Source organism: Ictidomys tridecemlineatus, chromosome 11 (genome assembly GCF_052094955.1).
Source record: "Ictidomys tridecemlineatus isolate mIctTri1 chromosome 11, mIctTri1.hap1, whole genome shotgun sequence".
NCBI classification, from domain to species: Eukaryota; Metazoa; Chordata; class Mammalia; order Rodentia; family Sciuridae; genus Ictidomys; species Ictidomys tridecemlineatus.
In genome coordinates, this window is record NC_135487.1 from 2071819 (window position 1) to 2141345 (window position 69527).

The 69527-nt window shown below is 58.3% G+C and overlaps 2 long non-coding RNA genes across 4 annotated transcripts; one reads left to right on the forward strand and one right to left on the reverse strand.

Annotated features, from left to right (window-relative positions):
- The first annotated feature begins 25906 nt into the window (after positions 1–25906).
- LOC144368773 (uncharacterized) lies at positions 25907–50078 on the forward strand. 2 transcript variants are annotated; one of them, XR_013428356.1, is made up of 6 exons: positions 25907–25929; positions 26549–26654; positions 47622–47732; positions 48603–48771; positions 49357–49648; positions 49991–50078. It is a non-coding gene; the product is annotated as an uncharacterized LOC144368773 (long non-coding RNA). The 2 variants fall into 2 exon arrangements; XR_013428355.1 differs by lacking the exons at positions 25907–25929; positions 26549–26654 and having other exon boundaries at positions 47541–47732.
- On the reverse strand, positions 39117–45444 carry LOC144367832 (uncharacterized). Of its 2 annotated transcripts, none has more exons than XR_013427335.1 (3): positions 45263–45444; positions 44110–44238; positions 39117–41735 (listed from the first exon to the last, which is right to left on the reverse strand). It is a non-coding gene; the product is annotated as an uncharacterized LOC144367832 (long non-coding RNA). The 2 variants fall into 2 exon arrangements; XR_013427334.1 differs by lacking the exon at positions 45263–45444 and adding an exon at positions 44379–44523.
- Positions 50079–69527: the final 19449 nt, after the last annotated feature.

The window sequence follows — 69527 nt, forward strand, 5'->3', positions numbered from 1 at the left end:
CGAGTGTGCTGAGGACCAGGTCAATCCTGTGCTGCTCACCAGCCATGCAGCAACAAGGCCTGGCCACCTGGAGGCCAGGCCAGGCGGGGCCCAGTGTCCCCAGCCAGCCTCCGCTGCCAATGTGGAGCTACCAGTGTGCAGCCACCAGCCCCAGTCAGGGCCAAGCTCCCTGACCCGGGAGTCAAAGGGAAAAGCCTTCAGGGTCTCAGAAGAGATCAGCAGCAATTGCTTCAGGGAGTGCAGAGAAAAACGTCTGCGACTAATAAAGAGAAAACCAGCCATGAGAGCCCCGGAGAGCATTCAAGCTGCCCCCGTCTGTCTCCTGGGACCCGGGACAGTGCTGAGTCCAGGCCCATCAGCCAGGATGGTACTCCGAGGAGCAGAGGGACTTGAGACACTGGCCTGGGGGAGGGAAGTGAGGCTGAGGGAAGTGAGCTCTGGGTTTCTTGCAGGACAGGGGCATAGGCTTCCTGGACACAGGCCCTCTGCTCACCAGCACCTTGTGACCCGAAGCCCTTCTCCAGGAAGGCCTGCAGCAGAGTGACCGGCATCCTAGTGTGCCCAGTCCTCAGGGGACTTCAGGCTGTGGGACTTTCAGTTTCAAAGCTGGGGCAGTCACAGGGAAGCCCCAGGCTGCAGGACTTGGGCTACAGCCTGGAGTCCTGGGGCTCAGACAGGCTGGTGGCTGGCAGCTGGCTTTCCCCCACTGTGGCCCAAACTCCTGACGGGAGCAGCTCACGGGAGACAGGCTGACTTGGGGCTCCTGGTTTCTGAGGTCTCCCACCATGCAGGGCCACTCCACGCCGCTGGCCTGAGGGCATGGCAGAGGAAGGCCACCAGCCCCTGGCGGCAGGGAGGGGAGAGCAGGTGCCAGGGACAGGTGCCAAAGGCCCCCAGTGACCCTCCTCCTGGGGGCACCTCTCACTCTAACTGAGGACAGAGACTGAGCTCTCCCTCTGTGGGAACCCCATGTCCCCAAGTGGCTCACCCAGCCCTGCTCATGTCACGTCCACCCGGAGTGTTTGGTTCTGCATGAGCCTGGTGAGCCCCTCGCCTGGGGCTCCGTGTTTGAATCAGCCTCCTACAGGGGGAAGGAAAAAGGCCAGGTGGACCCGCCAGCGGGTGTAAAGCAGCCCTTGCCAGGTCGCTGTGGTCCAGCGGGAGAGTGCCACGTTCCCTGGAGGAGGACCAGGGAAGGGTTCCTCTTCTGTCCCTGCCCCTCGGCCTCCCAGGAGGAAGCTTGTGCGGAGCCGTGCCCTTTGCAGGTCTTCCTGCCGGCGTCTGCCTGTGGACGTGTGGGAGGGAGGGCGGCCGCTGGGCTGGCCTTGGTCTGTTTACTCAGATGTGAGACTGACAAGGAGAAGACTGAGGAGAGAACCCGTCATGCACAGAGACGCAGGCAGGGCACCTCGCATAGGGACATGCCGGGAGGGACGAGGACAGAGCCACCTGTGCTGTGGTTAGGGATCCTGTGTGGACCTTGGCTGTAAGTCAGCAGAGCAGGTGGGGGTGGGCTCTTGGGAAAGGCCTCCAGGGGCTCCTGGTTTCTGAGGTCTCCCACCATGTGGGGCCACTCCACTCTGCTGGCCTCAGGGCATGGCAGAGGAAGGCCACCAGCCCCTGGCGGCAGGGAGGAGGGAGCAGGTGCCAGGGACAGGTGCCATCGCCAAAGGCCTTCGCTGTCTCTAGGTATTGGCCGCCTGTAGGGCACGTCACATCAGAGAAATAGAAACCTACGATGGAGAAGAGGAAACCTGACTTGCAGACTGATGCTCACTTCCCAGTCCTGGGGCCGCACATGGCTAAGATGGCGTTATCGTGGGTTATGACGAAAAATTGGACCACCTCCAGGATAGGCTCAGAACCCTTCCGCCCTCGTGGGCAGCTCCGTCTCCCTCACTGCCTGTAGGATGGGTGCACACGTGAGCTCTCCCCACCCTGCTGACCTTTATCCTGATTGGCTCCTGGGCCTTATATCAGCTGTGTGTGCTTCCTCAATAAACGAGCTCCAGCCTTGACGGGTCTCCCTGACGCGTCTGATTGTCCTCTGGTGAGGGAGGGCTGAGTGCGGGCGGTCAGTCGGCCCTCTCCTTTCTTGGCTCATCCTGGCCGGAGCGTGTTCTTCTCATCTCTCCCGCAGGTCGGGAGGGAACAAGGGCTAAAACCCCCAACATCTGGCGCCCGAACAGGGACATGAAGAAGTCGGTTCACCAAAGTGAAAGTATCGGGGAGCCAAGCCAAGCGAGTTCCGAGGTCAGGGTCTCCCTGAAGAGATGGGGAAATCTCACACTAAGCATGGTGCTCCGGCTCTTAAAGCGCTGAGATTCAGGCTCAAAAGGCGAGGTTTAGAGATCTCAGATGCCCAGGCCGAAAGGACTGGGAAACCTTGGCACACACTGCACCCTGGTTGGTGGACGGCAGTCTTTTGGATTGGCCACCCGGGACCGTGCAGAACAATTGGTGAGGAAGAGGGAGATTACCTTAAAGGACCAACTAATAAAACAAAAAGGCGGAAGCAACCCCCGTGAGCGATTAAGGTCAGCCATGCTTACATTATTTCAAATTTTTCCAAAGACCAACCTCTGACTGCTTTCCAGAGACGTTGGTCTACTCAGACACCTTATTTAAAGGTAGAGGTCCGATGGAGGGACCCCTTACTGGATCATAGCACGGTGCTGATCCCCTCATTAGTGTAGGGAGGGGATTTGGATGTGACTCCCGATTGGGGAGCCAAGTCCAATTTGGGTCCCCGCTAGAGATCTAAAATACTGTTTGCCAGAACAAAAGTGATTTCCCAAGAGCACCCCCTCTTGAGGTAGGATTCTTTATTTTCTCATTTGAAATGAAAAGACCATTCTGGACGCTTTGCCTGGTTGTGACCGGACTCCTCATTGTCTCCCTCGTGGCATTCATGTTTGTTGGGGGATACATGCTGTGGGGAGGCATGCTTTGATGCTGTAAGTGGTGGTAAGCCAATTTGTTGGTCCTTAAATGCCCCTGCCCCCAGGAAAGAATGGACCCTTAAAGGCTACCGCCATTCCTGTTGGGGGAATATAACCTCACCTCTCCCTAGTAGATGCCCTATACTCCCACCCCACTCAGAAGTCCTTTTGCCCTTGGTGACCATGCCTAATGTCACCTGTCTCACTAGAGACAGCACTCTAGATGTGGGGACGTTGAATCCCCTCTGGTGTGGAGGCAATAGGTTTTTTGACGGATCAGTAGGTGGTATGCTCTGTCCTCCTAAGGGTACTGCCTTCCTCTGTGGGGATATGGCATACAGTGTCCTACGGGTAATTGGAGGGGGTCTGCACTGTAGTCCTCCTCCTCCCTGACATTGGGGTCCTCCCTAATGACCAGTCCCTGCCCATACCTGTTGGTGATTATTCCCTTTCCAGGCCCCGAAGAGCCATTCATGCTGTTCCTTTGCTGTTGGGCCTGGGGGTGGCCACAGGGATGGGTACTGGACCTCTGGCCTCGGTACTTCTTCACAGATGTACAATAAGCTTTCTCAGCGGATGATAGGTGACATGCACCCTGTTGCAGCCCTATCTTGGACCTGCAATCTCAACTCGACTCCTTGGCTGCAGTAGTCCTCCAAAACAGTCATGGCCTGGACCTGCTTACGGCCAGAGAGGGAGGACTGTGTCTGTTCCTACAGGAGGAGTGCTGCTTCTATGCCAGTCGCTCTGGTATTGTTCAAGATAAGATTAAAAGGTTACAAGGACCTTGAAAACTGTCGGAATGAGCTGCAATCAAGCTTTCTGTGGACAGGGCTAAATGGGTGGCTCCCTTACCTTTTCCCCTTGGTAGGCCCCTCTGTCACTATAATGCTTGTGTTGACCTTTGGACCTTGTGTAATCAACAGGCTCCTCCAGTTGCTCAAGGATAGAGCCAAAGCTGTTCAATTGATGGTGGTCCGGCAGCGATATGCCGTCTTACGAGATACTGACTGGGAGCCCTGTGAGGTTGGCCGTGGGCCCTACCAGGATGTGCAGGTGTAAGTCAGAGGCAAGAGGGTCTTCTTCATAGGCCTAAGTCACCTCCCCTCCTTGAGTTTTCCCACTGGGTCTGCCGATCCTGCAGGTGAACTGCCTGAAGAGCCAGAGTGGTAGTCAGTGACAGGGAAGAGCCCCAGAGGGGGACAACCTAAGACAGGCACACTCTCCAGTGAAAGGTAGACACCGGCCAATAAAACAAAACGGGGGAGATGTAGGCACGTCACATCAGAGATGGAGAAGAGGAAACCTGACTTGCAGACTGATGCTCACTTCCCGGTTCTGGGGCCGCACATGGCTAAGATGGCGCCTGGCGATCAGCCAGAAGGCGTCATCGTGGGTTGTGACGAAAAATCGGACCACCTCCAGGATAGGCTCAGAACCCTTCTGCCCTCGTGGGCAGCTCCGTCTCCCTCACTGCCTGTAGGATGGGTGCACACGTGAGCTCCCCCCACCCTGCTGACCTTTATCCTGATTGGCTCCCGTGCCTTATATCAGCTGTGTGTGCTTCCCCAATAAATGAGCTCCAGCCTTGACGGGTCTCCCTGATGCGTCTGACTGTCCTCTGGCGAGGGAGGGCTGGGTGTGGGCTGTCAGTCGGCCCTCTCCTTTCTTGGTTCGTCCTGGACAGGACGTGCTCTTCCCATCTCTCCCGCAGGTCGGGAGGGAACTAGGACTAAAACCCTGGCAGCCACCCTGGCAGGGGCAGCTCCCCAGGCCCCCTCCCTTCCTGGGCACAAGCTGCACTGGGGTCTGCACACGGTGGCTCATGGGGTGTGGGTGTCATTGTGCCCTGTGCCGAGGAAGACGCTGTCAGTGGGCTGTCCACAGTCATATTGCTACAAGTGGCCCCTCAGGTCTATTGTTGGTCCCTGTTCCTTGACAGTGACCTTCACCAAGGCCCTGGACGGGGAGTCCACCTCCCCCCCTGCTCCACCCCTTCCCATCCCACCAGAGTCGGGGTTGTGCTAAGCTGATTGACAGCTTGGTCCCCTCTGCAGAAGGGCTCCGGGTGGCCCCCAGGTTCAGGCGCTGGGAAGCAGAGCCGCTGCTTGTCGAGCAGGATCTGGGGCTGCCGGTGCCAGCAGGGACCTGGGCTGGGAGAAGCATGAGACGCGTCCCACAGAAACAAGTACCTTGCTGTTAGATAGATGTGGCCTCTTAAGTGCAAGGGAGTGGGACTCGTTGCTCCCGGGGATCCTGGTGTGGATGAGATGCTAATTTTTCCCAGGCTCGCTCGGTTCCTGTGCCTGGAATTGCACAGATGGATGGGCTGCGTCCGGACAAAGGCACAGCAGGCCTCCAGGGCATGGAGCACCTGAGCCGCCACCCGAACTTCATTTCCAGGCTCCTCCATTCACCACCTCCGCCAAAGCGCAGCCTCCTGTGTGGCTGGTGCTCGCTGGTTTCTCCATAGGCGCCCCCCACCCTCGGGGAGCAGCAGGGCAGCAGCTGACACTTGTCCAGGAAGCCCAGGGACGTAGACATGGGGCCGCTTCCCCTCCTGGCCGCATGTAGAGCCCTAGCCCTGGCCCCCCACTCCCCGCACTGCAGCCCCACCCTGGAGGAAGGAGGGGTGACCCAGGGACCCGGGGGCCATGAGTCTGCCACCTCCCTGTCCAAGGAGGCAGCTGGAGACTGGCCCCTCTCCTCTGACCACGTCTTTGCTGCTTGGGCCTCCCTCGTCCTCAGGAGCAGCTGCAGAGCCCAGTGGCACCGATGGTTCTGGACGTCACAGGCCCTGTGTCTGGGAGTGGCCCCTGGTTGCCTCTCCAGTCCCCACAGAGTCCCCCAATGGTGACATCCTCACTGCCCTCCATTGCAACAGAAACTGAGGGTAGAGGGACAACAAGGTCAATGCCAGTGGGCTGGACCCACGGGGCCAGCTCTGGTCCCTTCAATGGCCCTGGCTTGGCCCTTGTCACTGGCTGGGTCACAGGAGAACAAACACAGGAGGTCAGGGCCACCCAGCTCCTTCTGAGGCCTCTGGTCCTGTCACCTGAAGAGCTGCACCCTGGGGGCCTATGAGCGGTCAGGGTCTTGTGTCTGCCAGGCGTGGTGAGGGGCCCTGGCTGCTCAGGTCACCTGGAGGGGCTTCCTGCAGCCCAAGGCCACCGCCTCCACTGACCTCCAGGCCTGTGGGCAGGCCACAGCTTCGGCCTGAGCTGGCTGCCCTGGTGGCTCTGCCTCCCAGCCCTGGAGCCCACACCCCAAAATAGCCCAGGGTGCAGGCCACTGACCAAAGGCTCGCTCTAGGGCCCCAGCCACACAGGACAGGCAGGGTGCCCTCGTGGGGTCCCTCTCCACACGAGGCATTTGGAATGACTCCCGTTTCTCTCTAAGCAAAGGCCAGAATCCCCACGTGGCCAGCAGGGCCCCATAGCATGTGCCACAGCTGCTGTCACAAGCTGCCACAGGCTGAGGGACTTGAAGTCACGGGGGCTTACTTTACAGTTCTGGAGGGCGGAAGTCCCAGGACCAAAGCGTTGGCAGGGCCAGTGCCTTCTGGAGGTCCAGAGGGGACGTGCCTCCCGCCTGATCTGCAGCCCCCAAGGACACCAGCGCGTCCTCAAGGCCAGCAGCGGCGTGCCCGCGTCTCCCAGGCTGGCTCGGCTCCCATCGCGAGACCAGGAAACAGTCTCTGTCCTCAGGTGTGGTTTCTCTCTTCCTCTGCTGTGCCGGGAGGCCATCACACACACTGTCCCCTCCACAGCTAAACCTCCCCGCCTGGGGCCAACCGTCAGCATCGATGTCCACCTGGGAGTGAGGGTCCCCCTGTGGCCGTGCTGGCTCACTCCTGAGTGATGGGCACTAGGTTCTCCTAGACCATCATGGTCCAGGGCAGGGCATGGCCTACAGGCACATGGGGGACAGGGATTTGCTCTATAGAGTCCACGAGCTGCCAGAGCCGGGGACATCCGAGGTCCCCCAGGTGGGAGCGCCCAGAGAGGGCTCCAGGGGGTGGGGTGCTATAGCAAGGACAGAGGCAGCCTGCTCGGGGAGGCCAGCTCCAGCAGGCGGGCCCAGGCTCAGGCCAACCCCCAGGGACGGGTCAGCTCCCCGGGTCTCATGGGCCGAGGGCCTGAGGGTGGTGGGCTACTTCCCCCAGGGTGCCCCCCGAGGTCTGTCTGGAGGTGAGAGCAAAGGCTCATCTCTCCCACCCTGCCTGGACGTTGTCACTGGGTTGGCAGATTACAGGGCGTAGTGGATTCTCTGCGCCCACCGAGGTGCCCCCTCTCAGGAGGGGGCCCTGGTCCCGGAGCCTGCTGTATGCTGGACCCTCATGGGCTGTTACTTCCTATGTTTAGCAAATCCCATGTTCCTGCAGGCATGAGTGTGTGTGTGTGTGTGTGTGTGTGTGTGTGTGTGTGCACATGTGCATGTAGCTCAGTCTGGAATCAGGACATGGGCAGGGCAGGGCACTCAGACTAGAACTGTGACTACTTGCATGTCACTTGGCTCTGGCTGCACAACATGAGGGTGACTTCCCTCACAAGATGGGGGTCTGCTGCTCCCTGAGCATGGCCCCACGGTGTCCCGGGCTCTGATCAAAGCCAGGCGTGGAGGACACAGTGGAGCTGGTGAGCTAGGTCTCTCCCTCCCTGACCCCGCAGAAGCGCAGTCTCTCCTGGTGGTCAGCCTGGCCAGCCCGGCCTGTGGCCTCCATCTCTGGCTCCGGCTTGGAGGGAAGAAGGGGGCTGGATGCACGTCCCTCATCATGGTGCCCTTGAGTGGTGGCCTGGGCTTCAGTCTGAGCAGGAAAGATAGGCAAGGAAGAGGAGGCATGGGGGCCTGCTGTGTGTGGACCCAGGGCCAGGTGGGGGCCACACTGGCCAAGTGAGTGCTGCCCTGGGGTGCCGCTGGGCTGACCGACAGTAACCCCAACTCTCATTTTGCCAAGGAGTAGAGGCCAGCTGCAGAGAAGGGTCCCCTGACCCCACCAGGGTCAAACAACTTCCAGGATCGCAGGAAGGCTGACTCCAGGGGGGCTTCCAGGCCCGTCTGCACAGTCGTACTGCAGAGGGACGGCCAAGCCCACTGCTGTCCAGCATGGTCAGAGTGGGTCCACACACAAAGTCTCAGCTCTCAGCACCTGGAACACCCGATGGCATGTGGCCCTTGGGCACACAGGAGGGCAGAGCAGGCAGCCCTGCTGTCCCTGGACTGGAGTGAGCAACTGAGGCCCAGAAGGCCCCGGGGGGTGGGGGACTCAGTGCACACAGGAGGGGGAGAGCCTTGAAGCCCTGGGGAAGGAGACGGCCTGTGGGGGCATTTGCCCTTTGGAGCAAGAGGCTGGCGGGCAGCTGGGAGGCCCTGGAGGGTCTGGCAGCCCCTGAGCCTGCAGAGCCGGGGGGTCTCAGCCGGCCTCCAAGCCACATGCAGAATGCAACCTTCAGGCTCCCTCCTAAGGTGGGGAGGGTGAGAGGGTCAGAGAATCAAGTGCCATCGGGCGCTCCTGGCCCCCGGGGTGAACTCCGGAACACAGCACCGACGGCCATCATTACTGTGGCAGAATCCGGCCGCTGGGAGTCTGGGGTAGAGAACGGAGACAGCGCTGGCCAGATCAGACTCAGAACGGGAGTGGACACGGGCGCTCTGCTTCTGCTGGCTCAGGAGCTGCTGGGGGGCTCCGTGCAGCCCGCACCCTCCCAGAGCCGCAGGCCTCCGCGCAGGGCTGCCGGGGGAAGGACCCGGTGCTGGGAGGACAGCGTGGGCCTCAGGTCCTCCAGTGGCGTGGCCGGCTTCTCCAGCTCCCTCCTCGTGCCCTTCCAGGGCTTCCGCCAGCCTTTCTCCAAGTGACGTGCTTCTCTTAAATCTGGTCCTGTTCCTCCGTGGCCCCTGGTGGCTGTGCCAAGGCCCTTGGGCATCGCTTGCCTGGGGGGCCTTTCTCTGTAGTCTCTTCAAGAGCTGCGAGACCTTGGTAGAACCTACCAGAACCCACTGGAACCTGCGTCTCTCTCACCTTCCCTCCAAGTCCTCTCAGCAACCATCTGGACCTTTCTGTAGAATGTGGACACTGGGCCCCTCTGATGTGGGAGCCAAGGAAGAGCCTCCCTGGCCCTTACAGATGTGGCCCAGGCTGCTTCCTGTCCCATGGAGGAGGTGACAGGCCTTTGGTGATGGCAGCACGTGGCCTGGGGGTTGAGGGGTGTTCATCTGGTAAAAGGGACCCCACATGCAAGTTGCCCGCTCGGAAGCCAAGTGCCAGCGTCAACCCGGGCTGTGACTGGAGGAGGCAGGGGCCGGTGGGAGCCAGCTGCTCTCCCAGCAGCGTGGGGACCCTTCAGTGGCCCACAGGAGAAAGGTTCCTCCTGCTGCAGCTGCTACAGCGTCTTTAGGGTGGAGGGACAGGGCGACGTGTCCCCAGCCCCTGCTGTCCCCTCTCCTTTGGTGGGGGTGCAGCTTTAGATGGGAGCATCCTGTGTCTCAGGGCAGGTGCGCCTGGGGGAGAGGCTGGGGGGCCTCCCTGGGGAACAACTCCACTTTCTGTGACTTTCCTGGACCTGAGAGACCGTCCTGTGCCTCCATTGACAGGGTCAGTGCTGGGGAGGGACACAGCGGAGACCACGCCTTTCCCTTCCTGAGTGGAGCCTGCTGCGAGGAGCCGGTGGCAGAGGGGACATGAGCCAGCTGGAGGCCTTTGAAACGTGGGCTGGAAAGGCCCCAGCAGACAGGGCCTAGCCAGGCTGTCACCGCCTGGGCAGGTGTCCACGGGGACAGAGACGCAGCCCTTCCCCAGAGCTCACACCACAAGGGGGCTCCACAGGGAGGGACGGGGAGAGTGTGTCTGACCTTGTCTCTTGCTGTTCAGTAAAGAACTCTGGGCCTTCTGGACAGGGCTCCAGGGCCCTGCCGTCCAATATGGTGGCCACTATCACGGGAATTTAGATGAATGAATTAAGTAAAAATTAAACTCCTCAGCCACGCTGGTGACCCTCGGGGCTCAGTGGCCGGGTCGTCTGGCAACCGCGCTGCGTCCTAACCTTCCTCTTCACCTGCTTTACAGTCCCTGACCCCCCGCACTGCCCAGCCAGTGTTCAGAAGATTCTCTGATTTCTTCTAAATTCAGGCCTCTGCTCACACACTGATCTGGTTCTAGTTCCGTCTCTCTTTGCACAGTTCTGTGGATTCCAGTGATGAGCCCTACACACCTTTTGCTACGTCTAGTGTTATTATTATATGGTTCATTTTAGTTCATTTCCAGTAATTGCTGTAAGTTATAGAAATGGCAGTTTTTGTATATTAGTCTTATATCTTGCAACTTTGCTGAATTTACACCTTGATTTTAGCAAATTCTCTGGGTTCTGTGTATTCCATCAATCATCTGGGCAGGAGGGCAGTTCAGCAAGACATCGCCAGTCCTCGTGCCTCGGCTTTGTGGGATGCTGTTGGCAAACCTTCACCCCTCCTCCAGGCACTGAGAGAGAAGAGGACCTCCCTGCCCAGCTGGACTTGGGCTTGGCCACGGGACCTATTCTGGCTGACAGAATAGAGTGGACCTGAGGCAAGCTGAGGCCAGAAATGCACTTGTGCAGTTAGGCCTTTGTGGTATAGGATCTCAGGAGAAGAGCTTTGAACTTGCACCTGACCCGCAGTCTCCAGCTGCATGAAGCAGAGAAGTGGAGCCATCTCCTGGTTCCTGGCTGGGTCAGCCAGACCAGTCACCCTGTGAGGTCATGAGCTCAGGGTATGTGCTGAGCTGAGAACCCAGGGGGGTTTGTTACACAGCATTTATATGGCTGTTGCTGACTGATACAGCCAAGCTAGACTTGAGTCTTTAACCTATTAGGTGTTTAAATGGGAGCACCTGGTGGGAGGGTGCTGTGTGAATGGAGGAGGATTTAGCCCCAGGAGACCTAGAAGGGGCAGCAGGTGAGTTATGGGGCCCACAGGCTGTGGAGCTTTCTCGTCTTAAAGAAGAAATTATTTCCTAAAGAAAAGGCACCAACTTAGGAAAGCAGATCAACCTCTGCCACAGGCCTGAGCTGTGGGATGAGGCCCCAGGCTGCCGCTTGGCTCTCTGCCTCCCCCTGCCCGCGACCCCGTGAGGCGACTGGTTCCTCTGAGCAGTGTCAAGCTCCGTGCCCTGCGCTGGAGCTAAGGACTGGGGCCTTCCGGAGCTGGTGTAGGCAAGCCGGGGTGCCGCTTGGCAGCTGGCAAGGGACACGAAATGTGGGGTTGCATCCTGTCCTGTGTCCAGCCCTCAGTGCTGCCCTGGGCAAGCCGGGGCCTGCTCTTTGGAGGCGCTCAGGCCCACCCCTGCCACCCAGAGACACCGACACTGATGTGCCCCACCTGTGCAGCCTCCTGCTTCCAGGGGCCAAGTGCACCCTCCCCTGGGCACACAGCAGAAAGAAGTCCTCAGCAGGACACCGAGGTCCCTCTGGGTGGGGCGGCTTGTGCCCACCCACCTCTGCTTGGCTCCCTCGGTGTTTGGAATGGCCCAGCTCTGCAGTCCCGGCTGACGAGACTGTCCATCTCTGTGCCCTGAGACCTGCCCCGTGTCTTTCATGGTCCACTCCCAGAGGGGACGTGGAGGGGTCACCCACATGTTGATGGGCATCACAACAGCGTAACGAAGTGCAGGCTGGCGTGTGAGATGCCACCTGGAGACGTGGCTCCCGGGGAGTGGGAGAGCATATGAAACCAACCTCGAGGACAGGCGTGACACCAAGCAGCCAAACTCGAGCCTGGGGCAGGCTGTGGGCAGCAGGGGCCAGCGCTGCGTCCACTTCTCAGGCGGTCAGGCCTGCTCCGGCCACACAAGGAGCCCAGTTAACTTGGACAAGCTCCCAAGAGCGCTAAAGGAGAGGCAGGCCTGGCCACTCCGCCCACTGCCGCCCTGCGCACAGCCAGGCCTGGAGGCTTCTGCCCAGGCACAGCGGCAGTCCTGTAGGGCCAAGGTCATTTTAGATTAGGAAACTGAGGCTCAAGGGTCCAGACTGTGCCTGAGATTCACTTCCATGGCTTCCCGCAGAAGATCCACGCCTTCAGGGAGGGGGTGCACTCAGCTGGGGACTTGTCACCGGCCTCCCTGGACTCCTGGTTTCCCTGCAGGAAGAGGGAAAGGGCTTTGAGGGGGCGGGGGAGGGCAGACGGGCTGCAGTGTGACCATCCCCGGGAATCTCTGACCACGGCATCGGACATCCCTCCAAGGCCAAAGGCCTCTCCTCCCCAAGAGCCCCACTTCCTGCTGGCTTCATATGGAGCTCACCCGATGTGCCTCCCAGGTCTGTCCCCCACGCAGCCTGGCAGTGAGGGGCCGTGGTCTTCTGCCTCGCCGGCACAGGGGGTCCACTGAGCTGTGGGTGAGTTTTGATCTTGGACAGACGACGTCTACTTCCTAGGAGCAGAATCATCTAACGGCTCTAATCTCCGGTCTGTTGGTTTCATTATTTAAACCAAAATGAAATGTGACCCAGAGTGAGAAACAAGACCAAGCATGCGGCCGAGAGCCGAGACGAGGCAATTACAGCCCAGCAGGGGAAGCAGGGCCCCCTCCCGGGACAGGATCAGGAGTCCCCCCAGGTGGGAAGGAGACATAAATGGCTATTGCCAAAGCGAGCCTGTGGGAAATCTCACCATAATGGCACATTTGGAGAGAACAAATCAACTCCCAGGCTGTTCTGACTGCGGCCGTCCAAAGCTGGCGGCCTGGCAGCTGCGCCCTGCCAGCTCATTATCACACGACTCTCATTTCCAGCCCTGGAGGGCTTTGTCGCCAGTCTCCAGAAGCCCAGGATGACTCTCTGCCAAGCCAGAGGGTGAGGCCGGAAGTCCTCGGGGGCATGTGCCTCTGAAAGGGAGGGTCGTTGGGGGGCCCTGTGCAGAGGTGGGACCTCTGCTGTGGTGTCCCACACGTCATTACCTGGAGGTAGAGGGTGGCATGGCGGGAGTGTGGGGTCTGAGGAAGAGCAGGGTGGAGGCAGGGAGCCTGGGCGGAGAGGAGGGTCGACCTCAGCTCACCTTGACCCCAGGGTCTTGATCCAGTTGGCCCCCAGAGTCCTCTGACTGCTGCTGTTCTCCACGTCTCTCTCCACCTGCCTCATGGGCCTCCCCATCCCTCTCTCCAATCCCAGTGTAGCCCGTCTCCCAGAGACTAGCTCAATTTCTATCTTCCAGGGTACAGCAATTATGATAATGCTGAAGATGATAGTGATGGTGGTGATGACGATGGGAGTGATGGTGATGAAGATGATGGTGGTAATAATGGTGGTGGTGGTGGTGATGCTGATGATGAAGATGATGGTGGTGATGATGGTGGTGGTGGTGATGAAGATGATGGTGGTGATAATGGTGGTGGTGGTGGTGGTGGTGATGAAGATGATGGTGGTGGTGGTGATGAAGATGATGGTGGTGATGATGGTGCTGGTAATGATGATGGTGGTGGTGGTGGTGGTGATGAAGGAGGTGGTGATGGTGGTGGTGATGATGAAGATGATGGTGGTGATGATGATGGTGGTGGTGGTGGTGGTGATGAAGATGATGGTGGTGATGATGGTGCTGGTAATGATGATGGTGGTGGTGGTGGTGGTGATGAAGGAGGTGGTGATGGTGGTGGTGGTGATGAAGATGATGGTGGTGGTGGTGATGGTGGTGATGGTGAAGAAGATGATAATAATTACACTACTAAATCCCTGACACTGTGCTTACCAGGCGTTCTGTGTAAGACCTCACTTAATCCTCATATTATTCCTGTTTTACAGGTGAGGACAGAGACCCGTAGAGGTGACTGCCCATATTCATCTGACTCCCTGCTCTGATGGCCTGTCACCCACGGGCACTTACTCAGGCGGACCCTGTCCACCTGCTGACACCGGGAAGCATGATGTGTATCTTGGTGGCCAGATCTTCTTTCTGCTCATCTGGGCTGCCAGTGTCCCGCCCACTCTTGCACCCCGCCAGGCGGTGGGGGTGCCTTCCTGCGTATGTGTCACAGGAACAGGGGCGATCTTGACCAGAGGGGTGGAGCAGAAGGGGGGCGTTGGGGAGCAGAAGATGGTGGCTTGTGCCTGTACAAGAGGGCAGACCGCGAGGCTGGGGCAGCGGGAAGGGCAAGTGCACACGCGGGAATCCAGGGAGGGGAGGGCTCCCTGGGTGGCACGGCGGCAGCAGTTCTGAACTTCACCACGGGCACCTTTACCCCAGTAGGCCCGGCACACCCTGCCAGCCTTCCTGGGGCTCCCAGACGCGGGCCTCTGGTTTGTATTTATCTTCCTGTGTCCTGGAGAGGTGACCGAGGGACGCTTCAGCCTCTCGGTCCCTGGGGACAGGAGGACTTCTGAGACGGACAGGAGGAACCATTTATTTTGCTTTGTTAAATGCCATGGGCACCTTCCTGTGCCCACGTTGACAAGCATGTGTCAAGGTAAGCATCACAACGGTGCTGGGCAGGGAGGGGGGAGGGGAGGGGCTGCCCCCGGACACTAGAAGCCTCACCGATTTCGGGAAAAACTCACTTGAGACTGTCACCAGCAGAAAAGCACTCGTTTTAATTATTCCTCACCTGAGTTCACTGGCTTGGAGAGCCCTGCTGCGTCAGACTGCTCCTGGTGCCTCTGGGGCAATCCTGAGAGGGACATGAGCGTCACGTCCACCCTCCAGAAGAGGACGCTGGGCCCAGAGAGCTTCAGCAGCTTCCCGGGGCCACAGAGCTGTCGGGGCGGGCTCCTCTGACGATCTGCCCCCCACCATTCCTCTCCGAGGTGCCTGAATCCAGGCACAGGGACTCCTACCTCTAACTGGAGGGACCACACCTTAAAACACAAGGGGAGTCCTGAAGGACAAGCTGCGGGGGAGGGTTGGTGCCAGCCGGCTGCCCAGGTCAGGAGAGCAGAGCCACCAGCTGGTCCTGCAGGAGCCGAAACCAGGCAGCCCTGCAGGGAGAAGGCTGGGCCTGGGGTCTCCTCCTGGGAATGGAGATAGGAAGCTCAGAGCGTGTGCTCAGGGAGGGCAGGGCAGAGACTGGCCACTCCTGACCTCCAGACACTCCTGCTGTTCCTCTGAGGCCACATGCCAGGGGCCGTCTCCTGGGTGTGGTCAGTAGGATGGGTCTCCAGAGACTCTGGGCTGGGGGCCACAGGGCCTTGGAGCTTGACATCTTTGTCTCCCCCCGACTGTGGTCAGGCACTGGCAGGCAGAACTGTGATTCTCCTGAGCCACGTTGCCCCCTCCTCTCTCCATCTCTTCTCTGCCCTCACCCTGAAGGTTCTCCCGAGGCTTCTACCTCTGCCCGCAGGGGGAGTGCTTGGTGGGGCTGGTGGCAGGGGTAAGGAGACTCTGGGCAGATGGGCAGTGGGACGGGTAGGTAGCTGTCCAGGGGGCTCCCTTAGTAGGGACCTGGGGCTGGCAGGGATGAGAGGGTGCCTATTGAGAGAGGTATGGGGGGACAGAATTTGGGAGAGCAGGTAAGAGAGGAGGAGCCCGTGCCAGTGACTGTGGAGGAAACTGTGCCACGGGAGCCGGAGGGGAGGGGAAGGGATTGAGTGCCCTAACCGTCTCCAGGGTCCAGAGGCTTTGCTCTTAGCACGTGCTGGGGTTTGAATGTTTCTCTCTCCAAGCTCATGCAGAGCCTAATGCCCACTGAGCTGGTGTTAAGAGGTGGGTCCTGCCTTTGTGAAGGGGATTTATGCCCTCACTGAAGCGGCTCAGAGAGGCACTTGGCCCTTGTAACTCTCCATGGGAGGAACAGCGTTTGCGCCTCCTGCCACATGAGCACGCAGCAGAGGGGCCACCGTGAAGGAGAGCAGCCCTCAGCAGACGTAGGAATCATGTCTTGATCTTGGGCTTTTAAATTCCAGAACTCTGAGAAATAACTACCTAGATTACAGGATTGTGTTAGGGCAGAAGAAACAGGGTTTGTATTAGACGGAAGGGTGTCCCCCTAGACACTGGAACCTCAGAATGCGGTTTTATTTGGAAAGAAGGTCTTTGCGGAGGCAATTACGGCAAGGCTTGAGATGACATCATGCCAGATTAAGTGGTCCTTAAATCCAATAACTAGTGTCCCCATAAAAGCTAGAGAAGAGACCACAGCGAAGGCATGAGAGATGAAAGCAGAGTGGAGGTGCTGTGCCTATAGCACAGGGCGCCGAGGATGGCCAGCATCCTACTTGGGATACACTGCGTACGAGCTGTGCTTCTCTCCAGAAGGATACCCAACCCTAACTCTGTGTCTCACTTCCTGCCTGTGAGATGCAGGATCCAGATCACTGAGGCATTTTGAGGGTTAAACAGATTTTTTTTTATCTATGTACACTGCTCAGTGGGCTACCTCAGACTTAGCAAGAGTCCCCCCCCCCATTGTTCCACCTTGTGCCTCAGGAATTATTCATCCTGTTTCACTTTTGACAAACCTGAGACTCGGGCAGGGTACCTGAAAACCCCCACAAGATCCCTTGTTCTTCTCGAGTCTTCTCCTTGGAGTAGAAAACACCTCGTGGGTTGGCTCTGACAGGAATCCTGTTGATAAATTTTGAATGCAAAGAACAACCAACACATTGTCTTCAGTAAGTAGCCAGGTTGAACGTAGAGAGGTGTGGAGCCAGAAAATGCTCAGGGGCCTTTATTGAAATAGCTGACTGTTGGGGGTTTGCATCTCACGTGTATCCCAAAGTGCATGTGTAGAAGGCTTGGTCCTCAACAGAAGGTGCTGTTCACATGTTGGAAACTTGAGGAAATTAGGCCACTGGGAGAGTGCACTTGAAGGGGGTACTGTGTGCCAGTCCCTCTTCCTCTCTGCTCTCTTTTCTTCCTGCCCGCCATGAGATGAGAAGCCTTTCCCCACCACATGCTCCCCACAATGATGTCCTGATTCTCCAGAGACCCAAGGCAATGGGGCCAAGTAACCCACAGGACTAAAACTTTGGAAATCATGAGCCAAAATAAACATTTCCTCTTTGTAAGTTAATTTTCTCTGATATTTTATCCGAGTGCTGGAAGCCAACTAACAGAAAATCAGTGCCAGGAGTGGGTCTGTGGCCTGATCATGCGTTTCAGAAAGCGTTGGAAGTGGTTCTCAGGAGGAATTAGGAAATATTGGAAAGTGTCCTAGAAAAGTCTTAGATGCTGGAAGCAGAGCTGAATGGTCATGTCGGTGGGAGCTCAGAAGACCAGGATGCTGACCGGAATGTGGACAGTAAAGACTGTGCTCATGAGGTCTCCTATGGAAAGGCAGAATCTACTGAGAATTAGACTAGAGGCCATCTTCATTACCTTCTGGCAAAGAACTTGTCTACATGTCGTCCAAACCCTGAGACTTTGGGTGAAGCTAAATTTAAAGGTGATGGACTAGTTTATTTGCTGGATGAAATTTCAAGGCAGCACGGCATTCAGGCAGTGACATGGGTGTTGATGATACCATTTGACCATATTTACAATGAGAATCAGGAACAAAAAGAAAAGCAGAAAGATTTGAAAAACTTTCATTTTTGCACACGTGCGCACACACACACACACACAAAGTGTAAATATAGTTGCAGATAAGGAGAATGTGGTACTAAGTATATTAGCACCATTAAAAGGAAAGTGATTAATTTACATGAGGACAATAGGAAAGAAGCTTGGAGGGTGTCTCAGGAATCAGCGAGACAAACAGCAGGCTCAAAGACTGGTTTGAACAGAGAGCTCTGGGGCACCCTGCGTGCATGGGGTTACTAGGAAGCCCTTGTGACTCTGGTGTGCTTTGCTTTGCTCAGCCACCTGGGCATTCAGAGTTTGCTGCACCTCTGATTCACAGAGACCTGGCTACTGCTCCCACTGGTGCTGGACATTCGTGTCATCCATTTGATACTTGTTTTGCATGAATGAGGAATGCAGGAGTTGTAGGGTCATGGAGATTTCCACCAAGATTTCAAAGGCAATTCTGGAAAACCAGGCAGTATGTGATGGGGTTGGAGTGCCTGTGGGCAGTTCCAGGCAGGGACATGCAGGCAGCCATGGGAGTGAGGCCGAAGCAGGGACCACGAGAAGTTAGAGATGCAGCAACATGTGACATCTGCAAGGGAGACAGTGGGCACGAGCAGAGCAACCTAAGAGCCAGCAGGTTGTGGTGGGGGTCTCTAAGCCCCCTGGCGCTCACATGACACCACTGTGTGCCATGGGTGACAGATGTGGAGCGACAGGATTCAACGTTCGCCCGCTGGGTTTCAGTCCCACCCTTTTTTCTATGCCCCATTCCTCTCTTTGGAATGGGAATGTTCACTTTGTCCCATTGGGCATGTAACTTGTTTTTTTTTAATATTTATTGAGGCTTGTAGCTCAGAGTTTTCCTTGAGTCTCAGAAGAGACACTGAGTTTGAACTTCAGAGAATGCTGGAACAGTTAATAACGTGGGAACTCTTGGAGGTGGACGGAATGCCTTTTGCATTTTGAAATAGACATGAGTCTTTGGGGGACCAGGGCTGGGAAGTTATGGATTGGATTTTAAATGTCACCCAAAGGCCCATGAATTAGACTTGGCCTCCAGCCAATGATGTTACTGGGACGTGCTGGTAATTTCAGGAGGGGGACTTAGTGGCAGAAGACGTCACTGGAGGTGTGCCCTTGAAGGGACCCTGGATCCTTCTTTTCATTCTCTTTGCTTCCTGGTCACCACGAGGTGACTTTGCTCTACCACTTGCTCCCTGCCACACTGTTCTGGTTCACCGGAGGCCGAGGGTGACAGACAAGCCACCGGGTGTGAACCTCAGGGACCAGGGGCCAGAATGACTCTTTCTTCCTTTAAGTGGATTATCTCAGACATCCTGTGATAGAGAGATGACTGACAGGGACCCTCAAGTCAAAGGTGGGCCCTGTATGCCCACCTCCTGCCCCTCCAGGCTTGGGGTAAGCTGAGGGGGTAGACCCAGGAAACCCACCCAGAGGAGACTCCAGCGAATGAGGATGAAATTCTGGCCTCAGTCCTGAACTCACTGGTGGTGAGTGTGGGTCTGCTCGTGTGGTCAGCTGGCCCATTGTTTCTCTCCCCCAAGCTTGGGACTTGTGTGACCACCTGCAGGAGTTTGGGGAAGCCAAAAAGACCCAGGAAGATGGAGGCTGAGAGCGGAGGCTCCCAGGGGGCAGCCATGGAGCACGTGGAGACGAGGGTCTTGTCTGGGGCGGGGGAAGGGTTAAGGGAGCCAGGAAACTGCTCTCTCCTGGGGCAAAGGGTGAGCCACGCAGCTGAGCACAGGAGCTGGGGTTTCTCTTCCTCTAGAAGCACCTCTGTGAGCAAGGGAGGGTGTGATGGGGGAGAGGCGTGTCTTTCTTTCCCTGACCCCCCCCTCCCCGTCCCATGGACCCAGTCTTGCAAATTTTGCCTTCCCACTTGCTGTCAGCCCTGAGCTGCTGCTGAGAGACCTGGCATATGCAGAACTGGGTTCTGGGACCAAAATTTGTGGTGCCAGTGTCATCGTGCCAAGCTGAGAGGGAGCTGTGGCTTGATCTATTTCTTTCTGGCTTCTTGTTAGGGCCAATGTGTCCACCAGAGTTCACGTGCTGAGTCCTAACCCTGGAGCTCAGAGTGGACTGCAGAAGCACCCAACCTCGGAAGGTGCGATTTACACGTTAAACTCCGTCATGCTGCAGAGTTGGAATCATTCGGTAGAAGCTGCACTTGGAATGTTGAATCTGATCCTTCCTGGGTTGGTGGCATGGGTGAGGTCCTGTTTTGCACAGCTGGGCAGTTCTCTCAGCCCTGCCACCACCAGGGGAGCAAGTGACCCTCTGCAGCGTGCTGTGCTGCTGAGCGGGCTCTTGGGTGGATCCGGGGCATTTGATGCATTTCGACTCAGTGTATTTTCAACTTACAATGGACTTATTGGGGGTGACCCCTTCATACGTCAAAGGGCTTCTGTATTTGGTGTCTTTCCAGAAATGATTAAGCGGTCACCAGGTGGCCTCACCCTACAAGACTGGTGTCCTAAGAGGGACAGCCATGTGAGGGCTCAGGAGGGGATGTCCACGGAGGGGCCTCAGAGGAAACCAGCCAAACCTTGATCTCAGACTCCCAGCCTCCAGGACTGGGTTGTTGAAGTCACCCAGACGAGGGCACTTGGTCATGTGGCCCAAGCAGATGGGCTTTCCAACCCTCCACCCCCACAGGTTGAGGCCATTAGCTCTCAATCTCTGGTCGACACCAGAATCACCTGGAGGCTTACTTAAAGGGCAGATGCAGGGGCCCGGGGCATGGCCGAAACCTGCATGCTCACTGGTGCACGCTACTGATGCTGACACTGGACCTCGGGTGGGATACCCTGCCATGGGACGACAGGGACTTGCCGGGCCACCCTCATGTCCCTGGTCCCCACAGTCCTGCCGGCTCCTGCCATCTCAACTTCAAAACGATGAGGCTGAGTGTCTTTAGACTGTTGGTTTTGCCTGCAGGGCCCCGGGCAGGGTCAGGGGGCCCTGTGATCCTTGCAGGGCATGCTGTGGCCAGGAGGCCACCGGCTGAGGATGTGGCGGAGGGAGCAGCTTTCTCTCTCCCTCAGGACACTTTGTAAAGTCAGAAAGCAGGAAGGGGGTGAGAGAGCCACACTAGGCGAAATCCAACACGGAGACCCTTGTTTGGTGACGGAGGGGTCAGACAGGGGACAGGGGGCTGTTATCTCTGGAGACCTTTGACAAAGCACACGTTTCCCTTTGAGGAAGCGCTCGGGGGCCGGGCCTGGGTTTAATAATGGAGCCCTCACACAGGAGAGGTGAGGTCTGGACGGCTCTGTCTGCTGAGAGCTGTCTAATCCTGATAAATGGAGCCCCGTCCTTCCCACTGTGAACAGTCCTGGCGTTAGATTAAACATATCAATCCTGTTTGTTACCTTCTCTGATCCGCCAGCTGGCACCTGGCCGGCCCCTGGGGATCTGTCTTCGATGGCCCTACACAGGAAGTGACAGGGTTCAGCAGCAGAGACCGGGATAATTGCTTGCGGTGCAGTCCCGGGGGGAAGGTGGCCACAGAGGGTCGATGCTGTCACAGAGACGAGGTCGGGGAGCTGCGGCTCTCTGGGGATCCTGTGATGCTTTGGCAGAAAAATGTTTCTGAAATAGATGCTGCTCCTGCCCCTTCAGGCTGGCAGCTGTCTCCAGGCTGAGCTGTGCCGGGCCTGAAGCACTGCTCCTGGGTGGGGAGCTGCCTGGCTGCAGCCCCCCTGCAGGGTACATCCCCGTTGACCAGTGGCTGACTCTGTGGCTGTGTCAAAGGGCCAGCACTGCACCTCGGGGTGGGGCCAGTGTGGGCAGCTCCCACTCCAGCCTCCAGTCACGGCCTCTTCCTGCTCAGGCCCCGTGCAGTGCCCCTTCCCCTGAGAGAGGGACTTGGTCACAGGCACCCAGATTTCTCTCCTCCCCATGGCAACGGCCCCTCCCACTGCAAAGTTGCCCCTTTCTCTCTTACAATCATCCTCCGAAGGGAGTTGCTCCTTCCAGGCAAAGATGGTTTCCCTGGGCAGGTGTGTCACGGCAGGTGTGTCCTAGGCTGCTGGCCCCGCCTGGTCGCTGTTTATGCCGTACTCCAGGTGTGCCCTCCCTCAGCCAGGCCCGGCCCCCTGGGAGGTCCACACTGGGACAGCAGCTGGCGGGATGGAGGGGTTGGGCCAGGGGCTCTCGCCATCCAACTGGAACCTGTCAAACCGGGAACAGCACCTGCTCTCCGAGTCTTGATCTCAAATGTGAACACAGAAGCTTGTCCCCAGGGCCTGGCCCCTGGAGGGACCTGGTCATCACAGGAACTTTTAGGTCCTGATCAAAGACACTGAGGGCAGCATGTCCTTGAATTAGCCACCCAATGTGTGCAGGGTCCTGGGCGGTTCGTCCTGCAGGCCTTGGCCTGGCCTCCTCAGCTGCCCTGTCCCCAGCCCCCTGTTTCCTCCTGACCCACCGACTCCAGCCCAAATCCAGTCTGTGGATTCCATCAGGGTCTCCGCTGTGACGGGGGCTGGCCTGGGACAGGGGCTGGCCTCTGAAGCCTCAGGGGCTGGCAGGAGGTGCTTCCTGCGATGAAGGACAGCTGAGGGACACTGCCCTGACCCCAACAGTGGAGCGCTGCAGAGGCCACCCACCTGCTGCTTCCCAGAAGGGCAGTCTGTGCAGGTCTCCTCTAAGACCCATATGGAGACTTGCGCATCCTGTGAGGGGTCCCCAGGGGGGTGGGGGGACAGGGCCTCTGTCACCCAACAGCAGTGGGTGAGGCTCCCTGTTGACACTGGTCATTTTGACTCTCCTCATAGCATGGAGGCCGTGAAGATGGCGGTGGACTGTCATCCAGGAGTGACGTGCACTTGTGATTTCCCTGTGCCCGCCTGGGGGGTTGCGGTCACCCTACCCCTTCCCTGGCTCCAGGACCCCATGTAGAAGTCGTGAGTATCTGTCCCCGAGTCCTGGTCTCACTTGAGGCAGACACAGGTCTGGGTTCAACTCCTTCCTCCTTCTGGGTCTGCCTGACCCATCTGGGCTTGTCACGGGCACTGACCGATGGCCAATGGATGGCCACCTTCTCCTGCCTCCCTGGAACGGCTAGAGATCAGCATCAGCCAACAACTTCCAGGGGCTCTTAGGGCTGAGAAGAGGAGCCTGGGGTCTTTAGTGACCTGCTGGTCCTGTCCCGGCACTGCCCGGGCGTTGGGGCCCTTCTTCCTTCCCGGACGTTTGGTTCCCTGCGGGCCGTGGCCATCAGAGGGGAGCAATTCCTATTTTTTATTATTATCATTTGCTGCAGACGGACCAGTCACTTCATAAACGTTAACAATGACAGATCACCAGTGCCAGCAACACCACAGTCACATGATGACGGTCATTACCCAAGGGCGGCTCCATGGGCCAAGGCAGGATGGGTGCCTGAGCAAGAGCCCGGGGACGAGGGGGCTTGGCCATGCCAGGAAGGGTCCCTGTCCTCCACCCTCGGGGACAGACGGGGAGTAGGCAGGGGAACGGCCACCAAGGTCCCTATGCAGGTTTCCTGAGCTGCCATGTCAAGTCCCCGTGCACTGGGCAGCTCACACCAGCAGAACCCATTCTCAGGACCTGAGGCCCCGGTGTGGGCTGGGGTGGTGCTGCCGAGGCCCGGAGGGAGGATCGAGCCCTTTCCCAGCCTCTCTCCGGGTTTCAGGAGGCTGCTGACATCTTGGAGACCTGGGCTTGAAGAGTGTCACTTCTCCTCTGCTTCCGTTCTCATGTGGCCTGCTTTCCTGGGTCTCTGTGTCCTTTCTTCTTATGAGGATGCCAGTCATTGGGCCAAGGGCCACCGAAATCCTTTATGGACTCAGCTTGATGACATCCACGAAGACCCTGTTTTCAAATAAAGCCACATCCTGGGATCTGGGTGGACATGATTTTGGGGGACACTGCACTGCCCACTACCATCACTGAGTTAAAAGACATTCACCTGTCCACGTGGGCACCATTGCCGGCCACATGAGCTGGTGGTTTGCTCTGTTTGTCACACAGGGGTGGACATAGTGGAGGGAGGCCCTCCCAGTGTCCATCCCTCTTGCCTGAGTCCAGGTCCTCTGGATTTCGAGGAGGCTGGGAACCTCTTCCCTTGAGGATTTCTGGGAAAACCAGGACACACAGGCTGGGGAGGGGGGAGGCTGGCCAGCCACCCCTGGGATCACAGGGTCTGCCCTGTGGGGGGACACACAGGCTGGTGGGGGGGATGCTGGCCAGCCACCCCTGGGACCACAGGGTCTGCCCCGTGGGGGGACACGCAGGCTGGTGGGGGGGAGGCTGGCCAGCCACCCCTGGGACCACAGGGTCTGCCCTGTGGGGGGACACGCAGGCTGGTGGGGGGGAGGCTGGCCAGCCACCCCTGGGACCACAGGGTTGCTGAGCAAGGATCCAAGTCAGAAGCCTGTCTAGTGGGTGGGGGACCCTCCAGAGACCCCAATGGCTACAGCAGCAGGGTCTATGGGAGGGAGAGGCCTCAGAGTTCTCCTGCTCTAATGCGTAAACAGTCACTCCATGACCACTTTGAACACAGGTCACAGAAGGACCCGTTGCCCCAACCTGACCAGTAGGAGTGACGGCACATTCTTCACCAATCAAAGCTCCACCCTCACCCACTGTCCCAACCTTCTACATTCAAACAATGAAGACACCAACACTGAATTACCCCACTCTCCGGCAGCACCCAATCCAGAGCAAAGCCCTGCGTCCCCCAAACCCTCAGATCTCCTAATGTGACCTTAAATCTAGAAGGCGCTCTCCTGACTCTCAGGGACGTGCCCCAGGGCTCCCCACGGTGTGTGATCCTTCTGTTGCCAGGAGCCATGAGCCCACGCTGACCACGGTGAGTTCCTGCTGGTCTGTGCTGGCAGGACCTAGACCCGGGGAGACGGCCATGTGGGCCCTGCGCCTCGACGCTGACCCGTGCCCTGCATCACCATCTTGCGGGGTCCTCCTCCTCCGGCTTCTGGTGGGTGCTGTAGGTGGGAACCCGAGGCACAGGGGCCACTCACACAGGGCCTGTGTGTGCTCAAGGCCACCTGGGCCACGCGTGCCCACATTTACATGGCTGTCTGTATCTGCTGGGTCACCTGTGTCTGCACCTGTGTTCGCACCTTCCTTGGGTTGTGTGTCTGTTCGAGTGTCCACATCTGTGTTTGTACCTGTGCAGGTGTATGCACACCTGTGCAGGTATCTCTACTTACATGTGTGTTTTAGAATTTATCAAATACCTTAGATGGGGACACTGAGGCACAGAGCTGTGCCTGGCTCTCCCCAGGGCAAACCGGTCAGCTGTGGGCCTGTGGTCCAGGAGGACAGCCTGGTGTCCACTCTGCCTGTCCTGTGCTGGGCTGCTCAGCACCTGCGGGTCATTTCCTGCTGGTAGGAGTTAAGTAAGCACTTGCTGGACGAGCAGAGGCAGGAAGGCGGGGCGGACTCTCCACTGTGGGGCGTGGAGTTGATGCAGCCCCCAGGAGAGTAACTGGATTATGGGCAGTAAAACTGAAACCGCTCACTTATTGCAGCCCTTGGCTTCTCTCCTGGGACGGTGACCAGAGGCACATCCACACGCCTGCTTAGAGACCCGCAAAGAGCAGCCTGGCAGCCCCGTCTAGGGAGAGCCGGGGTGCCAGGCCGGGCTGCACCTCTGCAGGCAGGGAGTGGAGACGGTGGGGGCTGGGGGCTGGGCGAGGAGAGGGAGGGGCACGAGAGACAGGAGAGACAGCGCCCGCCCGGGAAAACACACGGATCACATGGCCGTTTATCAACGTGGATGGGCCACAATCAGACCCTGACAACAAAGCAGCTTGCTGAGTAGTCGCAGGATAGGGTGCTGTTTGTGAAACTTGCTGAGTACTCCTGACACCCCACGGGGCAGAGGGAAGAGGCAGGCGGAGAGTGAGAGATGGAAACAGGGGCAGGAAGGAGGCAGAGGGGGCAGAGGCTGGCCGCAGGGCCTCGGGGCTCCCTGTGCTGCACTGGGGTCCCGGGTGGGGTCTAAGGCAGGGGGTTCTCTTTCATGCGTTTAAGTCTTTCCAAGCTGAAACCCTGTTAGAGAGAAAGGGGCGGAGTTGAAGGGGAGTTTGTGGGCAGAGGGGAGGGAAGAGCTGTCCAGCAGAGGGGCCGCGTCAGCACTGCCTCCATGGCTGGGGCCAGCGGGAGAGGGACCGGGCTGTGGACGGCGGCCACGCAGGGCCCTGGAGACTCAGCGCCTTGAGGATTTGATCTTTATTTTGTGTGTGATGGAAACGGGAGGAGCCTGAGCAGAAGGACCAGGGGGAGACTGGCATTTTAGGGTTTATTCTGCTCGTGTCCTGCAGCTGCTGGAACCAATGTCCACACCAGGGGACTCCGAACCACAGAAGGCTCTTCTTTCAGAGGCCCAGAAGTCCGGAGTCCAGGTGTGCAGGGCCAGCTCCCGCTGCGGGCACTGGAGGGTCCTCCTGCCCTGCCCAGCTTTGGTGGCCTGGTGGCTCTGTGGCCTGGTGGTGGCCAGTCCCTGCTGCTCTTGGTGAGGAGCTGTGCCGCTCTGCTCTCTGCCTTCTCCGTCCTGTGCAGGGCCTCTTCCTGGGCCTCTTCCCTGTGGGTCTGAGTCTTGTGGATCCTTCAGCTGCCCAGGGCCTCTTCCTGGGCCTCTTCCCTGTGGGTCTGAGTCTTGTGGATCCTTCAACTGCCCAGAAATGACCCAAGTGTGCAGAGCAGGGAGGGGCTCACGGAACCCAGAGGTGACTTAGCTGTCCTTCGGGTCCTCTTGGCCAGCTCTTGAGAAGGACAAGGGGTGTGGAGAGCAGAGAGCAGCGAGAGAGCAAGGAGATGAGGAGGGAGAGAATGGGAGGGAGGGAGGGAGGGAAGGAGAGGGAGGGAGGGAGGGAGGGAGGGAGGGAAGGGGAGGGGGGGAGGGAGGGAGGGAGGGAGGGAAGGGGAGGGGGGGAGGGAGGGAGGGACGGCTCCGCGCTGGCCGAGGGGCCAGGTTGGGAGCTCCACACAGGAGCCCCCTGCAGCAGGTGGGGTCAGGCTCGGGAGGAGCCGACGGGCCAGCCCCTGTCCTCTCCCACAGGAGGATCCTCTCAGTCTGTCGCACCCTCCGTCTCCGTGTCCATGACATTTTTGGGTCCTGTTCCTCTTTCCAGGGCCCCCTGAGCTGGGGTACAGTCTGGGCCAGCCACCAAGTGCTCCCTTGGACACGTTGATCAACTTCCTCCAGTCTCAGGAGAGTTTAAGCACCTGGGGTCAGAGGTGAGCAGGACCAAGGCCCTGGCTGGAACTGGGGTCCAGGTGTGTGTGGGCGCTGGACAGATTAGGGGAGGTGGGCCTCAGCAGGGCAGCCAGTGTGGGCCAGGGCCTTGGGGCCGATGCTGAGAGCGGTGGGTCTGGAAGGGTGGGTGGTTCCCAAGAATCCACAAGGACAGGGAGGAAGAGACGGTTTACTGGCTACTCTGTGTCCAGCACCTAGAACAGCACCTGGGACACGCGTGGTGAATCATCCTAAATGTCAGCTGACCAAGCCAGCGAATGGGTGGAGAAGGGGAGGGACAAGCCGCCCCCACAGGCCAAGCTGGGCTGCTGCAGGTGTGCTTGGACCTGGTGGGAGTGGACGGTGTCCAGAGAAGCAGGGAGAGCTAATGCTAGTGGCCGGTACAGGCAGTAGGGAGCTATGGGAGGTGATGGAGCAGGGGAAGAGCAGAGCTTTGCTCTTAGGTGACACAGGGGTCAGAAACCTGGCCATGAGCTGTTGAGATGGCCTGCATAGAGGCTCTCAAACCTGCGCCCAGGTGACACCGGGAGGCTGGCAAGTAACAGAAAGCCCCGTTCCACGCACCATGGCAGCCACCACCTCTGCCCGCCCAGCATCGCTGCCGGGACCTGGAGGAGGACTCTGGAGGCGTTTCTTGGACACCTGAGTTTGCTGGCCACTCTGTGTCTTTGCAAACGTCCTTAGGAAGGGGGGTCACACTGGATGAGAGGGGCCCTAATCCAGCGACTGGTGCCCCTTTAAGAGAGAGGAAGGGGCACAGAGGGAGAAGGCGGTATAGAGACGAGGGCAGGGGCTGCAGTGAGGCCCATGGACAGGGCGGGAAGGGTCCTGCCCAGAGCTGTCAGGGGAGCCGGCCCTGCTGGCCCTGGACGTCAGAGGCCCCCAGGATGCAGGGCGGAGCTTCGCTGTTTTCAGACCCCCTACCCGCCCAGTGCAGGCACTGACAGGGCCACCTGGCTGGTCACAGCCACCGGAGGACCCTGCCCTGTGCTTTGGGTACTGCTGTCGGGCTCTTCGTCTCCTTGGACCTCGCTGGGTCCTGTGTGCAGTCTGCAGGGTGTTTTCTCATCTGTGTGGAGGCTGAGGAGACGCAGGGAGGTGCAGGAGGCCCTGGCCATCTACCCTGGCCACCAGCTTGGCTTGGCACACAGGCTGCGGGGAGCTGTTGGATCGTCGGCTGCGAGTCCCCCACTGCCACGCGTCACAGGCAGGGCCGTGAGTCGACTGTCCGTGAGGATCGGGTGGGCCTACAGAGTCACAGTCTGTTTTGCAGGGATGCCCTGTGAGGTGCCCCAAGGTGGGGGGCCGCGTCCTCCCCTGCCAGCTGGCCCAGGCACCCCTGATAGTGGAGCTTGCGCAGGCTCGGGAGCCTGTGATTATCATTGAAATAGCACTGTGTACTGGGTGGTTGGACACGGCCCCACTGTAAAGAAAACACACGGGGCCGTCAGTCAGCACGCCGGGCGGGAGGCGCCTGCCCAGGACAACCGCGGGGCTTGGAGGAGGTTCCGGCATCCCTGCTCCGGTCTGAGGGTCTTCCTGGCAACCTGGAGGGACGACTCCACGTGGGTTGGAGGACCGACAGGGCCAGGTCCACCCAGGAGACTCAGGCCCGGGGCCTCTGGTGGGCGCTGGACAAGGGTGGGCGGTGGAGGGCCCTGGAACCCGGCTGCCCTCCGACCCTGCGGCCCAGGGCCAGGGCCAGAGGGCGAGCCCAGCACCTCCCAGCAGGCTCCGCCTGCTCACTGCCCTCCGCAGTCCTCTCCTGGTGTCGTTCTGGGGCCCAGCGGCTTGGTTCTCTCAGGGATGGGGGAGCAATGTAGGCTCCCAGGCCTGCCCTGTCCAAGCCCTGGGTCGGAGCGCTCCTGCAGGGATCGAGTGGCGGGACTCTCCTCACCTGTTCTAGACACACCTGGACCAGGTGTGCGGGCTCTTCCTGCCAACGCCACAAGGTCATGGGGACACATCAGAGTCAGGGCCCTGGACATGACCTGGGCTGGTAGCCACGGCTGAGAAGGGCTCTGGGCAGTGCCTGGATGGGCTGTGGCTCCTCCCGGGGCCCCTCAGAGACAAGCTGACCCCTCCTGCTTAATCCCAGTTTGGGCTCACCCAGAACTTTCTCGTAACTGTGTTCGTCAGGGGCTTAGCTGGCCCCCCCGGGTGTCCTTAAAGAGACAGAAGGGACGCAGACACAGAGGAGAGGCCAGGAAGATGGAGGCGGAGACAGAGTGAGGTGGCCACCGGCTACGCCAGGCCTGGACCCCCAGGAGTTGGAAGAGGCAGGGGACGCGTCCCTGGAGCGTCTGGAGGGAGCATGGCCCTGTGACACCTTGATTTCAGACTTCCGGCCTCCAGGCACCAGAGGAGGGCTCTGTGCCGTCCAAAGGCGACAGGTTGGTGTGATGTGGTGCAGCAGCCCCAGGACGCTGACGGGGCTCTGTGCTGCTTTGGCCAGGTCAAGCCCTGAGTGATGCTGGGAGGGGCAGGTTTCAGACGCGGCTCTGGAGAGGGCCTGGAGAGGCACTTCAGCTGCCCCTAACATCACAGGACGGGACAGGAGAGAGGTCTGAACGGAGGTGACTGCCTGTCCCACCTTGCTCGTCATGGGGCGGTGACACTGTGAGCTCTGGACTTGGACCCTGCCATGCTTTGGAACAAGCAGGGAAACCCTGGGTGGGGCTTGTGAGCCTGGGAGTCTCTCAGGCTGTGGAGAGCTGCCCTCTGGCCATGTGAGCTGGCCCTGCTCCCGTGGGGTCTTGCTTAGTTAGGGGGTGACTTGGGTGCCAGCTCCCCTTGCAGCTGGTGTGGCCCCAGGGCTGTGTTAGAGCCTGTGGAACATTAGTGCATGTGGGTGGAACCTCCCGGGACGTGACTCTAAGGGAGAGGCACACATTCTTCCTTTGTGCCCTCTTCATGCTGGCTTAGATGCACCTGAAATGGCTCGAGCTAGAGCAGCCATCTTGAACCACAGGGCTCTCTTGGCAGACAATACTGTGGCGAGCAGAGCAGAAGCAGGCAAGGAGGGTCACCCCTGGGACTTCATGCAGCAAGGCTGCCATACAACCTGGGCAGCAGAAATAAACCTGTCCCTGTCCAGCCTCTGCTGTTTGTGCTGGACATCGGGGGCTCCCAGCACCTAAAGTCATGAGCGTCCTCAGCCCTCAGAGCCAGGCTGCACGCAGTAGGGTCTCAGAATACTTCTTGGATCAGTGAAGGAGTGCACAGCGTCAGGTGCTGCTGTCTAACCACCGGGGATCTTTCCGCTGGGCTCATTTTGCATCTGTGTGTGACACACAAACCCCGGGTCACGGAAGCTGGATCCCCGTGAGCATCGTGAGGGTGGCTTATGGCCCTGAGAGGGGAACTGACCTCACAGGTCCGTCCAGGGCGGCTCTGGTCAGGACGCATTCTGGACTCTGGGATGCAGCTCCCTGGCCACTGGGGAATGGGGGTGTCTCCTGGCCCCTCCCGCCACCCCATCCGCTGGCCTGTCCCGATCTCCAGGTCCTGGGATAGCTCCCTCCTCTGAGCTGCTCTGGGGGCATCTGCTGGGCGTCCCTCAGGCTGTGCTGTGGCTGGACGGTGTTAGCCAAGGCTGGGGCCCCATGACCCCAGTGCACTTCCCACCAGGTCCCCCCTGAAGGTTCCGGCCTCCAGCAGCACCACACTGGGGACCGAGCGGTTCCAGATCAGACCCTAAGAGACAGTGTCCCCCGGGGATTCCGCATCTGGAAGTCCCTGTGACTCTGACCTACTGGGGACACCGTACAGAGGTCAGCCAGTCCCCTCTGTGGGAAACTCATCAGGCCCGTGAGGGTGGCCCTCCTCCCACATGAACAAGTGCCAATACAAAGGGACATTTGGACACAGACGACTGGGGAAGAAGGACTTCAGGCATGGCCACTGTCAGGGCCCAGGCCACTACGGCCCCAGATGGACCTCCCCCTGCATCTTGGCCTTGGACCTCTGCCCTCCAGGCTGGGACAGGAGAAGTTGCTGAGGTCAAGCCCCTGGTCGGTGGCACTGGAAACTCACAGGGACACCTGGGAGGGTTCCATCCTCAGCCAGCCGGGAGCCCGCAGGACGTCAGGAAATGCAGGACGGGCCGCTCTGGGCTTCCCCCGTCACAGCCTTTAGTTCAAGGTGAATGACGGGACACAGCGGAAGCTGCCCTTGGTGAGGGAGAGGGGCTCCATGGCCCACGTGTCCCTGTCCCCACTTCCAGTGGCTGCTGAGGCCATCTGCGGTCTCTGGGCTGCTGGCCAGCGTGGGCAGCTGTGTCTGGGACACTCTGGGAACCCTGCTCACCTTTTCCAAGCACAGGAGGCACCTGGAGCACCACTGGCAGAAGGAGCGTCCCCTCCCCCCGCCATATGGCACCGTCAGGTGACAGGTCTGGAAGACGACGCCAGCTCTCCACGGGACACGGCTTCCCCTCAGCTGGGGACGCCTCTTGCCACAGGCCCTGTTGACAGAGGCCCTGGGCAGGGCAGGCGTTGCTGTCCAGCTCTGGGTTCCGCTCCACGCTGATGCTGCGCTGGACGTAGCTGGGGGCCTTCAGGGTCTGGTTTCTGCAAATTGAGTTCTGGAACCATCTGCGCCTGCCCAGGCCAGGAGGGCCGCTTGGCCAGTGCGGCTCAGGCTGAGGACTTTGTAAAGTGAGGTTCTAGCAGCTTTCTCCTTGGGACGTGTGGCCAGGTGCTGGCCAGGGGCTGCCACACAGACAGATAAGAGGAGGGCCCAGCGGGTTCCGTCCCCTCCCAGGTACAAGTGGCCAGCAGTTCTCAAATCAGGGCCTGCTGGGGACGGCCCATAGGGTGACCTACAGTACGAGGCCCTGCCCAGCCAGTGCCAGGTTCAGGGTCAGTTTTGGCAAACGTGTCTGGCTTTGCCCTGTGGAAGAATTTAAGAATAAACCAGGGACCATTCCAGGAATCCAGGTGGGAGCGGCCATCACCCCACGCCGGGCGAGGAGGACCCAAAGCAGGAGAGAAAGAGGAGAGCTGGGCGGTGGGCAGGACCCACCCGTCTGTCCCTGAGATTCTGGGACATCACATTCCTCCTCCTGCTTAGTCCCCGAGGATGGCTGTGTCCCTGGGGCTTCTCCAAAGGGCCAGGGAGTGCTCTGGGCCTCCCCACCTCTGGGCTTGAAGGCACCGAGGACTCAGCTGTTCTCCTGGGGTTATTTGGGGTGTCCCAGGGACCCCAGATGCCCAGAGCTGTGTCCAGGACACAGGCATGGCATGCCCCAGGGAACCAGCAGGGTGATCCCCAGAGGATGTGAGTGGACACAAAGGCCCATATAGAGGTGGCCGCTTGGCTGCCCCGTCCAGGGAAGGGTTCCTGAGGGGGCGGCTCTGCCACAGCTGAGGGCCACAGGCGTGTGGGGGAGGAGGAAAGAGTGGTCCAGGGCCAGCGTGGTGAGACGGCCCATGCTGGGCTCTGGGGGGTGGGAGGGCCGCGGGAGGCGGGAGTCTGTCTCCCTGCAGCCGGTTCCCAGGGCTCTGTGCCCGAGGTTTCTGAGCACCTCCGAGGCCAGCCCCTGCCTCCAGGGTGGAGGACAGACTTCGGGCTCCCTCCCTCCTCAGGGCCGGGGACCCCCTCGATGGGGGATAATGGCTTTCTCTCTCTCCGTCTCCCTGGGCCGCCCAGGCCCTGGCTGCACTGCCTCTCCACTGTAATCAGAAATGAACTTTAAGCAACTACTTCAGAGCACTTCCCAGCCTGCAGACAGGCTGATTTACGGGGGAGCAGATGCCACCAGAGCCTCGGCGGCGGCCGCTCTTGGAAGGCTGGTCTCCTAGACTGCGTAGACCACGCTCGCTGGGCAAGCAGCAAGCTGGCCGGGGGAGGGGGGGGCGGTGATTAGGATGCTGGCTGGGAGGCGGGCTGGGAGGGGTGACCTCATTGCTGAGCGTCTTCACGGTGAGAAGTCTCACATTTCCTGGACACGGCCTCGGCAGGCTGGAGAGGAGGATGGGGTTCCCGAAAGGTCAAGCCGTGGGGATCACAGGAGCCTCGCGTAGGGCATCTGCAGCTTCTAGAGCATGGACAGAAACCAGAAGGACATCCTCCTCTCTGAGGTCGCCTGGAACAAGAGCCAGGAGCCAGGTCTTGGTCGTTCGGAAGACGAGCGTCTCCTGTCCTGACGGGCAGCCGCCCCGTGCAGTGGTGGGCGGGGGCCGAGCCCTTCCCAGAGGACCCGGAGGGAGGTGCTCGCCCCCGAAGGCCTCAGTGTCCTCGTTAAAACCAGCCCAGGGCCTGGCTGACCCGTGTCCAGGACTCACTCTGCCGGGTTCTACTCCAGTTGCTTCATGGGCCCACTCATGGGGTCCTTCCGAATCAGCGAAGCTGGTGCCATTATGTCCCCACGTACAGGGGGGGAAGCTGGGGGACAGGAGGCCAGTGACTCACCCTCAGGTCCCACAGGTCCTCTGATGGCCATTATGTCCCCACGTACAGGGGGGCAAGCTGGGGGACAGGAGGCCAGCGACTCACCCTCAGGTCCCACGGGTCCTCTGGCGGCCAGGAAGCCTATTGCAGAGTTTAGGCAGGTTCACTCGGAGCTGGTGGGACGTGGGTTGTGCAGTCAGGGCAGCAATGTCCTCCTCACAGAGGGGTGCGTGTGTGTGCGTGCGTGTGTGTGTGCGTGTGTGTGCGTGTGTGTATGTGCGTGTGCATGTGTGTGTGAGTGTGCGTGCGTGTGTGTGCGTGCGTGTGTGTGTATGTGCGTGTGTGTGTGCGCGTGTGCGCGTGTGTATGTGCGCGCCTGTGTGTGCGTGTGCACGTGTGTGTATGTGCGTGTGCGTGTGTGTGCGTGTGTGTATGTGCGTGTGTGTGTGCGCATGTGTGCGTGTGTGTGTGCGCGTGTGCGCGCGTGTGTATGTGTGGGTGTGTGTGCGTGTGTGTGCGTGTGCGTATGTGCGTGTGTGTGTGTGCATGTGCGTGAGTGTACGTGTGCATGCGTGTGCGTGTGCGTGCATGTGCGTGTGTGTATGTGCATGCACGTGCATGTGTGTGTGTGTGCGTGTGTGTGTGTGGCCGGGAGTGGGGGAGTTACATGCGATGGGGGGATGTGCGGAAAGCACCTGTTATGGTTTGGATCTGAGGTGTCTTCCCAAGCTCACGGGTGACACAACGTTCAGGAGACATCACTGGGCTGTGGGAGCCTTGCCCCAGTCTGTGACCTCATCCCCGACAGGGATGAGCTGAGTGGTCGCCGAAGGCTGGCGGGTGTGGCTGGAGGAGGCGGGCACTGGGCTGCGGCTGGGGGGTGTCTGACTTTTATCTGGTGAGTGGGTCCCCTCTCTGCTAGTGTCCTGGTCACCACGGGAGCCACTCCTCTCCACCACACTCTTCTGCCATGATGTGCAGCCTCACCTGGAGCCCCAAGGAATGGAGCCTGCTGTCCTGGATTGAGGTCGCGGAAACCATGAGCCCTCAAATGAACTGTTCCTCCTCTGCAGCTGGGTGGTCGGGTCTCCTAGTCCCAGCAGCAAAAAGCTGACTCAAGCAGTACCCAGCCCAGGGCCTTGGGCAGGGTCACCCCTTGAGACATGGTGGTGATGGTGGGATGTTTATGATGATGCTGGTGGTGACAGTGATGATGCTGGTGGTGACGGTGATGATGTTGGTGGTGATGATGGTGGTGATGGTGGTGATGGTGATGATGTTGGTGGTGATGGTGATGATGTTGGTGGTGATGGTGACAGTGATGATGGCGGTGATGTTTATGGTGATAAGGTGATGATGGTGATGCTGGTGGTGACAGTGATGATGCTGGTGGTGGTGGTGATGGTGATGATGACGATGGTGACAGTTATGATGGCGGTGATGTTTATGGTGATAAGGTGATGATGGTGATGCTGGTGGTGACAGTGATGATGATGGTGGTGATGGTGGTGATAATGATGATGGTGGTGATGATGATGATGGTGATAACAATGGTGATGATGACGGTGGTGACACTGATGATGGCGGTGATGTTTATGGTGATAATGGTGATGATGGTGATGCTGGTGGTGACAGTGATGATGGTGGTGACAGTGATGATAATGGTGGTGATGGTGGTGATGATGATGATGGTGATGGTAACGATGGTGACAGTGATGATGGTGGTGACACTGATGGCAATGATGGTGATGATAGTGATGGTGATGCTGGTGGTGACAGTGATGATGATGGTGGTGATGGTGGTGATGATGATGATAGTGATGGTTATGCTGGTGGTGACAGTGATGATGATGATGGTGATGGTGATAATGGTGATGATGGTGATGCTGGTGGTGACAGTGATGATGATGGTGGTGATGGTGGTGATGATGATGATGGTGATGGTGACGATGGTGACAGTGATGATGGTGGTGACACTGATGGCAATGATGGTGATGATAGTGATGGTTATGCTGGTGGTGACAGTGATGATGATGGTGGTGATGGTGGTGGTGATGATAAGGAGCATGAGGAGGTGCTAATCCCCCGGTTATGGACCAGGATGTGGAAATAATAAATACAATCCCTGATGGAAAGGATATAAGGCCTATTAAAAAGGAAAGAAAAGAAAACTCAATGTCCAAGAGTCTGCTGCCTTCAGCACAGGAGGGAGGTTGGCCGTCTGCTCTAGGTTGGTGGCCTGGTTTGGGGATGAGTTGTGGGGCTGGGGTACATGCTGGAGGTGACCTGTGGTTGTGTTGATGGTCTGGAGTAGGCAGGGCTCTCAGCCTCGGCACTGTCCACACTCGGGGCTGGATCTCTGTCGTGGGGGTCTGTCCTGTGCCCTGTGGGCTGTCTAGAAACCCTGGCATCTACCCATTCCCAACCAGTAGCATCCTTTCCTCCCCAGTTATGACAACAAAAATTGTCTGCAGGTCTTACCTAATGATCCCCAAGGGACCAGTCAGCCCTGGTGCCAGGACGAAGGGACAGCAGATGATCCTCAGGCCTTTGACTTGAGGAATGATGGGTGCTGCTGACCACTGCTGGAGGGATGCTGGTCTCTTATTCACTGCAGTGACCACAGCACCTAGAACAGGGCCCAGTCCAGAGGAGGTCCCCAGTGGGTGAGGTTCTCAGTGAGTGGGATCTGGTGGACCAAGGGCTGTGTGTGGCGGGGCCACTGGAGACATCTGTGGGCTATGCGTCTCATTTGTCCCTCAACCTGATGGGAAGCTGTGGGTTCACATGCTCAAGGACACCGTGAGGTCACACTGCAGCAAGTGGCAGGGCTGGAACATAAATCCAGGTCACACAAGGCCCAGGTCTGTCTCAGACACTGTGTTTTATCCTGGTCCAAAATCATGGGCATGAGAAGCCGTGTGGACATAGTGTTGTCCCTGGAGGCTGCCCCAGGAGACCACTGAGCTGGCCGTGCCCCTGGCTGTATGAATGACACCTGCCCATCTTTCCTTCTAATGGCCGGTGGCCTCCTGGAGGAAAACCTGTTCCTTTGAAAGCACCTGGAGCTCTGGCCAGGCTGACGGTCCCCTGTCCCCAGCCTCTTTTGAGTCTCACAACCAGGGCTGGTTTCTGGAAGCTCAGCAGAGCCCTGCTGTTGGACAAAGAGCAGAGAGACTCGATCCCCACCATGTGTGACCAAGGGAGAGACCAAGAGGAGACCAAGGACATTGAGCCAGGCAAGAGGCCGCAACGGCAGCGAATGGGGCCATTGTCGGGGTGCCTGCGTGCCTGGAAACACCTGGAATCTCCCGTCTTTACTCAGGAGCCAAATGCATTTGCCTGCAGAGAGCGAAGTCTGTCTCCTGGCAGAGAGGAGAGGAGCCGGTGGAGAGAGGAAACGCGTTTCTGTTTGCCCGGATCGCGCTTACAGACAGCTCTGGACCAAGGGGCCTCTTCCCAGGGCTGGGTCCAGGTGGGCACTGACCAGGCTGCAGCTGAAGGGCCAGCACAGGCCAGTGAATGGGCTGTCAAGTGCGCAGACCCTTCAGATGACCTCCAGAGGTGCAGAGGAGGACTGGAGGCGTCCTGAGCCGATCCCCAGCTCCGGCCCTTGGCAGCTGCCCAGGGGTGACTACTTTCAGAGGCGAGTGGGAAACTCTCCGGTCTACTGTTACCTTGCTCTAGCCTGGGTCAGTGGGGGGCCCTCCTGGGCACTGCTGCCCTCCGGGAGCAGGGCAGTCTTCCCGCTGAGCGACTGGCCTGAGATTGGTGACTCCCCTTCTGGGGATCTCTCCCGCTGATACGAACCTAGAGGCGAACCAAGCTTTGGATGGGAACAGGGTCAGAGCAGCGTCCCTTAAACCAAGGGCAGAAGTGAGAAGCTGATTCCGTCAACCGGCTCCTTCCTCCTCTTCCTGGCAGAGAGACCTCCCCATAGCATGTCTAACTCACCGTCCTGCACTAGTGCCCTAAACTCGTCTCCGTGAGGGTGGATGGACTTCCCAGCACCCGCCCGTCTCCTGTGAGCCTGGGCGCTGCTTCTGTAGTCAGAGACACTGTGGGGTGGCACCCATCAGGCCGGGCTGCCCGGTCTCCCTGCTGGCCTCTCCGGCCTCCCTGTTTGAGGGCTGGAAACACACCGTCAGTTGAAACAATGATCCTTGGAATGGACGCGATCGCCTCGGTGCCTGATTCTCCAAGTGACGGATGGTCAATTCCTCTCTTTTCCCACTTTTCAGAACCCTCTTCTCTGGGTGGTCCCTGGGCTGGGCATAGTGATTTCATCATGGCCTCCAGGACTTGGGGTGGGGTGGGCTACCCAGGTACACCCCGGAGTTGGCATTGGTCAAAATGCCAAGATGAGGCTGCGGGCAGAACTCGGGAGAGTGATGCCCCATCTCCTAAATCAACAGGTGGAGCAGAGAGGGTCGGGCCAGGGCCTCTGGGGGCTCACCCTGGATGGGGGCTCAGCGCCCTTTCTGCCGATCTCTCTGGGAGAAGCCAGGTTTGTGCCAACAGGGCGCGGTGTGTTTGTGGGATGTGTTTTCCCTCCACCCGAGGCCAGTGCCCCTGACCCCGCTGCCCTGGCACACTGGGGGGCGGCCTGGGCAGTACCGTTTGCTTCCTACCACCTGGAGGCCAAGTCCAGGATGTGGGGGTGCTTCATCCCTGGGCCTCTCTCCTCAGCCACAGACAGGGGCTCACCCTGAACCCCAGGGCCGTCCCTCCGTGAGCCTGGGTCCTGGTCTCCTCTTCTGATAAGGGCTCCAGGCGGACTGGTGGGGGCCACCCTAGTCTACATGACCTCGCCTAAACTAATCTCCTCGACACGACCCTACGCCCAGCAGGGAACTCAGCCTAAGAATTGGGGGGGGGGCACAATTCAACCTGTAACCCCGCTGAGCGTGTTTTGATTGTTCAGCAACGGCTCCTGGCGCTTCAGCCCATCTACTTAGGTAGATAACAGCGCCTTTTGAATATTTAAAAATGGATTTGCGAGTCTTCAGGTTCCTGCACAAGGCTGGGGAGGAGGAGCTCTCATCGGGAGCAATGTTTGATAACCGACCCTGGATTCTGAAGGGAAGGGGTCGTCACGAGGCCCGCCGCCCCCTGCAGCCTGCGGCTGCCACTCACCGGGACCGAGAGGCCCGACGCTGCGGGTAGCTCTCTGTCGAAGGAGATTGTTGGAGACAGAATGTCTCGGGCAGCCGTGTGTGGTCACCCATGTCCCCACCTCCATGATGTCCAATAACTCTGCCACAAATTCTCCCACGCGTCTCCTTAGGTGTCCAGAACACACGCACCCTTCACACGGGGATCGCAAGCTGAGGTCACAGTGTCGCGAAGACTGCGACCCACCTGAACACAGGTCTGCCCGTTGTCCTAGTCCTGGGAAGTGGCCTCGGCCCCTTGTCCTGTCCTGTGCTGACAGCCTGACCTGTGGCAGGCCCCTGGCTACTCCATGCTGATGACAAGACTCAGGAAGGCGGCTGGTCAGGCCAGAAAGACCAGGATAGAGGCTGGGGGTGGGGGACAGGGGCAATCGGCTGACTTCCTGGAGGGGAGCAGAAGGAGTCAGAGTGGCCACGTGGCTGGTGAGCAGCCCATTGAGTGCTCGGGAACTCTGTGATGCTCAGGCAGGCTTCCCCGGTGGGTGGCACGGGTGTGGAGGGTCACACCTTGGTACTGGGGCGAGAAGGCACGGGGACACAGGGCTTCGCACTGGGCACTCTCCCACCCTCCCTCTCCCCCAAGTGCTTCTAGATGGTATTTCTTGCTGTCACAAAGCCCTAAATGCAGGCGTTGCTGTGCTGTGCTTTGAGTGTTCTGGGGAGTTACGTGATAGTACTTTGGGGGACACTTTCACATCTTCAGCCAGGGGTCTGCAGTGAGGGTGCCCAGGGACCCCCGCTTTGTAGCTGGCCTGTGAAGCGAGGTGGCCGCGGGGACTCTTCCCTCAGACTGCGCAGCTGGCCTCAGTCCCTCGAGATGCCTCTTCACAGAATTCATTTTAAAAAATTTATTCACACACTTGTTACCATTCATACTCAGGTTCATAAAACCAAAAACGTTTTAATTATGAAACATAAGAAAAGAATGTTCAATTTCAAGGCCAGGCTGGCCTCTGATCCGCCTGTGTCGTCCGACAGTATTCAGCAGGTGCCTACTCAGGGACGCTGGTCGGTAGGTGGGGGTCGAGGCCAGTGGGCAGGAGGCAGGGCCCCGCGGGGGACTTGAGAGCACGTTTCTGTCACTCAGTCTCTGAACAGACATTATGGTGTCATTTATTTTGAGCTGCACGGTTTTACCCATCTGTCGTGGGCTCCCAATTTATGGTGCTGTGCTCAGATGTGTGGGGGGCGGGGGGACCAGGCTCCTCTCCGAGCTGAGGCGCCCCTCCCTGTCCCGGCCTTGCTGGGCGGCTGGGGGCTGGGGGGAGGAGCGAGTGGAGGAGGGGCAGGTGGGTCTTGAGGGCTGCCAGCAGGAGCCCCAGGGTCAGGGATTCTCCGAGGGCCGGGCGGCTGCTGTCCCTGCACCTGCCTGACCACCAGTGAGGCCATCAGGCTGTGGGTTACCCGGGGGCCTGGGGGCGTGTTCAACTCGGGCCCCACCTTGGCTGTGGCTCTAAGTCAGGATCCTGGTGGACCCCCCAGCGGCCAGGGCTCCCGTTCTGTTCTTTCTCTCTGACTCGTATTTTCCTGCCAAACCATCCACTTGTTCCTAAGTTGGGGGTGGGGTGGGAGGGTGTCCCCAGTAAGACAGGTTGTTCCTGACCCCCCATGACCTTCCCTGGAGAGGAAGTCAAGCTGAATTGAAGTCATCAGGGTGGGCCTTCATCCCATGTGACTGTCCTTATGAAAAGGGGAATTTGGACCCAGACCCACGCAGGGACCAGGCTGTGTGAAGCCAAGGGCAGAGGTGGGGGTGAGGGTTCTGCTACCAAATCACCAGTCACCACCAGGAGATGGGGAGGGGCCTGGGCCAGACGACCCCCGGAGCTGTTGCCTGCTGGCCCTTTGTCTTGGACTCCTTGTCTCCAGAGCCGTGGGACAATACCTTCTGTCACCTAAGCCACCCACTCTGCCGTGTTTGCCGGGGCATCCCTACAGGGGTGAAGGAGCCGGTGTGTGTCCTCTGAAAACCTCCCACCCTTCAGGTGACTCCCAGGTCCTGCTGGCACCAAGAGCTGGACCCCTGAGGTGTCCCTGCTGGGCAGCACTGTGGTCCATCTCCCCACCATGGAAGACCAGGAGCCTCCCCAGCCAGAGGGGGAAGCCATGGCTCAGGCTGCTCCTAGGTGACCAAGAAAGATGACGTAGCAGGCACGGTCACCGCCTCAGTGTCACTTCTGCGTGGCTGAGAGTCCTAACAGACTCACTCCAGGGTTGCGAGGTGGAGTGGTGGCTCTGCACCCCGGGGCTGGGTTCCCCAGAACTGCCGGGCCAGGCTTGGGGTGGGGAGCTGCAGAACAGGACTCGGGGTGACGAGGGAGGTGACTTCCTGTTTTCCTCCTGCCCCTCCTTAGGGTCTGCTGTGGGCTCTCCCTTGCCCGTAGGTCAGGACCATGGAGAGCATCCCAGCAGCTCCCTCAGAGCAGGCCTGTCCCCTTTGTGCACCTGGAGGCTGGGAGGCTCTCACTCCTCACGGAGACCCACTGGGGGAGCACCCAGGACAGGCGCGTCACGTCCCAGGAGCCAGCAGTCAAGGCCGGGCCCAGGGTCTGCCGTTTCAGCATCACCATCGTGTGGTCTAAGGCCCGCAGGCTTCCATTTCCCTTCTTCCACCAACTGCACAGCAGGAATGTCACCATCCAGGGACAGAGGCCACCTGTGGTGTTCCCAGGCAGACCTGGGTCCACGTCCATTCCACCGGGGCGCAGAGCTGTGCCCTAGCTGCAGAGCTTCTGCCCAGGAGGAAACGGGAGTGGCCTGGGGACAGGACACCGGCAGTGTGTCTGCCCTGGTGGACGTCTCGGGGGCTGCCTGGGGCCAGAAACCCCGGGAAAGTGCTCAGCTCTGGGAGTCTGCCCTGGCCTTCAGGAGTCCACCGCTGAAGACGAGCCTCATCAAAACGCTCCCACAGTGAGCTCCTGCTGTCCCCTGCCACTTCCACCCTCAGAGGGTGCCCACGCCCAGCAGATGGAGAAGGGAGCTGGCCGGACATGAGGGAGTCCAGGGGAGGGCAGGGCTGGTCCCTGGAGCTGTGGGGAAGGGGACAGGATTTGGGGGCCACCAGGGTGCCCGGGCTCCCCCTCAGCACACCTGGCTGCTCAGTGCTCCACCTTGAGCTGCACAACTGTCCCTGGCGGCCCCCGGGCCCTGGAGCTTTGGCTCTGCCTGAGCTGCAGGAAGCTGTGCCTGCTCCATGCCAGATGGTGGCTCACAGGCAGCGTCTGCTCTCCCTGTCTGGAGGGCAGAGGTGTGAGCGGAGGTGTCGGCAGGGCGCGTTCCCTCGGTGGGAGGAGAGCGCGTCCCGGCTTCTCTCCCAGCTTCTGGCGGTTGGCTGCAGTCCCCAGGATGCCTGGCTGGAGGGACAAGCGGCCTGGCCTCGCCTTGGTCTTTCCCGGCTTCTCCTGGGTGACGGGCTGTGTTCCGTGAGCCTTTGAGGAAGGAAGTCTGCATCACTCCTCTGTGACCTTGTCCTGGTCAGTGACATCTGTGAGGACCCTATTTCCAAACAGAGGAACATTCGGAGGCGGCAAGGGCGGGCGAGGACGTCAATGGTGGACTTTGGGGGAATGCAGCTCAGTCCCTACCACAGGCCAGATCCCAGGAAGAACTCCAACTGACGTGATGGCTCGCCCTGGTCACCAGGCCCCAGGACTTGAACACGCAGCGGGAGGGGACCGCAGGCACTTTGCCCCACGCCCCTGTGGGGAGAACCCCCTTCCACTCGGAGAAGCCAGGACTCCCGTGGACAGTCCCCTGGGCTCTGGTTGGCAGGCAGGGCTCTCCTGGATGCGTTTTGGCTTTGTCCCCTGAGAGCACCGGGGTTCTGGCCTGGAGGGGGGTCCCCCTCCCTCATGGCTCCTGGCTTTTCTTCTCTGAACAAGGATGTCACCTGGGGTCCAGATGAAGTTGGTGAACACCCACTGACTCAGCTGGTGACCTCAAACAGGAGCTGGAAGCCCCGTGCCCAGCCCCTTGGCCTCGACCCTGCCCTTGGGGAGAGAGGAGGGACAGCCCCCTCTGGGTCAAGGCCCTTGGGCAGCAGATCTTCCCTGCTGTGCTGTGGAGCAGCCGCCTGAGCACCTGTGCTTAGACTGACCCGGGAAGGCTGGTCTGGGCCAGGAGGGCCATCCCGAGGGTCTGACGAGGCCCAGGCTTGAGCAATTTACAGCCGTGGAAACTGGGGCACGGTGAGGTCAGGGACTCGCCTGGGTCACTGGCTGTGTGGGCTGGAGCCTGGTGGGAGCCTGGATCCTCTGTCCCCGGAGTGAGGCTGTGAGCCCCACCTTCCCTTGAGCCTCCTGGGCCTTGGTGTCCTTGTCCCCGTGGGCTTGCTGTGTTGACCACGCGAGTCAAGCTGCCCACAAGCCACCTGCTCCAGGCTGCGGTGCTCCCCGTCACTGGGGCTGGGGGCCGCTCCTGGCCTCTCCAAGTGGACCTGCCTCTGAGAAGGCTGGGGTTGGCTTTGGCTTCCTCGCTCCCCCAGCTAGAAGCTCCCCCTGCCCAGCCACCAGCAGGCCACCTGGAGCCACCAGCTGGTCATGGCTTTGCACCTGGGCTGGGCAGGTCACCGGCACAGCTTGGAACTCAGTGCCAACAGCAAGGCTGGGCAGCCGACTGGCTTCAGAAGAGGCCATCCCCTGCCGACACTGGAAAGGCCACGTGATCTGGTGGCTCTGGGGCTGCAGGTGGGTGCCTGGGAGGAGGAGGAGAGGGCGGTGGCCTTCCCTATCACCTCCCAGTGCCAGCTGCCCCCGGCTGGGACCCGCCCTGACTGCTTTCTCCTTCTGGCCTCCTTCTCCCCATGACCAAAGCTCGTCCAGAACATTCCATGCTACACCTGCTGCCCCCAAGCCCACCCCTCTCCAGCTGTGTGGTCAGCTAGAGCTGAGGCTCCCCGTGGGCCCATGACGGCCACTCCTCTCTCACCACCCCCTTCCCGAAGTGTGCCTTCAGGGGGCCCAGCACCTCACTCCAGGCAGGTGACAGACTGTGGAAAGAGGAGAGTCGCCAGCGCTCCTGCTGGGGCCTGTGCTTGGCCCTCTCTGGGGGGTGGTTGTCTAACAAATCCTCACAAGAGGGTGTGTCCTGCACCCCGGAGCCACAAGGCTCCGTGATGCTGTGGTCCTAACAGATGTGCTGTGACTCCCCAAGTGGACTTCTCGGGTGCCTTTGGTCACCTGCACTGGCTGTACTTCAAGTGTTCACAACCATGTGTGGCAGGTGCCGCCATGTTGGACAGTGGCCACCTGGGTGGTTCCACACCACAGGAAGTTCCACTGGGCAGCCCAGCCCTGGATGGCCCAGTGGTGCCACTGACTCAGCTGCAGAATTCTGTGAGTGTGCATGGGGTAGCCCTCCTGGGTAGCCATCCAGGGAGTCCACGGTCATCTCCAGCTACCCAAGGGCATCCCCAGGTGGAAGATCCAGCACCATCAGAGCTGGCCCCATGCTGTGCGACCCGGAGGCAGGCCGGGAAGGACTCTCCTGGGGACACCCGGGTGTCAGCACCAAGCTACTGGGCCATCTCTGACTCTCACCATGGAGAAGGAGAGCAAGGCTTTGGAAAAGTCCTGACTCCTGACAAAGAGGTCAGACTCCTGATGGAAGGCCAGGGGAGCCTGGAGGGGAGTCCCCTGTGTCCCTTGGTGATCAAGGGTCTTTCTTGCCAACTCTTGGTGGACTTTCCTCTCGGGGTGCAAACCACCCGGGGGGTCCATGCGGGGCCCCTCTCAGCAGCCTCTCTGTGTGAACAGGCCTTCCTCGACCCCTGAGGCTGTGGGCCCCCAGAGCACACGCACACACCCACACGTACACACACGCAGGCACACGCCCATACGCACACACACAGAGGGGTGGAATCCCAACTCACAGAGGTGGAAAGGCTCCGATTCCTTCTTCCGGTCCCCACAGCACACGGCTGGCGTCCCACTTTGGTTTGGTAATCATCTTTTCTCCTTTCCATAGCTGTCAACTGCCAGCTGGTCCTTTGAAAATAATACTGAAAAAAAAAAATGAAAAAAAAGCACATGAGACTTTTCAGAAAGTTTTCCCTGGACAGCCCAAGCCGCTCGGTGGCCCATGAGGGGCCACTCCTCTCTCACCACGCCCTGCCCAGAGTGCACCTTCAGGGCTCAGCACCTTACTCCAGGCAGGTGACAGAAGGTGGAGGTCGGACTGTGGTAAAAGGAGAGCCCTACGCGCTCCTGCTGGGGCCTGTGCTTGGCCGGCTGGGGGCGGGGTCCTCCAACACCCTCCTCCTCACCTGCTGCCCCAGCTGCCCTGCAGCTGCCCCCCTGAGCCGCCTCCTCCCTGTCTGCACCCCCTGGCACCCTCCGCTCCACCCTCCCTTCCTGGATTCCTTTCCCGGGTCCAGTCCACTCCGGACACAGCCCACAGCTGAGAAGCCCCAGTCCTCCCAGTCCTTCCGGGTGAAGTCCTGGAAGGAGCTGGCCTGGTCCCAGAAAAACAACTGCACACCTCACACCTCACACAGCGGCTTACCCGATTCTGACTGAGATGTTAATGGGATCACGGGGGCTTATTTAAATTGTAAATGACAAATAATTGACCGCATTGACTTCGCTGCTCTTCCTGGAGGCCTCCCTGCCGGCTCTTTTGGGGTCCCCAGGCCTCAGAGGTTATTAATCCAGGATGCTCCTCCTCCATATGCAAGCCCCAACCTCAGTGCCGGTCAGTGCTGAGTGTCCTTCACAAACACCGCCGCCCATTCAGGTTTCTCAATCAATGTCACTTAGAAGACCAGGGACTGCGGCATGAGGAACGCTTAGCTCACAAAGTCAGTGTGTGGGGAGCCCGTGTTGGAGGAGGGCTGGAGGGAAGCCCGGGACGCCCCGACCCTGCAGGGGGCCCCCAGACCCTGCCTCAGGCTCCTCTGTGACCCCCTTTCTGAAGTTCAGCTGCCTCCCCTCCAGGCCTCCTGCTGGTTTAGGGGAGGAGAAAGAGAACATTTAGAAACAGCACAGTTCTGACCCACACCAAAAATACCCACATCAGAGCCTTACCCGTGACTCGGCTGGTGTGAAAGACGGCCTCCTTGTCACGGCTCAGTCACATGAGCTCAGAGACCAAAATAGAATGTTTGGCAACTAGTCAAGTATCATCCGCCGCTGCACAGGGAAGGAGGGAGCGCCAGGAGCCCGGGTGCAGGGGTGGGGGCTGCGGGCTGCCTGCCACCTGCCCTGCGCTGGCCCCGGGGCCTGGGGCAAGGCAAGCTCTGCTTTCGTCAGGACAACGGAGACCAAGGGTGGGTGCCCTCCACGGACCCGCAGAGGAGGCTCACAGTGGGGCATGGCCCACTGCCTCGGAACGTCTCGGGCCGGCATCTTCTACTCCCATGAAAGAGTCGAGAACCCAGGTCCCACGGAGACAGGGCGCCACCTCAGCTCCCGAGAGCCAGGCCTCTCCTTGCCAACCGTGCACAGCCGCCGTCAGTCCTTCAGCCGAGAGGGTTGAAGACCCAAAGCACAATGAGGTGGTCCTGCTTTCCAGAGGGCAGCTCAGCAGCAGGGTGACCACTTCCCCCAGGCCAGCTGCCTCGGCTCCCCTGCCCCGGCACCCAGTCTTGCCTCTGGACACCGCGTGGCCTGTGCAGGGGCCCTGCGCCCCAGGGCTCCCTCTTCCCCCCCGGCACCTCCTGGCTTTCCCCACGGGGCCCTCCGCATCCACCCCACATGCAAGCGGCCCCCTTTCTTCTTCCTCCGGCTCCCGCTGCCTCCTCACACGGTGCAAGGACGAGGGTCTCTCGGGCCTCTTTTATCAGGGTGCTGACCCCTGCTGTGAGACTCGTGAGCCACCCCCAGAGCCCCACCTGCTTCACCCCTGCGCGGGGTCAGTGCTGCACATGCTGAGGGGCCCCACATCCGGGCCGTAGCGGCCCTCACACCCGCCCACTGCTGTTCTCCTGGTCTGCTCTTCCCGTATCGTCACCTGTGAAACCTGCCTGCTGGGGTTGGATGGGGTGGCCCCCCGGGTGGATGTGGAACTGGTCGCTGTGGTGTGCCCGACCCTTGCGAGACCAGGTTACTGTAGAAGCCTGTGCCTGGCCCTACCCAGCCTCCCAGGCCTCCCATTTCCAGATGTGATGGCTCTGCCATTGCCATTGCCGAGAGGTGGCACAGCCAAGAAGGCCCTCCCAGAGCTGGGCCCACGCAGGAACCCCATTTGAACCTCCCAAACTGTGAGCTGAACAATCTCCTTTTATCAGCAGCCCGCCTCAAGTATTCAGTTATAGCAACAAACGCTGATGATACGCTGCCCAACGTCTAGACCCAGTGACGGTCTATAGCGGTGCTACCGACGGGAGCTCCCTGGTGAGACGTCCAGCCACCGTCTCCACACCCCAAGGCACAGAGGCTGAAAGGGGCTCCCGGGTACAGATCACTGCTGCAGCTGTTCACTCACAGACCACGTACGCCCTTGGGAGGGTTCTCATGCCTCAGTGGGTTCTCATTCCCCTCCCACAGGCCTGGGCACAGGGTCTGCGTAGCTGGGCTCAGCCACGACCCAGGAACCCAGGTCCACTGGCCCAGCCTGAGCTGAGCAGAGGGTGAGCCTCCCAGGCCCTGCTCCTGGCCTTGTGATTGGTACCTGCTGACCCAAGGGGCCGCCCCTTTCCCACTCTCTCCTGCAGTGCGTGAGGGTCCTGCCGCTCCACATCCTCACTGGCCCTGGAGCGGCGGTGTCTTGGATCTGGTCGCCCTGACGGGGCTGTGCTGGCATCGCATCGGCACTTCCCTGGTGCCCTGCATGTCTGGCGAGGTGTTGTGAGGTTTTCTTGTTCTCTCCTCATTTTCTTACCGCTGAATTAGAGTCCTGGGCACGACGTGGGTAACGGTCCTTTATCAGATGCATTTTTTTGCAAACATTTTCTCCCGGTCTATAGATGGTTTTCTCGTTTTTTGACATGTTTTTAATCTTGCACAGGTTTTTAATCTTGATGAAGTCAGCTTATCGGTTCTCTCTTCCACGGATCGTACCTTCGATATTGCTGTGTAAAAAGTTACCACCAGACCCAAGTCACCTGGGTCTCCTCCTGTTATCTGCGGGGAATTCTGTAGTTTCACATTGCACACCACGACCCCTGATCCATTTGGGGTTGGTTTCTGTGGGGGGAAGGTCTGTGTTCACATCCAGCTGTGCCAGCACCATTTTGAAAAGACAATCTTTGCTCCTATTTCAACTCTACCCTTTTGTCAAAGATGAGATAACTGTATCCATGGGGGGTCCACTGTGGACTCTCTATTCTGTTCCATTTATCATTTGTCTTTTGTTTTTCCAATCCCACACCGTCTTGTAGCTCTATGGTCAACCTTGGAGCTAGGTATGGACAGTCCTCAGACTGTGTCCCTTTTGCCTCTCCAGCTAAACTCTAGGATCAGTGTGTTGATGACTACAAAATAACTTGCTGAGTGTGCCATCACATTTCCATGACTGTGACAAAAATACGGGAGAAAACCAACTTAAAGGAGAAAGGTTTGTTGGCTCACAGCTCCAGAGGTCTCAGCCCACACTTGGCTCCATGCTGCGGGCCTTTGGGGAAGCGGCACTTCATGGCGGGGAGTGTGCAGCAGAAGAGATGAGCTCACCTCCCGGCAGCCAGGAAACAGAGAGGAAAAGAAGGAGAGATTGAGGGAGTGTCCAGGGACAAAGTGTGGTTCCCAAGGGCACAGTCCCCAGGACTCTCTCCCCTCCACTGAGCCCCACCTCCTGTAGCTTCTGTCACCTCCCTGTATCCCGTCGGGTTATGGGTCCGTCAATGGGTCGATTCATTGATGATGTCAGAACCCTCACAATGTCATCATTCCCCAAAGCCCCTCTTCTGAACTCTGCTGCACTGGGGACCAAGCCTTTGGGAGTCATTAGAGATTCAAGCCACAACACTGAGATTTGAATTGTGATTGTTCAAATCCGTAGATCAAGTTGGGAAGAACTGATGTCTTGGCCACATCGAATCTTCCTATCCATGAACATGGGATGTCCACTGATTTAGTTCTCAGGAGATGTCCTTCGCTAGAGTCACATAGCGTTCCTCATACGGCTCATGTGAAAATGGGCTTAGCTTTATCACAAAATATTTCCCTTTGAGAGTGCTCATATACATGGTAATGTGTTTTTAATTTTAAAATCCATTTGTTCTTTGCTGGAATATAGAAAACCAATTGGCTTTTGCAAATTAACTTTGTGTTGTGCAATGTCTCTATATAATCAGGTATTCACTCCAGGAACTTTTGTCAATTCTTTGGGGTTTTCTACATAAATGATCATATCTTCTGTACACAAGGACAGTTTTATTTCTCCCTTTCCAAACCGTGTACCTTTAATCCCTTTCTTGTTTCCTTGCAGTGTGTAGGCCTCCCATGTGATGTTACAGAAGACGTGAGAAGGGGAATCCCCCCCCCCCAATCCTGTGCCTGATCTCAAAACCATTCTAGAGTCAAGGCTTCCTGCGGAATGCTGGTTCTTGGAGTCTCAGCAGAGCAGAGGCGAAGAACTGGCTACTGCTGCTTAGTAGGTGAGGTGAGGCACGGCTTGGCTCACCAGTAGCCAGGCTGGTGGACAGGGCATGCCGGGCGGCATGGTTAATTAGCCATCCGCTTTGCCATAGCCAACTGGAAGCTTAGAAGTGTGAACTGTGTGGACTCAGGGGGAAAACCCAGCTCTTGCTCATGGGAGGGCTAAGCAGGGAGAAGGCGGGCAGGACCGACCAGCTCTTGAGAGGTTGGTGTGACTTCCCGTCCCTGGTTGAATCCGGGAGCTCAGCCCCAAAAGAGATGCTGGCCCCTCTGAGGTGAACGTAGGAATGGTCAATGGGAGGAAGGGGACCCTGGTGGCTCAGGGCACCTTCTCGAGAAGAGATGTGGAGGGGAAGATGTTTAGTCACCAGCACCCTCGAGGGCAGCCAGAGGGCAGTAGCTGGGATGCTGAGAGGGTGGACACACGGGGCAGTCCTCAGGCCTGCTCCTTATGTCCACTCACTGCTCCTCTGGGGAACCCTGGACATGTGCTTGAGATGGGGGGTTCTGTAAATGTGGGGGGCGAGGGACAAGGTCAACAGAGCCAACAATTGGAAGGAATAAAATGAGATTCTTTTTTTGAGGTGGGAAAATCAGTGCCCGACAAGGACCTGACCAGCCCTCCTCAACATTGTCAAGGTCACAAGAGACAAGGAAACTCTGAGAAACTGTCCCAGCCCCAAGAATCCTAAGGAGGTCTGAGAGCCGAAGGTCACGTGGGACCTGGGAGGATCAGGTGAGGCCTGAGGAGGTCCCGGTTCAGCCTGGGCCTCAGTGGATGGTATCCCATCTGAAGGGCCCCTTCTGTATCGCAGATCGGCAGGGGACACAGGCTGTGAGGTGCAGGGGAACCGCTGGTCACTGTGCAGATTTTCTGTAAGTTCATGACTGCTCCGAAATAAAGCGTTTCTTACAAATCTCCCTCCGTTTATCTAGAGTGTTCAAATTCATAGACGCAGACGTAGGGCAGTGCCTGCCAGGGGCTGGGGAAGGGGCACCGGGAGCTCGTGTCTGATGGGGACGGAGGAGTGCTGTGGGTGGAGTGTGGGGACGGGGCGCAGCAGCTGGGCCTGCTGGATGCCGCTGAGCTGTGCAGGCAGCCTTGGCCGAGGTGGCCTGCTGCACTCATGTGTGTGTGTGTGTGTGTGTGTGTGTGTGTGTGTGTGTGTGTGCCGTGATTGATGGTTTTTAATTCCCTCCTTCCTCCCGCTGTTGCAGCCCCACCCTGTGTTATGGGCTATTCTGGAAACCCGCTGGCTGGCATCTGTCCTCCAAGCCCTGGGGTCCTTGGGGTGCCCAGCTCAGGAGCGAGCGTCTACACCCAGTGCTGTCTTGTGCTGGGAAGGCACGTGCCGGCCAGGCGTCTGCACCCCTCTCTGCAGGTCAGCACCCCGTGGACCCAGCCTGGTGCTGCACTGCTGCTGGCCACAGCTGCACAGCCTCCCAGTGTCCTGCGGAGTGTCCAATAGGTAGGTATGTGGCCGCCTGTGGTTGATGGTGGCCTCTTCAGGACCTTCATGGGGGGACTCTGCTGGGGGACTCTGCTCTGGGCCTCTCCGTCCCTGCCACAGAGTGCAGAGACCGTTTTCCTCAGTTTCCCTTTCCTGCTTTCACGGTGTCTTTCCCACCCAACGTCCCCTCCCCTCTGGTGACAGCCATTCACTGCTGGTGGCAGGCTTCCTCCGGGCGTGATAAGTCATCCTCATTGTCTTTCCAACAGCCCCACAGCCAATAAAAAGCAGCCAAACAGGGAAAGGACACTCAGACTGGTCCCCAGAGGGCCGCGCAGACCTGAGATGTTGCTGGTGGTGATCAGGGGTTCTGTGCCTTTCAACAAACAGCCCAGTGACAAGGAGCCTTCAGTGAGCAGGGGCAGCGCCTGGGGGCAGGCGGGGCTGGGGCTGGGTGCACTGGGAGGGGTGGGAGCTGCCTCAGGGGGTGGCCTAGGACACAGGGCTCACCCAGCCACTGAGGGGCAAGGACGGCTCTTTCTGTCCCTGACTGTGTACCTGTGGTGACTGGGCGTGGCACCCCTAAGTTCCCAGGGAATGTTCACAAAACCCACGTCCAGGTCTTGGTCTCCTCTGCTCTGGGGCAGGTGCTGGGGGTGGGGGGCAGGACTGCCAGGATCTGTGGCTTGAAAGGCAGGGTCACCAAGGGCAGCCAGGTGAGGTCACAGGGCAGCGACCTGGGGCGGTCAAGCTCATCTCCCTTCTCAGCTGCTCCCCATCTTGGACTCTGTCCTCTATCACTGTCCCCTCAGCAAGGGACAACAAGCCCTTTCCTGTCTCACCAGACGTGGGAGGGGAAGGAGAAAGTGCAAGCTCTGCCTGATCCCTGTGTCCGTCCAACTCCTCTCCCCTCCCAGTCCTCCCTGGGCCTGGATACAGAGGAGGACCCAGTGGGGCAGCACACCCAGGTCCCTCCCAGCCCTGCAGCCCACACCTGTCCACGCTGGGGTCCAGGATGAGCCCTGCCGGGGTGGGGCCAGCAGAGGCTGCAGCAGTCCGCCAGCCGGGCCTTCCCGGGGTGAGCAGCAGAGAGGGCTGCCCGGGGCAGGCTCGGGGTGGGACCTGAGGTCCTCGGAGCATCCAGAGAGGGCAGGGTGGGGGAAGGGGCTGGGGTGGGCGCGGGGGGAAGAGGAGGGGAGCTCCAGCGGGCCGTAGGGGTTGATGGCAGGCCATCTTGGGGCCCGAGGACACCCAGAGAGCTGGTGGAACACTGCTTCCGGGAGCCTCAGTGAGGGCGCGTCCCCAGGAGGGTGGCCCGGAAGTTGTGCCCTGAGCAGGGCCTGGGCCTCGCCCTGCCATCGCTGGGGTCGGGATAGAAGGGAATGGCAGAGTTGGGACCCTCGTCCTGTCCTGCCTTGGACATCAGGAGCTGCAGAAGTGCCGTCCCCCTGGGCACAGCCCATCCGAGGTGGCTCAGTGGAGCCACTGCCCAGTCTCTGGCACTAAGGACTGCCTCGTCACCCAGGGCTGCGGGCTGCACAAGTCCATCTCCCTGGGGGGGCGCTGAGCCCTGGCTTCCTTCCCCCTCATAGGACTCAGAGGGACACGCAAGCTCCAAACAGAACCCCAAATAGAGACGGTGGACAGAGGCTGCTGGGCTGCTTCTAGGGCAAGCAGGGCCACAAGTCCTCATCTCTGTGGCCCTGCCTCTGGCCTGTGCAGGACCCTGGGCCAGCTGCGTCCTGCTTGAGGCCACAGCAGTGGCCCATCGATCCCATCTGTCCCTGGGGTCAGGAAAGGATCTGGGACTTTAAAAATCCCCAGCAGTTGACACAAAAGGCCCTTTCAGGGCATTTCAGCTAACGAGGGACCTGAAGTCCAGGTCCTGAGTGGCCGATCTCTGTCCACACTGCCCTGAGAGAAAACAGACATCAAAGTCAGCCAGGCCCACGCTGTAGGGCTCCCTGGGGGCTTGGACCCCGGCAATTGCTGAGATTTCCCCCTTTACCACACAAGCTGAGTGTCTGGATGTCAGCCGCCCTGGGCACCCACCTCCATGTAGAGCAGATGTGCAGACTGGTAGCCCAAGCGAGGTCAGGTCAGCCACCTCTGACGCCGTAAGTGCTGCCTCCAGTCAGGCTGCTTTCTTCTGCGGGATCTTTGGGGCCTCCTTTGACGTGGCTGCGGGCACAGGGCTTCCATCCCGCAGAGACGAGCCAGCATCCAGAACGCAGCTCTTGGGGTCAGTGATGGACGGGGTCATTTCTGGAGCACCCCAGCTGGCCCAGCTTGGCCTGGACACGGGCCCTTCTGCCTCCCCATCAAGGGCATTGGTGGAGGCTGTGGGATCCACTCAGGTATCCAGTCATCGGGGCTCACGGGGCGTGGTGATGCGGTTCACACTACCAGCCCCTGTTGTGCACACGGTGGGCGTGGAAAGAGGCGAGCACAGTCCTGCCCTGCTCCACGCCTGTGCGCAGAAGACAGGAGGCCATTAAAGCACACCAGAGTCGAGCCGGCTGTTAATGGAGAGGCCACTCAGTGCTCCGCACTGTCACAGGCAAGTGGCCTGTGGTTTGGACACTTGGCTCCACTTTGTAGGTGGGGTTTGAAGACCCCAGAAGTGGGTCGGGGCGTGGCCTCTGCCCTCACTCTCCCATCAGGGGTGGCTGTCGCTGTGCTGTCTCCACCGTCAGCCAAGGGAAGGCCCGGCAGGGATGAGGGCGGGCCCAGGTGGCTCTCGGGGATGAGCAGAGGCTCCTGGCACTGCCAGCACAGGGCACACGCTGGCCCAGGGTGGGTAGGGTTTGGACAAGAGGAGAGGGCCACTGGATAGGAGGCGAGAGCCGAGAGTGGAGCCGGGGTAGGCTGGCCGCCGTCAGAACCACAGGCTTGGAGTCCCCGCTGCGTGCAGAGAGCAGCCCAGGAGACCAGGGAGCCCTGGCTCACACCGCGCAGTGGACGCCCCCACTGGCCACACCTACTGGACCACGTCAGGACTCTGCAGAGCCGGAGGACACAGAGCCCTGGCCCCGGTGGGGACCCACAGATCAGGTCCCAATTCCCACTGCTCTGCCCCTAGACTAGAAGGGTGCTCTCCAGGGAGTTTCCCACGGGTGGAGACCCCTGCCCAGGGCCTTGGCCACACCGGCCAGCTCCTTCCTGCCTTTCAGCCTCCTGCCAATCCAAGCCCAGTCCCCGGGTTGCCGTCTGCCACAGCCGGCCTGCTCCCCACCGCAGGCTGCTGGGTGCCGGGCTGTCAGTGCTTTACGTTAGTTTAGTGCAGTTGTGAGTCCAAATGAAAGGAAGCTGGCAAAGCTGAAGCCCCAACTCTGCTTTGGGTAAAAGAGGCAAAACAATTAAGTTGTACATGAACGTATCAAAAAAGTGCAAATAAAGAACTTCACAATGATAAACAGTTATTAGATCTGTGGTTAGGAATGACCTTCAATATTGCTACAAATGATGATCTGCTAGAACACATAAAATAAATACTTAACACTTAATATCTATATGCAACACATTTAAGATATTATGCAATATATTAATATATTAATAACATTAATATATTATGCAATATATTATAGTGAATTTAATTTGATCATATAATAAAATACTTTGCATAAGAAATTGCTGTTCTATATGAAATAACTAAATTTGTCTGACTTAAAAAATAAGTTAAGAAAACATCTTCACAAAACAAATATCCTTCAGTTTTTCTTTTTTAAAATATTTCATTGCATATATGACATACTGGGGTAATACTGATGCCTGACACTGACATACCCCTGAAGACTATTTGGTCATGATCTTACACAATATATTAGATACGTGATCTCAATCCTAAGATTTTTCTGGCTCACTTTTCTTCAAATTTAACTACTGTTTAAATTTAAATTTAAAATTTTAGCTGATAAAACAAAAAGCACCATCAGTCAGAAGTTCACAATGATTTCTGATAATTTTTCGTTTTAGGATGGATTTTCCTAGTGGTACAACTGTTACTGGCACCGTGACAACAATGGGATAAGTTTCTGATATTTTATTTCAAAATATAACCTTTAGTATATCTAGAGCCGACGATTCTCACACAATTTTTCTATCAAGATTTAACTCTCCATACAAATCAGTTTTAATTAGATTCAGTCTGAATCCGATTTTAAATATAAATAAACACAGTAGCATTTTTCCTTACAGACACTTATTTTTCTTAGTTATTCAGCCATATTGATTGCACAAATCAGTGGCTTCCACAGCTGTATATGACCCTCCCTCCAGCCCTCTCACCCCTCCCCTCCCCTCGCTCTTCCCCAAGACTCTCTCTTCTATTTTCCTGTCGTTTTCTCCACATATGAGAGAAAATATGTGATATTTGTCTGTTTCAGGTTAATTTTTCTTAATGTGACTTCCTCCAGTCCTATCCGTTTTTCTGAAAAAATGACAAGATTTCATTCTTTGTGGCTGAATCATACTCTATTTTGTACATTTACCATTTTTTTTTTGCAAGAGTTAAAGGAGTAAGATTTATTTAAGAATAGAAATAGGAGCAAGACTCTCGCAGGGTGAGAGGGGACCCGAACAGCAGGTTTCCATCATATATATATATATATAAATGCGAGTGTGTGTGTGACTGTGTGTGTGTGTATTCGTTCAATTCCCATCATATACATATGCATATGATACTGGGAGTTGATCCCAGGTATGCTTAGCCATGGAGTGGCATCCATGACCCTTTTTAAAATTCTATTTACAGACAAGGTCTTGCTGAGCTGCTTAGGGCCTCGCTAAGTTGCTGAGGCTGGCTTTGAACTTTCGATCCTCCTGCATCAGCCTCCTGAGCCTCTGGATTACAGGTGTGGGGTACTGTGCTCGGCATACCATATTTTTTAAAGCCATCCATCTGTTGATGGGCATTAGGCTGATTCCATATCTTGGCGATTGTGAATTGTGCTGCAATGGACATGGGTGTGTAAGTGTCTCTTTTGTAATTTTTTTTTTTTTTTAGTTGTAGATGGACAGGATTGATTGATTGATATTTATTGGCCATTTGTACTTCTTTGAGATGGGTGCTCAGGTCACTTACACGCTCATTCTGTTCAGCCTTTTTGAATCCTTTGTATCCTCTGGATAGCAACCCTCTGTCAGACGAAGGGCTGGCGAGATTTCCTCCCCGTGCAGGCTCTCTCTGCACTCTGTGGACTGTCTCCCTGGCTCTGCAGAAGCTTTTTAATTTGACGCGATTCCATTTGTCAATTCTTGCTTTTAGATCCTGAGCTGTTGGAGTCCTAGTCGGGAAATTGTTTACTGTGCCTACATCTTGAAAGGCTACCCCTGTTTTCTTCCAGCAATTTCAAAGTGTCAGGTCTTACATGAAGGTCTTTGATCCATTTTGAGTTTACTTTTGTACAGGGCGAGAGGTAGAATCCAGTAAGGAGAAGAAATTATGTACGTCCCATCACCAAGCTCATCTTTGCCAGTTTGGTTCCTTTTTATTAAGTGAAGGGTTTCACTCTTCTGTTACGGGTTTTCCAGCGGATTCTGGTTCCTGGCTGTTGTCCTGCTTGGCTTCTTACATGTGCTGGACACTGAATCCTGCAGAGGACTTGCCACCTGTGTCCTCCTAAAGGCAGATCCTCCTCATCAACAAGAGTCCCAGTGCCCTCAGTTCTCTGTCACCTACCTGGAGAAACAAGCTTGACTCCGACGGACTTGTCACTACGTTGTGAAATAGGGTTCACCTTTTTTTGTCTTTTTGCACCTAGATTATTGGTGAGGTTGGTCTGGGATTTTCTAGTCTCACAGTGTCCTTGTTCAATCCTGATCTCAAATCATGCCAGTGTCGAACCGAGTCAGATATTTTGTTTGTTTTATCTATTCCCGGGTACAAGCTGTGTCAGGGAAACAATTCTCTGTTCATTGAAGCTTTCGTAAAATTCTCTTTGAAAAAATCACCAGAACCTGGCGTCCGAATGATTTTTATAAATTTGGTTTTGCTTACGATGCTGTGTAAGTTTTCAGTTTTACTACCAGAAACAGCTACTGATGACGTTCTCGATGCCTAGCGTTCCTGATGCGTCTGTGAACCCTTTCTATACTCCTCCTGTTCCTGCACTTCCTATTTTATTCCCTTGACCTTGAACTTCCTACTCAGTCGATTTTTTTTTTCCATTTGTTTCCAAAGAAATAGCTTTGATTTTATGGATCGTCCACCTTTTGTCTGACTTTTTGTTTGTTAATTTCTGCCCTTATTTATTATTTCCTTTTTTCTCTCTAATGGATCACTCTGTTTTAGAAGGTTCTGAAATCAAATAATTAACTGGTTGGCTTTATAGCCTTATTTTAAAAGTGCATCAAGAGCTATGAGTTTACTTTTAAGGGCTGCTTTAGCTCTGTCTCAGGAGTTCTGATGCCAAGTGGCACTTCATCCCAGCAGTTTTAGATATGTGGTTATTGACACCCTGATTGGTTCTGTGATCCATGAAGTATGGTTTAGTGAATCTTTTTCTAATTATTGTCAACTTTCTCGGCTACTTGGATTCCAGCATTTCTCCCTCCAGGGGCACATAGAAGGTTCGTGCGTTATCTAAGTAGGTAACACAGACTCCAGAGGCTTTGGAAGGTCATTTGGCCGCATTGGCCCTGCTCTGCCCAGTACTTGCTCATGTTGTCTCTCTGCCGTGGCTCTGGCCGCGGGGATGCAGTTTTAGTGATCCTGTCTGGCTCTGGTTTGGGAGCCATTGAACTACCTCTCCCCGTGTATTCAGTCAACTACAACACAGGGTTCTACCCAGCGTTTTCACGCCTGCGACTGAGAATCCTGACCAGGGCCATTTTAGAGGAGGAAACAGCTATTTGAGGCTCGCCTTTTCAGAGGTTCCGCCCACAGGTGGCCGGCTCTGCTCCCCAGGGCTTGGGCACGTCCTGACGGAGAGCGGGGCGGAGGGAAGTGCTCCCAGGGTGATGGGGAAACAGAGACTGAGCTCAGCTCACCCATACAGAAACCCCAAAGCCACCCCCAGGGACCCACCTCGCTCAGCCACACCCAGTCCATCCTATGGGGGATCAGCCACTGACGGGTCAAGGCTCTCCTAACCCAGTCACCTCACCTGGGAACTGGCCTCACTGTCTCTTCCATGAGCTTTTGGGGGGCACCTCTTACCTAAACCACAATAAACACAAGCCGTTGATATGACAATGTTTTATTTTCCTAATTCAGTCTCAAGTTATTTCACCTTTACCTCCTTCTCTCGCTGCTCTCACCCCATATTTTGATTCAATTTTCTTAAATAAATAATTCTCGCCAGGGGTTCAATAGATTGTCCACAACCCTTTTCTCCATTCCTCTGCCTGGGATTGTCTGTAGCGGGCTGCTCTGTCCCCTGTGGTCACTTATCTTCTGGCTGGACTATGTCCCCTAGCAGCTTTCTCCTTGATGATCTCCAAGGGGGAAGCTTGTTCCCCTCTCTGAACTCTGAGGGCCTCCTCTGCCCTTGCCCCTGAACAGCAGTTTCAGGGAACTCCGAGGACCCTATCCACAGTCCTCCTGGCACGTCGAGGCTGCTCACTCCTTGTCCTCACACACTCATCGCAGCTGAGGACGCTGCGTTGCAGTCTGGTTGCTCTTCTTTTGGGATGCCTTTTCTTCCTCCTTTCCGCACTGTAACTGTCATCGTGACCGACACACTTCCTGCCTAGCACTTGGTCTGCTCATTAACTCAGAGCTCCTGATTCTTTGTCCAACCTCGAGGATTTCTGGCCACCTGTCTTCAAATGTCGCCCCTTTGCTACGTTCTTATTCTTTTCCGTGTGTACGTTGGAAGCTCATTTCATTTTCTGTATCTCTTCTCTATTTGAAGTAAAAAAAAAATCATCAATTAGATATGAACTAAACATAGATCCATTATTTTAAGAAGCCAAATTAAGGATCCTAGGAATAAAAAATAGAATCATTGGAAAATCATTTTTTAAACCCCAAGTGGAAGTGAAAGAATTTGTGAACTGGAAAGCGGCCCCTGAAGCTCATTCTGAATAAAATACCTGGAGGCAGACCTCAAGACGTGGGGGGTGAAGAGATCCAGAAAGCGCACTGGGCGGTCAGTCCCTGGCCCTCACTCCTGGTGCTGGGTCACTCTCGGCTTCAGGTGGACTTTTGTCGGAGCCCTTGTCTCCTCTCCACCACGTGCTTCTTCTTCCCGTCCGTGGAGGGCCGTCTTCGCCGTCTGCGTGTCGATAACCCTGATGTGTGTAAATGATATTCATGTAACATATGGCAAAGGAAAGGTGTTCCAAAGGGCAGCGACGGGCGTGCGGAGAGGAGGCACAGTTCCAAGTCTGAACTGGATGCCAAGTGTCCTGGAGTCCAGCCCCATGACCCTAGGCCTGCTCGCTGGAGGTGTCTGGGCTGAATGAATGCGGAGGAGCCACTTCTCCAAGGCCATGACTCCAGGGGCTCTGGGTCGACTCCCTCTGAGGTTGAGGCTGCAGAGAGCCAGCCTCCGGTGCCAGAGGGGACCAGGGCCTGGTGCATGTCCAACCCCGAGGCCACCAGGAGTACAGGACGGGGTTTCCTGCCTGCGTCTTGAGAGCAGGCTGCTGGGCAGCCTAATGAAGATGGAGCGTGAGGCTCTGCTGCAGTGGGACCCAGCGAGGCTGCGTGGACAGGCTAGCCAGGCCACCTTTCCCGTGGGGCACAGTGAAGCTGACCAGACCGACTGCACTGACCTGAAGAGGTGGTCAGTCAATTCCCGTCTTGAAGTCCACGAATCAGCTGCTGCCTGGTAAAGAAACACTTGATCTGTCAGTGTTGTGGGCTGGCCAGGAAGCAGCTGGACGGCTGAGGGTGTCCGCCATGGCAGGGAGAGGTGGATCCCCAAGCCGGGCATGCTGCCCCTCTTGGTAGAGGTTGCAGTTACAGATCAGCGTGTCCCACCTACTTAGAGCCAAACCCAGGACTTCGTGGAAATTGGTGAAATATTTGTGCCAAGGGGCCCCTGGGAAAGCCGGAGGAGAAGGCTTCTCTCGGTCTCCCAGGAAGCCCAGCCGTTGTTCTCATCAGGCTCAGAAGAACAGGACCCGAAGGCGCGGTGCGGCCCCTGCTCAGCCCTCTCCCTCCCCCTCCCCCTCTCTGGGGGATGATCAGCCCCCGATGGAACAATGCAGGAGAGGACGCCCCAGGTTGCACTCTGACCTCCACCTGTACCCGCAGTCACTGACCCCCGCTGGCAAGTCAGGGCCCCAGGCCTGGAGGGACTTTCTACAGCACTTTCCGGTAGACGGGGTCTCATCAGTGGACGTGAGACAGAGCGTGCGGCAGCTGCGGGCCATATCAGGGAGTGACTTAGAGACAGCACAGGGGACAGAGGGTGGGAATTCTTGGGTCCGCACCCTCTGTCCCTATGGGTAACTCCTTTGGCCCTTCTTTGCACGATGCCCTTCTATGGGCCGCCAATGCGCCAGAGCTGCTGCTCTTACCTGCAGACTTTGAGTCCGGGTCAGGCAGCACGAGGTGGCTGACCTCCTCTTGGAGCCCCGGGAGCTTCTGGCTGAGCGGGAGCGGCTTTCCCTGTAGATCATGTGACACACGGTGGCACTTAAGGGTAGAGCTCGACTGTGTGCCTCAGGTCTTTGACCTTCCATTGCCTCGTCTGCAAAAGGGAACACGGACCCCGAAGCTCACGGTTGCAGAGCACCTTGCGGGTTTGATGGTGTCCCTGAACGCTGGCCGGCGATGGCAGCTCTGGTGGCGGCTACCACGGGGGGTCACTGGGATGACACAGTGCTGTCACTTTGTGCAGGTCCTGTTGGTGAGGAAGGAGTCTAGGATAGGAATCTCCGTCACAAACATTTATTGATCAAATACCTGCTTCGTGGGGACAGCACAGGGTGCCCATGCCACCAAGCCAACATTGTCCTCTTCTTCTTTCTCTCAAAAATCTCCAGTTGGGTCTGATGATAGAAATTTGCTCGGTAGATAATGATCCTCCAAAGACGCCCAAGTCCTAATTCTAGGACTACCTTACCTCATGCGGCAACTGGAGATGATCCAGGATTCTCTGGGTGCTCCGGCAGAACCTCAGGGTGCTCACAGTGAAAGAGGGAACCGGGGAAAGTCTCAGAAAGAGGGCGGCAGGAGAGACGGGCGGGTGTGCTGCCTTTGGATGGAGGAAGGGCCCTGAGCCCAGGGTGTGGGCACCACTGGACGTTGCAAGGACTGGGGGCTGTGTCCTGTCCCGGAGCCCCCAGGAGAGGCTGCCTGCCCCACCCTAATGGAGCCCACCAGGACCCACCTCTGACCTCTGACCTCCAGAGCTTTGGGCTGCTTTGTGCCACTGTTTCGGGGCACTTGGTTACAGCAGCCATAGACACGAACCCACTGGGAATCTGACACAAGTTCCCTGTGTCCAGCCAAAACTGGCCAAGTGCTTGCTATAGCAGCCGCCGTAGCAGCTGCTGAATTCGTGGGAGAAAGGGGCCGGGGCCAGGCTCTGAGCCCCCGCCTGTGCGGAGCTCACGGTGCCACGGGAAGACCGTGTCCAGCACGTAGTGGGACATCTGGGAGGGATGTGTGCTGGATTAGGGCGTGGGGAGTCTTCTGTGGTCCCAGCCATGCAGCGGTCACTGAGACACTGCGGCCCCACCCGGCCACCTTCCCTTGCTGGCCACAGCAGGTGGGCAGAGTCGGGGCTGGAGGCCACGGGTCCCGGGTGCTGGGAGCTGAGCAGGGGCAGTGCTCCATGGAGCCCAGCACCTGGCCGGTCGCCCCTGACTGGAACCCCTTCCTTCGTCTCCCTGCGCTGTCAATCAGTAGAGAAGACACGGAGACATCTAGGGAGCGCGGCTAATCAGCCAGGCACTCCATTAATGAGGCACCATTTTCTGCACTTGATTCTCATTACAGTGAGTTTATTTTCGTTTCTTGTGTAGGAGAGAAAAAAGCAGGTGCTCACATTTAGCCTCATCAGCTTCCTGTTACTGTTTGATTCACTTATTATTTTTAAAATAGGTCTATTTTGGAGGAAATGTGACCTGGAAGAGACCCACGGTATTTACTCTGGCGGCTGCTGGGCTGCTGCGGGAGGGTGTGTTCCAAGGGAGGGGGGGGTAGGAGGAACCAGGGAGCCAGCTGCAGCTGGCCACACACACTGGCCGCCGCTGGTGTCCTTTGTCTGTCTGCACAAGTTCCTTCTCTTCCTTTCTCAGAGGGAAGGGCCTGTGTTGACATCTCCAGGTCAGGTGACCAGGGCAGGCCCAGGGCAGGCTGCCGTGTGTGGGGGGGTGCACCACTTCCAAAAATGGGACCCTCTGTTCCCAGGTAGCTGGGCACCCTCCCTGAGGGCTCTGAGCCCACAACTAACCTCCTGCCCTCACCCGTCCCTGTCCGCGGTCAGGGTCCCTGTCCACCTGCAGATCCCAGTTTGGAGGTGCAGCTTAGGGACTGCGGTCCTCCCTGAGGGGCAACGGCACACAGTGACCGCAGCTCAGGGTCTTCTTGCAAACAGAAGGGACGCCCCGTCTGCCTGCCCATGCGGGATCCGCGGGCTGGCCTCTCGTTGGAGCGCAGATGCGCCGTCTTTCAGCCTTATCCCAGGGTCGTCCCAGCCTCCCGCCTGCCCTGTCCGATTCCTTCGTGAAGGGCGGGCTTCATATAAAAATAGCCCTCCCGGGCATCGCGGGGCTCCTCGCAGGTTCCCATAGAAACCGGGCAGTGCAAACATGTGGAGGATTTTTTCTCAAATGAGCCCAAAATTTTATCCTCCAAAGATTCAGGGTCATTCTGTCTCACAATTTGGAAGAACCCTTGGCTGCTTACAGAAGGTCTTTAAAAAGGAATTGATAAAGTGCCCTCGTCCTCTCCGTTCCTCCTGCACTCTCACACACTGGTTTTGTTCCATTTTAGAGGAGCCACAAAATGTCACTTCCTGAGGTTTCCAACTCACCCCTCAGGAGCTGGGAAAACGCCCTTTTGAGACAGAACTCTCCCTTCCCAGACTCGGAAGGCAGAATGGGAAGAGATGAGTCACTCCTCCCGTTTCAGAGCTTGGCCTCGCCCGGGTTAGGTCACTGGGAAACTGTCCATCAAGGAAGGGAACCTGGCCTCCAGCTCTGAACGGGACGTGGGAGGCAGGTGACACGGAGAAGCAGGGCCCCTCACGGCCCGGGGCACCCTGCCTTGCGCAGCCCAGTTCAGCTGCGGTCAACTGCACTTGGTCAGCGGAGGCCTCTTCAGGGCGTCGAGCTGGAGGGTCAGGAGGACGTGCAGCTAGGGCTTTCGTCCCTGTCCCTTGGTTTCCTTGGATCTCGTGCTTGGCACAGGCGTGGGGGGCCGGGCCGGCAGACAGGAGCAGAGCCCAGCAGCGGGGCCATGAGGTCGTCCCTCCAGGCCCAGCCCTCACTGGTGGAAGCCGATCCTTGCAGGGAGGACAGCCCTGCAGAGGGTGTGCTCCGGCTTCGCCCTGGGACCAGGCCAGGGCCCCGCTCCTCTGAGTCCCCCTGGCCCAGGACAAGGGCCTGGCCCCTTAACCACCACCAGCTTCCCTGGACAGCAGCCCCTGACTGAGTCCAGCCCTGACCTGCAGAAGTCCCCTCAGTGGGTATTTTAAAGGTAAAGGTGCTCTCTCTTGTGTGCGGTGGAAACAGGGTCTTGGTAATGTCAGGTTGGGCCCGTGCAGAGCGGCCTCAGCCCAAGAGGACCCGGTGTCTTGGTCAAGGCCTCCATCCTCCACCAGCCGCCAGTCACACTCCCTCCCTGAGTCCTGGTCACCCTGACCTTGACCGTGGCTCTGCCTTGCCTGCAGCCTGCCCGCCCACCCTGCCATGTGCTTTCCAGAAGTCTCCATCCACCAACCCCCTGAGCCTCTCGCTTGCCCTCCCTGAAGGGCTCTGCTGCCCTGGGTGGGGCCCAGCCCCTCTGTGTGGGCACCTGGGTCCTCTTCTCTCCTGTCCACAATTCTTCTCTGACACGGAAAGGGCACAGAGGGAGAAGGACCCTCACACACCCGGGGAGGACACCATGCAAAGATAGCCATGGCCGGGTGGCGGCCCTGCAGGCAGCAGGGCCAGCAACACGCAGAGCTGGGGGGCTCGGGGACAGGCGCTTTCTCGTGGGCTCACGGGGCCCAGCCTGCCCACACCTTGACCCGGGACCAGGGGGCTCCAGAGCCTGGCGAGGACCCATTCCGCTGGTGAAGCCCCCAGCCTGGGGTACCTTTGACATGGAGCAGGGCTCGCCTGCTGCCCAAGGCACCAGACGCCTGCGGGACGGCACTCGGTTCTGCACAAAGAAAGCACTTTCACTGAAGGCTGACCCAGGAGGGGGGCACACCGGGGCCGCCTCCCTCCCGGCTGGTGGTGGAGGAACTGACACCTGGGGAAGGGAGTGAATGGTTTGAACAGGAGTCCTGGGCACCGTCCATCCCCGCAGCAGGAGGTCGGTGCCCAGTGTGCCACTGTGGTGGGACTGGGGCTAGTTAGGGTCCCTCTGCAGCTGTTGACGACACCCCCTTCTTATCCCCCCTGGAGACCCATGCTCTGGCCTCGGGTCCCATTCGTCAGAGACCTCAGGTTCCGCCCACTCTCACGTCACCCCAGGCCAGGCCTGGGTCTGAGCCTGGTCCTGAAGACACTTCTCCGAGTGTCGACGTTGCCGTTTCTGGCTCGAGCCTGGGACTGTGTCTTTCATCTGGCCTGTGCATCCCGGGCATCGTGCCTGGCCCCCAACCTTGGCCCTTCTTGGGTAACTCTGAGCCCCGGGTCATCAGTGCCCAGAGCTGCATCCCCGCAGGATGTGGGTGGGGGGCAGCAGGGTGCTCAGGAGCCCAGGCTGGTGGAGGGCTCCACTGGGAAGAAGGGGCTGCCGGCTGTGTGCAGAGGGGCCTCGTTATAAAGCCCGTCTCCCCCTCTGCAGGTGTGCGAGGAGCGCTCACCTGGGGAGACCTTGAGAAGCCATGTGCAGCCCGAGTCTGTCTGGAAGGAGGGGCGGGAGGGTGCCTTCCCCGCCGGCTGCTCCTCAAGGCACTTCCCCGACTTGAAAGAGACAGCGCCCAGTGCTGCACCACGCTGCCCGCCCTGGGAGGCACTTCTCCAGGGGAACGGCGGTGCTCAGCTGGCTGTCAGTTGCGGCCCGTGATGGGCCGGGGAAAGCGCTACGCTGTGAATTAAGCTGACTGATGGGGACGCCAGTTTTATTAGCCTTCTTCCTTGGGTGATAATTTCCATCTAGGAGGATGAGTTACAAAAGAGGTCCTGCAGGCGCCCGTTTGGATGATGGAGGCGTTTTAATAAAGCCTGCCTTTCCTCCTTCGCTCTGGTTTTGAATATTTGATCTTTGTTGGGGGAATTGTTTCCATGCTGCTGGCCCAGGATTGGGCAAGAAGTCGACAGCGCGGGCCGTTGGGCATCTGGCCAACTCAGCGTCGCTTCGCACGGCCGAGGGGCCACGGTCCTGGGCGGGGTGCTACTGGAAGAGGGTTACGGGAAGTCACAGGAAAACAGAGAAGTGGCGCTCAGACATCAGCGGTCAGCCACAGGGACTCGAGCCCAGCCAGGAGTGTCCTGTGTAGTGAGACTATTTCAACGTGTGCGTCCACCCCCCATTTCCTGTGTGTCCCAAGCCAGGAACCCACTGAAGGCTCTGTGGACCCCTGCCAACTCCTGCAGGGACCCCTTGCTGAGCAGACCCCACACCTTCCCCTCCAGAGCCGTCCGCTCCAGTGTTGGGCTGTGCTGGTGACCGTGACTAGAGCCTCCAGTAGTTACCGATCCCCGGGTGAGCACCCGAGTTGCCCCCAGCCGGCCAGAGGCTTCACCTGCCCCCTTCCAGCGCGGTATCTCCTGAGGTCTGCCCCTGGGCCTTTGCCCTTGCTCTGCCCTCCTCCCTGTGCACCATCCCCGGAAGGCTCCAGGCTCCTCCTTGTTGGCTTGGTCAGTGTCCATTGTCCCTCAGAGGCAGCCTCCCTGAGCTCCGTCCCGCAGCTCTCTGCTGTCGGGAGTCACCCCAGAGGTGGTTGGCACCCGTCTCCTGTGCACTGATTTCCTGCACATGCTGGAACACCCTGGAGGGGTGGGGGGACTTGGCCCTGGGTCAAGGCCTGGAGCAGGGCTGGCACCCACGGGAGCCGCTCATAGGTCCTCTGCAGGCAAAGCCATCCTGGGGGCCTCGGTGGAGGACAGGACCCTGTGACGATGTGACCTGGCTGCTCTGGAGGACTTAGGTCTTACCAAGAGCCCTCAGCTTCGTCCACGAGAAGAGCAGATGCCCTGCTGTCAGAAGGGCAGCTGGCCCGCTCTGGTCCCGGGTCTGTCCCCTGACCAGCCTGGGAACGAGGGCACTGGGATGGACACTCTGGGCTCCTGAACCAAAAGGCCTCTACCCAATCGGCCTCCGGCATCATTGTCCCCCCAAACCAAAGCCTAGACGGTGCGTGTCCCCTGCTCAGGGCGACCCTGTCCACCTGACCCGTCCGTCAGCCATGATCACTCCTTTGATCTGCACACACGGCTCAGCTCTGCACGTGTGATGGTGAGAGGCCGTGAGCATGTGTGAGAGCCGGCGTGAGTGTGTGCAGCAGGGATGGGAGGAGAGGAGAGTGCCAGGTGTGAGGGCTGTGGGTGAGCAGGCGGGTGTGCGGGCCGTCTGGGTCTCGGCAGTCTCGGGAAGTGTCAGTGAGGGCGTGTGTGGAGTGTGGGTGGGTGTGAGGCAGTGTACCTGTGTGTGACAGCCTGGTGTGTCCGTAGGAGTGAGAGATGCTGGGTGTGATAACGGAGGGGTGAGGAAGGTGTGAAAGTGCGTGTAAGGTGGGTGTGTGCACTGTGCCAACGTGCATGGTGAGTGTTCACCCAGCATGGTGTGCATCCTGCCATGATGTGTGTGTGTAAAACAACACCCTGCAGTGTGAGTGTGCACATGGTGTGGGTGTCGATGTGTGTGCATTGTGTTACACACGTGTGTGCACAGGTGCGTGCAGTGCGTGTGGCCATGGCTAGGATATACAGGTATGCATATGTGGTCTGTGGATAAACGTGGGGTGTATGTGTAGTGTGAGTATAAACATGTCTTATGCATGTGTGGGCACATGCTGTGTGTGAATGCACATGTGTGACATGTGTGCACATATCAGTGTGTGTGCAACCCACATGTTATCTAGGTGTGCACACGTGGTGTGTATGAGCATAAACTTGTATTTTAATACACATGGTGTGTAAGTATGTGTGACTGCACACGTGTAAACACCACATGATACACGTGTGCACACATCTGGTGTGTGCGGGAGACCCTGCTGCTCGATGCACAGACGTCTCACTCCTGCCCCTGCAGAGGAGCAGCAGTGCCCGGAGAGCCTTGTGCCTGGAGTTCCGTGCTGTGTGCCCGGTGCTGGGCCCGTGGCGGGGCGGGCTGGGCAGTCCTGATGTGGCTTCTCTGGCTGCTAAGAGAGACGCGGGCTGTCGTGTGCCTTTGTTTCCAGGAACTTCACAGTAGACACAGCAATTGTGCCTTGTGAGCAAAACCAACTGTCCACATTCGGTACTATTTAGTTATGTTGAAAAAGTCCAGCCTTTTGCACTGGTGCACTGCCGAGTGCCCTGTGGTCCTTGCCCGGTCCCCACGCTGCAGAGCAGGGGCTGCCCCTTGACATGCTGTGCTCTCTGCAGTCAGGATGTGCACGGCGCGGCTCTGCAGACAGGGCCACCTCTGCACCCTCTGTGTCCTCTGAGCCCTCTGAGCCCTCTGAGCCCTCTGTGCCCTCTGTGCTGGGTGCACCCTTTAGAGGAGCAGGTCCTGCCTGTATCGTGCAGCCTGGGGACGGCTGAGGACGTTCCAGGGCTCATCTCTGGCAGAGAATTGTGACACCAGCCAGGAAGGGACTGGGAGCTTTGCAGTCTGGTGTCGAGTTGGGTTTTCAGCTTTTAATCTCACAAGATCTCTGTGAAATAAGAAATGCATCTGTGCATACATCTCTGTCCCCAGTTCCTGTCACACTGCACCTCACTTGTCACTCCCTGAGTGTCAGGGGCCAGGCGAGCCTTTTGTTGGATAGTTGGTCTCTGCCCTGGTTCCTGCAGCAGAGCTCCCGAACCCGTGCTGGTTGCCGAGTGCAGGGGACATTTTCCATCCCCGTGAAGCAGGGCTCCTGGGCTCCTGGGCTTTGGCTGGCCCTCCTGGGCGTAGCCGGCCACCACCAGAGCCCAGCTGTGGCTGGAAGCCTGGAGCCATCAGGGGCCCACTGGATCAAGGGGAAGGAACATTCTGGTGGGTTCCCAGGTCGCTGGCGGGTGACGTGTGGGTCTCCAGGCTGAGGTGGCGACGGGCGCTCGGCTCACTTTGGGAGAACTGGGGGGCAGGCCAGTTCCTGCCTTCTCCCCCAAGGGTCCTGTCTTAGGAAAGGTCTCTGGGACTCCAGGTGGCCAGCAAGAGTGGTGCCCCAGGTCCTGGCGTGATGGGACCAAAGTCTGCGCCACCCAGATTTATGGGAAAGCCTCACCCCGCGAAAGGCTCCGGCTGTCGCCAGGGAGGAAATTACAGAAGGAGCAGCCCAATAACTCAGAGCGCATGAAGGGTGACCTATCGAAATTTGTGCTCCTTCTACCCGCCACTCCCTGGCCTTTCCCCCCTCTGGCTTCCAGGGGGCCATTTTTCAAATATTCCAAGCACCTTCAGACTTGCTGCATCTGCAGCCTCTGGGGTTGGAGGACGGAGGGGAAGAGAAATGGCCGAGCTGCCCCTTAGCCCCAGCCCCGGGACAGGCGCACGCAGGCCGGCCGCACCGCAGCGTGTCTTCAGTCATTGACGTGGAGGGGCCGGGCAGGGTATGGGGAGGAGGACGGGAGGCCCGCGTCCCTGGTTCTGAGAGCAGCTCTGACCCGGGCAGCTGGTCCCCATAGCACCCTCTCCTTGTCCTCAGAACGTGACTGTGTTTGGAGGCCAGGGCCACAAACGGTAAGGAGGTCTGTGGTGTGGCCCTCTCCTGCAGGACCGATGACCTTAAAAGACAGGATTAGCACACACGGGGAAGACCACGTGAGGACCCAGGGAGAAGACGGCACCGCAAGCCCAGGAGGGACCCCGGAGACGCCCGTCTGCTGCACCTCGATACCAAACCTCCAGCCCCCAGATGCGTGGTCCAAGTCCCCTGGACTGTGGCTTCTGTGGCACCAGCCGTGACCAAACCAGGTGGAGAAGTGGCTGTAATTGTGGAATCGCCCATTAACACGAGAGTGAGCCCAGGCTCAGCTTCCTTCTGGCCAGATCCCCAGGGCCTGTGGCCTCTCCACCAACCCCCAGGCCCAGTGGCCTCCTCCACCAACCCCCAGGCCCAGGGTCAAGGTTCTGTTGACAGAAGACTCAGTGGAAGAGGCCAGCTGTGAGGACGCCCAGCTTCATTTCCACGGACGTCCTGGTGAGTCCAGCCTTCAGCCAGCCCAGCCCGGGGTCAGCTGGGCCGCCGTGGTTTTGTAAGGCCCCGATGACGGGAGGGTCCTGAGCAGCTGGCCCCCGTGGGAGTGGGCTTCTTTGCCAGACATCCAGCCTGCTGGAGGCTGAGGGGGACGCGTCAGTGCCCCCCGTTCTGCTGCATTGTCCTGGATCCCACCACCCATTTGCTCAGAAGCTCGGGGATCCTCCACCAAGCCCCAGTCTAATACCCACACCGTCTGCGGGATGATGGACGGTGTGAGAGCTCTGGTGGAATACAGAATCCAGTGACCGTGGGGTCTGCACACCGAGGGAGGAGCAAAGGATGGTGTCCACAGAATGGTGTGAGAAAGAGGTCAGCAATCCGAGAGCCCCGGGGTAAAATCACCACAACAGCTCGCGGGTCTGCATTGCACAAGGCACTCGCTGGCCCAGGTGCAGACGGTGCCAACAGCTCTGCCTCAGTCCCTTAGGGCTGTGAGGCCTGGAGTGCCATCCTCACCCGGGGCCTCCCCTCTCAGGCCCAGGGAGATCCCTGCCCCCAGCAGGCGCTCACACGGAGGCTGAGCCCGGGACAGGGTCGGCCTTCCACTGCCCGTGTCCTCCCGTGTTTCACAGCAGCCTCGGAGGTCCGCGGGGCAGGGAGCAGAGGGCCTGTGACCAACTGTGCCCAACGTCACCCAGAACAGAGCCAAGTGGGCCGAGGCGGAGTCCTAGGGGGTGCACCTGGAGCCTGGAGCCAGGGAAGCACAGGGAACAAGAGCCACTGCCCGGGGCTCCAGCCCACAGGGACTCCTGGCCAGCGGTCACATGGCTGGGGGACAAAGGAATCCCTGCCAGCTGCCTGGGCCTCTGAGCCCCTCCACCTCTTCCCTGGACCATGTCATATACCCGGAGG